Source organism: Protopterus annectens, chromosome 3.part1 (assembly GCF_019279795.1).
Source record: "Protopterus annectens isolate FY-2018-M chromosome 3.part1, PAN1.0, whole genome shotgun sequence".
NCBI lineage: Eukaryota > Metazoa > Chordata > Ceratodontiformes > Protopteridae > Protopterus > Protopterus annectens.
In genome coordinates this window covers 188,114,540-188,186,628 of record NC_056732.1, presented here as the reverse complement: position 1 = coordinate 188,186,628, position 72,089 = coordinate 188,114,540, and positions in this window count along the sequence as shown.

Sequence of the window (72,089 nt, the reverse complement as noted above, 5' to 3'; positions counted from 1 at the left end):
CAGTCTTGCAAGGTGTACTTCCCCCCATAGATATCTGAACTGCCTTCTAGAACTCTCTCTTCACTTGGCCTATCAAACACCTCCACCAAATGGCTGTCCAGCTCCCTCTCCAATAGACGCCAGTCTGTTAGATGGATTAATTCCTAGCCATCAAAACTGGCGGTCCCCAAGGTTCCATACTAAAGCCATTGCTTTTCAATATATTTACCAACAACCCAGAGTCCAATGAATGTCCAGCAGCCCTCATACAATATGCAGATGACTCCACTTTAATCTCTATTGCCGCTGACCCAATTACTCTAGAATGCCTCACCCAAGAGTCATTTTCATCAGTTGAAAGCTGTCTCAGTAACTCCCAGCTTCTACTCAATCCAAACAAAAAATCAAAATTGCCATTATTCCTTCCAAAAGCCCTTACACAACTCAAAAAATATTCTCAATAACAGTGTTTGATAACATCTCTATAGAAGACCCCCCCATCACCAAGCTACTAAGCATGACAAATGATGATAACCTAAAATTTGACTTGGATTTGAATCAGGTTAGCAAAAAGATTCACCAAAAAGGTAGGGACACTATAGAACAAAAGCTACTTAACTGATTCATCCAGGGAATGCGTAGACTCTTCCATCCAAAATAAACTAAACTAGTCCTATGATATAGCAAAATTTGCCACTAACTCATCAAACATCACTGCTAAGCCCTAAAACAGCTTGGTTGGCTTGACTTACCAAGCAACTCACTTATATTCAATGACTCCTAGTCCACTAATTAATATCCAAAGCAGAACAAAGCAAAGCTCTACTAGACTTATTTCATGTATTCACCCCTACTAGGTCACTTCAGTCTGGAAAAGAATCCTCCTCACTATCTACCAACCACACCTCACAGCAGGAACCTCTCTCTGCTCCAGCTATGTAGTCAACCCTAGAACTCTATCTCCTCATCACTTAGCTATACTAGTAACTTTTCCAAATTCAAAACCAGTCTAAAAATATCTGACACTTGCACCTACAAAACCCTCAAAACAGATGCATGACCACCTTCCCACTATAAATATGCCTTTCTCATTCTGAATCACTAATACCTCCGTATTTTAGTAGGTAGTAATGGCCTAACATCAAAAGTGGCTCTCACTTTCATGAGACTGTGCTACTAAGGTATGCTTTTCTACCTCATCAGCCAACAGTTACTATTATTTCTTTCCTCTCCACTGTCCTTCCATAAGAATCCCATCTTTCTAACACTAATCAACTCTCTCTCTCCATGTCCTTAATTTTCCCTCCTGCTTACTAGTCCTCCTTATTTCATTCAACCGCTCTGTCTATTTTGGCATCAGAATACTGTTATTTCCAATATCCATATATTAATAGAAATACACTCAATTTTTAAGTAACTATATATTTCTTGCTACTTAGAATGCATATTCTATGCTTGATAATTACTCCCAGCAATACTATGTTAATGTATTTCAATCTGTTGTGTGGGGTCTTTTCCCATGTATATAAGCTACCCCCCAATCTAGTCTAAAGTGTTTTACATATTGAGGAAATTTTCTCACCTTGCATAAAATTACTCATCAGCTATTGCAAAATGCTTTTATGTGTGTTTGCAGAGCCTTTCTCCCCAAGCCATACTACAATATTTAATCTGTTGCGGGGCTTTTCTCCCCTTGGATATAATTACTCATCAGCTCTGGGTTTAATATTTTTGAATCTGTTGATCTTTTCTTCCCTGTTCTCAGCTGAAAATGGGCCACTGGCTCAGCTGGACTTTCCTGGTTTCCAAAGGACAAATGCAATAAAATATAAAAATAAAACACAAAAGGTTTTTTTTAATGTTCTGCAATCCTAAAAAGCTACTAGATATATTGCAGAAATGTCATTGGTCTGCAATTTTGGAAATAGATTAACAAAAAAGGAAGAAGAAGAAAAGAAAGAAAGAAAGAAAGAAAGAAAAAGAATGAAAGAAAAAGAAAGAAAAGGAAAGAATGAATGAAAGAAAAAGAAAGAAAAAAACAAAGAAAGAAACAAAGACTGAAAGAAAAAGAAAGAAAGAAAAAAGAAAGAAAAAGAAAGAATGAATGAAAGAAAAAGAAAGAAAAAAACAAAGAAAGAAAGAACGCAAGAAAAAGAAAGAAAGGAAAAACGAAGAGAAATAAAGAAAGAAAGAAAAAGAAAGAAAGAAAGACCCGCAGACTATAAGCATTCATGCTTATTGCTTTTCTTGTTACCTTCCATTGACAGGCAGGATTTTGCATTGGCAGGCTTATTGATAGAATGACTATTTTCAGAAATAAGGTAGGCAATTGCCTAGGATCCTTCTCTAACCCATGTTGTCAATCTATTGAAGGAGCCTCTAATAATGTAGGGTGTAAAACATCTCTCTTGCAGACACAGATATCTTCTATAGTATGATCACTAAGCCGTTAATAATCAGAACAATAGTTAGAAGATCTTACAAGCCTACACAGTTCTCTAACAAACAAGATTTTTAGGCAGACACTTAGAAACATTGAAGAAACATAACAGGCTTGAAAATATGCTACAGAATTAAACTGATTACTAGGACTCAGTCAGGGCTGTGCACTAGGGTGCAGAGACCTGGGCAGTTCTCCATGAAGTTCAGACTTGGCTGCCTCCTTAACTACCCCCCCCCCCCCACACACACACACACGCACACACACCTAAACTAGATCAAACTAAGTTTTGAATTATTCTCCTACTTTATTTTCTTCAGTCATTTGGAGTCAGTCATGTTCATAGGCTCATAGGTTTATACTAGGCTATCTGCCCTAGGGCATTTATAAGCCTAGCCAGAGTGTGTTTGGCTTTCACCACCCATTTTAAATTAATTTTGCTATGCCCTTTTTCGAGGTTACTATACTGTGCCTCTGCCTAAGAGTGACACAGATGTGATACCCGGGGTAAACCTACGATCTCCCATCCACTCATCAAGATTCCTCTTGAAGAGAGTCAATGAGGGACTCTGCCTATGTATCTAACCAGCTAAGCAAAAATAAAGTAAATGCACCACAATATTAATGATAACATCACTAATTGCCCACTCCTTGTTGTATTTGTACCCTATCATACTCCTTTAGATGCATTGATTGATTACTAGTTTCTGAGAGATAAATAACTATACATACAGATATTTCAAGCACGGGCATTAATGCCCTTCTAGCTTGCCAATATGCCAATATGCCAAAACACTTGTTCCCATAATAAGTGTCCAGGCTCTTCTTAAAAATATGTAAACTAGGACTTGCTTTAATGTAATTTGGTAGTCTGTTCCATGCATCAGCTATTCTGTCAGAGAACCACTTCTCATTCCTGTAGAATCTTCTATGTAGGTTATCTGATAATTCTCTAGTACTTTTTGATAACCCCAAACATTCCCAGAGGTAAATGGCCTATATACCTGAATATGATCTCCTCTTAGATATCTATAAGAGACACTGCACAACTTCAGATATGTTAGTTTTTTTATAATAACTTAAATGTTCACATCCATGGATGCTCTTGGTATATTTCTGCTGCACTCTTTCCAGTTTACTCATGCTTGTTTTCTTATAGGGTTTCCATATTGTTATTCCATACTCAAGTTTGGTTCTAGTGTAACTAACAAACAATGACTTCATCATTTTTGATTTCCTAGACTTTATAAATGTTTTTATACAACCTATAGTTCTATAACTATCATTAACCAATTGGTTGATATGATAAGAAAAACTCATAGCTGAATCTACCCACATACCCATGTCCTTAAATGAGTCTACAGTTTCAATCTCTGTGTGCTGTAGTAAATAGTCACCTTTCCATTTACATCTCCCAAATCTCATATGCTTCATTTTTGATGTATTTATCAGCATATTATTCTCTTGTGCCCAAATGGTCAATTTAGTCAAGTTATTTTACAGACATGCCTTATCTGTAACACATGTAATCAGTTTACTCAATTTTGAGTCATCTTCATAGAGACTATAGAATTCCTCAGATGAAAAACTTAGGTCTGAAAGATACAATCTAACCAAGTAAGGCCTAGGACAGAGCCCTGTGGGACACCCTGAGTGTAACCCAGGATTTCAGCTGTCCAGTTGCTGTATGCTACTTACCATGTCCTATTTGTAAGCCATGCAGCTAGCCATCTTATCAAGACTGCATCAATACCTAGTTGTATTAATTTATTCACCAGTGTTTTGTGTATGACCCTGTCAAATGCTGAAGTTAAATCTATATAAATTACACCACAAACCACATTCTTCATTCATAGCTGTTATTATGTTATATTGTTATATAATATAATGTTAGAGGTGGTAATAGATCTATTTTCAACATATGCATGCTGATATATGGTTTCAAGTCCCAACCTATCCAGTTCTGACAATAACTTATCCAATAATACCTTCTCCATTATTTTTCCACAACATGAAAGTAGACTTAAGGGTCTGTATGACTCTGGGTTTGTCCTACCCCCCTTTCCCTTAAAGACAGGTTTAATAATTGTACATCTCCAATATTGAGGAATCTCCCCATATTTATATGACCTAGTGAATAATAGATATAATGGTACCGTAAGTTCTTAAGTGTTCTCAGGTCATTGTTACTAATTCCATTTCCTCCCTGTGCTTTGTTTGGACCAAGTTTGCACAGTCCCTTTTCAATATAATCTAATTTGATTCCAGTATCTGGGGTTACCTGGATGTCACTAGGACAACGTATCACTTTTGTGGAGCCAAACTGTTTTGCATAAGATGCATTTGCATTTATAAATATATCTATAATCTGTTGTGTCTGAGAATACATTTTAGAATCTGCACGCAGTTTATCACTGTGTGTGTCTTTACTCCTTCCACATCTTGTGTATCTATAAAAAGGTTTCCTATTATGCTCAGTATCTTTATATAAAATGTCTTCAAATTTTTCTTGATCTTGTCTCACACTATGCTTAATCGATTTGTTCAGCTTGTTTATTTCATTTTTCAAAGTTGTAGTTCGACCTGTCATCCATTTCTTATATTTTTTTTTATCTCTCACCTTAATCAGATATCTTGTTCTTATGAAAATATATCCCCTGATAGTGTAAGCCTAGATCCTGATGTTAAACATTTGTTTTTACTTTTTGCACTCAAAAATTTATTTTTCAAAACTTTCCACATTCCATCTGCAGTTTTTCCACTGAACACCTCACTCCAGTTAGTTTTACATAATAAGTGTTTTGCTTCCATATTGTCTGTAATTAACCTTCTGTGCATTGGTTTAGATTTCAGTTTTGCAGAATTATCTAGCAACAAACTAACCTTCATAACCCCATGATCACTGCACATCTACGGTGATAAAACTTGACTTGAAGTAACAGTAATTTCTTTAGGAACACAAATAATGTCTAGTATGTTCCGTCCCCTGGTAGTTTTCTTTTTATAATCTGAAGCAATTCTTGCTCCTGAATACACGTTGTAAATAATTTCCTTACTAATGTTGTTGAATCAATATTATTCAAATCACTTTCTGGTAAAGTTAAGTTCCCAGCTAATATTATTTTTCCTTCCTGTGTTTCATGCAAGAAATGTATGAATTCCTCTAGGTCATGTGCACCTGACTTACGTAGTCTATAAGCTTCAACAATTGTTATATGTTCCAGGGTTGTCTTTATTGTCACAGTTACACAGTGTATAGTATTGGTGTTATCAATGAACATGTAATAATCACAGGTCTCATAACTAGCTTTAATGCTTATCATAACACCTCCACCTGATTTTTGTTAGAATGTCTGTTACAGTAAAAACATTTATGCTCTGCTCTGACAGAACTGGTTTCCAGTCATTGTTCTTTAACCATGTTTCACAAACAATAATAACATCAATATTGTGGGAACAGTACTTTTTCCAATAAAAAAACTTTATTATTAATGTTCCTAGCACTAACAACCATCGGAGATGCATTAAATGTTGCTATCTGTGAACTCTTAAATTTTCAACCTGGCAAAAATCTTGCCAAATATTTCAAAATATCTGCAGCAAAAATTCTCTTCCCTGATCTTGACAAATGCATGCCATCCTGTCTGAACATGTGTGTGCCCAAAACTAGGCTTGGATGCTATACGCATTTCCATTTTTTAGAACAGGACATTATTTCCATGTAGGTATTTACCCCCAAATTCTTTTCATTCACAGTCACCTGACTGTCCTTTCTATAGGTGATTTGTGAAAAATACTTCCTAACACCAGTACAAGCTATACTATTTAAGAGGGTTGTCAGTTCCCTACTAACAGTCAGAGGACCTTTGCAGATGACATCATTTCTACCACATGAATAAAAACTGATCCATTCTTCTTTACACTAAGACATTCCAAGGCTTGTCTCACCTCTTCTAATTTTGCTCCTGGCAAGCATAACACTCTTCAATGTTCATTATCTTCTCTGCAAATATAAGTATCAGTTCCTCTAATAAATAACTATCATCCATTTGTCTTCACACTTATCTAACATCCTGACACTCAGTTTACAGGTCTTCCATAAAAATATTATTTTGAAATGCAGCATATAAAGATTTGTGGATCCTATTATTTACAATGTATTGTCATTGCTACTAAAAGAAAAAAAAAAACTTTAGCTGTACACATATATTCCAATCCTGTTTGGGCGGTTACGATTAATATACAGTCTAGCTCTCATGACACATATTCAAGAGATTCCCTGTGTCAACACACAGAGTATTTGTAACAAAACATTTATTCTTCTTTGTTGGCTAAGGCATCACTTCTTAGCTGTTATTGAAACATGTTACACAGTCATATCAAATATTTGAAAGCAATTTCTCTAGAAAATTCAACAGGGATTCAAAACAAATTACATAAGAAAGCAAAGCAGGGTAGCCTGCATTTAGAATCATTAATTAACTGCTGCTGTTTTATAAATAAAATTATCAAAGACCATACACTAAGCCTCCTTGCTTACCACAGTCAGAATTAATAAGCTAAAATCTCTAAAGATTGCACACATCTGTTTATATTATAATTCCTCTCAGATCACTACTGATGAAATTGGGATAAACTACACAATCCAAAGGAAATGTTTAGTCTTTACTGACTTTAATTTAAAACAATCAGTATATTGATATGATGACAGTCATGCTTACGTACAGTTCTATGGTTTATCCCACCTCATCCATTTGTCCACCATTAAGGATAAGCAATCTCTTTGATTAGTGTCTGCTTAGTTATTTATTTATTCATTTGTCTTTGTTGACCAGGAAAAGTCCAACAGGGCAAAACCCATTTTAGCAGAGGCCTGGGGAGAAAAGCCCCACATTTAAGTTACACATGATATACATTTATAATTGTGGGCTTAAACATGAGCTTATTTACATGATTTTAAAATATTTTTAAATATTTCTTATGTGAACATAACATTTTAACACAAAAACAAGAAAAAAAAACATAAATTGGATAATTATCGAACAGAGAAATAACATACAGTTAATGTATTTATAGCATGATAGCTGCAGGGAAAAGATCAAACTGGCATGTTTTTTAACTAGAAGTGTCAGACAAAATTTGACTGAATGCTTTGCTATTTTTCCAAATAAAGTAAAACATTTGATGTATCCTCTATCTCTTCTGCAGGCAGATATACCAGCTTGTCTCAGGTTAAACTCCAAAATCCTAATATCTTTGATTTAATATTCAACTCCAAGACTCACATTAGATATAGATATAGAGTCTGAGTTCTTTTTTATGGGTCATAAAAGTAATCAGGCCTGTGATGTTTTAGAGAGACAGAACTACAGTGAATATACTCTCAACATAAATTTCATGAGAGTTTTTGTCTTTCTAGAGAAGTCTGAAACAAATCTTTTAAACGTAAGCAAGTTGCTTTACTTTCATAGCTAACAAACTGGTTTTCATAATAAATGAAAGCAATTCTAGCATGGAATCACCAGTTAATTAAATGATGTTTGCATAACCCACTACCCCAGTCATCCCTACTAGATGTAATTAGCAGATTCTATTACTGTTTTGCTAGTGCTGCTTCATCATATCTACTCTGGATATTGTTCCCCTTTGGTGCATTGGATCTGAGGGCCACCACTTATTTTGGCACTGATCACCTTTATCAAAACATTTCACATAAAATAAATCCTTCATGACCTATTTTTAATGTGCATTCCCATAAATATCTAAAAATGTCTACAATGTTATTTCCCATCATTATTTGTACTGTGTGGTAAATTAATCCTCTGCCATACCATTTGGAAAACAGCCATTGCCATTCCAGTATCCAACTAAGAATCACTCTGTGCTTATAATTGTTTCTGTACTAATGGAGAATGCATTAATTGCATCATTAATAATAACAATAATAATAATAACAATAATAATAACAACAAAAATAACAACAACAATAATAATAATGCAGTACATGGAACACTGTGATTACATCCTGAAATCAGGAAAAGATAACATCCATAGAGTAAGACCCAATCATAAAAGTGATTAGGGGTGCTTAACAAAATCTTGTTGAGGACACCTGACTGCTGTTAGGATCATGTCTTGTAGTATGGACTAACATCAAATGGTGCCAGCTGGCAAAAAATAGCAGCAGGAGGAAAAACAACTTAAATAAGCTGTTAGATGCTTTGTTCTGACAAACTTACAAACAAAATGTGGCAGAAAAGATCATTTAATAGTTTTAATGCCATTAGTTCTACATATGGACACTTTGTTTATGCCTGATGTCTAACACTGCTGTTTCTTTTCAGCTTTCAAAGGCTTTGAAAGTGGTTAAAATGTTTCACGTGCAGAGACTTTTTTTTTCTTTTTTTTCAGTAGCTGTTAGTACACAGCACAGATAAAGCTCCCTACACTTCAAAGAATTCTGATCAGATCCTCAATCATAACCTACTTAAGTGGCCTCAACATGGCTGCCACGATTCATATCTTAAACTTCACTCTCAAGATAAATTTCTTGGCATCCATGTCTTAAACACATTACAAGCTTGTAATGACTGGAAACCAAGACACACTCTTTTGTAATAATAATGTTATCAATAAAGATTATTGATTATGTGATTTATATAAAGTTATAAGTACATTCTAAACCTTTAGAAAAGTGTAGGAGAATGAAGTATGTACATGCACAGCTCTAATCATACCTGAACCATTATCTTTCTGACTAGGAAATTATTTTCAAATGCACATGGATTTCAACCTGTAATGATGATGCAAACCTCCAAATTTCCCATTGATGCTTTTATTCTTTTCTCCTATATCACCTTAACCAACACACATCACCCCACCTGGAAGTGCTTCCTGCTTCCTGATTGCCTTATCAAACCATTCTAAGTTTCATGTAGTCAGAGAAGAGGTTTAGATGGCAGCTGATAAACTGCTTTTAGAGTTGAGACTGTTTTTTTTCTGACTTCTCTGCTCTGTTATGCGCAGACAGTGCACTGCCAAGAAAAAGTCTGAAATACTACGGTCTCATAAGTGTGTTTCCATTCACTAATTTCTGGTTCTAGTACTTTGCACTGGTCTCAAGTTTAAGTGTTATGTCTAGTCAACCGTGTATGCTTTCAGGACAGTGCATGCCCTTCACCAAGTGGTAAGTACATACTCTTTGTCAGTTGGCATAAAAATCAGTGGGGCCTAGTCACCAGTCTTTCTATGGAATCAATAAACTGGTATTAGCTTTTCCCTAATATTCTTTTCTGTTTGGCTGCTCTCTTACATTGGCCCACAGAATGAGAATCACTATATCTTTAGTCAAGGGTTTATCCTTCTGCAACATTAAGAGAGCTTTGATAACGGAACAAAATCAATGTGTATTCCTTCACAGTAGTTAACGTTAGCGTTACAAAAAATCATGATACTCCATCGATAAAACGACCCTAAGAGTTCTCCCAATAGTTAGAGATCTGAGACCATATGCAGATAGTAATTGGGCCTTTAACCAACAATGACCCTAAGAGTTCTCCCAATAGTTAGAGATCTGAGACCATATGCATATAGTAATCGGGCCTTTAACCAACAATGACCCTAAGAGTTCTCCCAATTGTTAGAGATCTGAGACCATATGCATATAGTAATCAGGCCTTTAACCAACAATGATCCTAAGAGTTTTCCCAATAGTTAGAGATCTGTGACCATATGCATATAGTAATCAGGCCTTTAACCAACAATGACCCTAAGAGTTCTCCCAATAGTTAGAGATCTGTGACCATATGCAGATAGTAATCGGGCCTTTAACCAACAATGACCCTAAGAGTTCTCACAATAGTTAGAGATCTGTGACCATATGCAGATAGTAATCGGGCCTTTAACCAACAATGACCCTAAGAGTTCTCCCAATAGTTAGAGATCTGTGACCATATGCAGATAGTAATCGGGCCTTTAACCAACAATGACCCTAAGAGTTCTCCCAATAGTTAGAGATCTGTGACCATATGTAGATAGTAATCGGGCCTTTAACCAACAATGACCCTAAGAGTTCTCCCAATAGTTAGAGATCTGTGACCATATGCATATAGTAATCAGGCCTTTAACCAACAATGACCCTAAGAGTTCTCCCAATAGTTAGAGATCTGTGACCATATGCAGATAGTAATCAGGCCTTTAACCAACACATAAGCATGAGTATGGCATCCTGGTCCAAAGAGGTTACAGCACCTCTCCGCTCAGCCCTTATCATGCTTATTATTGAGTACAGTGCCCCCTTTGGCATATACCTAACCAGGCACTTGCAACAATTGGAATGCCCTTAAAGGTTCCTCACCAGGAGAATCCAGGGTATGAATACCATGTCCTACACAGATTGCCTTAAGGCCATATACCTGTATTCAGTCTCTTACAATTTACTAAGAGGCGATTTATGTTTAGCATATATGGCATTTTCAGATCCAGCTCTGATGAATCCCTTGCACACTGCAAAGCAAACAGCACCAGAAACACTAGGTCCCAGGACCTGAACTTTGCCTACGACATAAATAGAACATGCTGGAGTGACCAATGTGTGTCTCCAAGGGATCCGTGTGCTATGGAATAAGCTCCCCATCTATGTGAAGTAAAGTTCATCTCTGACCCTATTTGAAAGAAACTTAAACATTGCATTGGAAATCAGAAAATCACCACTAGTCTGGAACCCCATATCTCTGATGGACAAAAGATGAGAGTAAGTAAATTAGTCCCCAACTAATTTACCTCCCCCTACATAACCCTTAGCTACCTCTTTACTAACATATCCCACCAGATAGGTCTCAAAGGATCTCTGGGACAAAACTGGATTGGATTGCATGGTTATGCTTATAAAGAGTCTTGAGGTCATTAGACTAGTGTACACGTATGAGCCCATAATGAAACAATGAGTGATAGTAACATATTTCAGTTGCGTAAACAAAGAAGTACTTTACTTGCTACATCAGCACTATTGTCCAACACTGATAATTATTGGACTGGGGAACTAAGAACTACAGGATCAAGACAAGATACTAAATCTGTTTTAGTTAAAGAATGATTACAGGATAACTTTTATGTTGGTCTGCTGAAGGACAAGTAATTCCAACGTAAAGAGGTGCTTCATGTGATGGAGTAATTAATTGATATGAAATGTGTTCCATGTGGAAACCTAGGGTTTTAAACAAATGAAATATGCTGCATTTTCTTTTTGGAGTTTTACTAAAAAAGTATAAATCTGAAATCTGTACTACATCAAACTTTTACTTTAGGAACATCACAGAGAAAAAAGCAAGTGACTTGTATGGAAAAAAAACATGAGGTATATATAAAGAAAAGGGTAAGTAAAAGAAAATCTGTTTATACAAAAATGAAAGCAAAATGTCAGTAAATCACAGTATACAAAAACATAAGCTAGAGAATATACTGTCTGGAAAATCTGGTAAATATTGTTATGTAAGAGCACTTTGTAGAAGAAAAGCATTTTTGGTGCTTTTGAAAGGTGACTACAAAAAAGTTTGTAATGTAACAACCAGAATGCAAAAAAAAAAATCAAATGTGATGAAACACTTAAAATGTTTGAAGGAAATGGTTAAAAGGGAAGGCAAAGAAACTCAGAGAACTGGACACAAGGAAAACAAGAAGTCCAGGAAATATGAAAAAAAATGTTCACAGTAAAAAAATGTTCTGGCATTGAAAAACAATCAGGCAATTTTGTTTTTAAATCAAAACAGTTTAAAATTACCTGCATCCAGCCAATAAAGATGCTGGTTGACTTACTGTGCTACCGGATACCATGCTGAACAGCAGAGGAAAAAATGTAACAATAAAAGGATTTTACTATTTTAGAGTTTTCTGTAAAAAATAGAAGAGGTTCAAGAATGTAGAAAGTTCATAAAACTTTAGGTCCAGTTGGTAAGTATTATAAAATAAACGTGCTATAGAAGTGGTAAAAGGAATTATTACCTTCAAACTGAAAACAGAGGTGAGAGTTTATAATGAAAACAGTTTTATGTTTATTACTTCAGATGCTGCTTAATTGGGAGAGTTTATCTGCATCTTACAAAATGTGCTTTCAGTTTATATAAAATCTTTTAAAAATACAACCTTATTTCCACATTGTATCTTAAAAGTATAAATAAGCATATAACCTTCTCCCTACATAAAAATTATGTCTTTCTATCACTTGCATCGATTGCCCTGTATAATAAAGAACCAGAAGGTTTACATTTTTAGAAGATAGTATGAATCACATAATATTCAGAATGTTTTGTAGGTAAAAAAAGCAAATGTCTTTAAAAATTACATGAATGGTTAAGTAATCAAGACTATATAACATTATGCATATATATATATATATATATATATATATATATATATATATATATATAAATATATAATGTAGATATGAATCAGCTACAAGATTTTACGCTGTTTGGAAGATAGAGAAAGGAATAGAGTGAAGTGGTAGAAATAAGGAAGGCAGATGTGTAGGGCCATAAGAAAAGTTATATTTGACTTGTAATCAAATTACTTGAAAATAGCATAATGAAAATCTTTTTCACAGAAAAATGGAGAGCTATCTAATAAGAATAAAGAGTGATTTGATAACAAAAGATCGATAAGAGTTGATAAACCATATTCATATTTCAATTTTATCATACCTAGAAAATGCTTTCTGTCCCTATTGTGTGAATTTTGCAAATGGATTTGGTATATATATTGGAAATGCATATATTTTTTAAAGAAATGGTATTGAATTGTGGCCCTGTATACATTGCTTCAATGTAGTATGCATCAGTAACCAGTGGAAATACACATACCCTTTAACATCCTCCCTTTTTAACCAGTAATAACATGCATAGCCTCCCCAGTATCCAAATGCTTACAAAACTTTCAGGACAATTCTAATCGTATGTATTTTCTCACATCAAAGTAATTTTTATTGATTTCAGTCCACATTAAGGCTCTTGCATATAAATAAAAAAATATTAGATCATCTGGCTCCCTGTTCCTGTTGTATAGCCATGTTTGCAGTCCCCATGCACATCATTTGACTCTTTATGAAACGTCATATAGTTTCCTGTGTCTTCTTTATCATCTAGTAACTCTCATGCTGTGTCTAGAAATTACTGATTATGGGTGGCAGATAAGAAGCTTAAAATGACATGTATAACCATAAAAAATGATGACACTGTTGTAGTTAAGATATTATTATTCATAACTGATTATGGAAATCAGTACTAATCTGTAAATTGTCATTCACAGTTGATTAACAAAAGCAGTTCTACTACAATATGAGGCTGAAGAAAATGAGGTTGGATTAATAGGCATCTTGGATCTGTAGTTTCATCCCAATGGACACTGCATTTATTTCTGGTCCTGCAACTACTTGAAATACATTTTCTGTTGATCAGAGGAAAAGGTGAAATTATGCAGGCATCATTTAGTATCTGAGAATTTTGGTTATACTGGCCCAGATACAAAAATAGGCAGTTCAGTACTTGTATTTTATTTATTTATTTATCTTATTTGACATTTGTTTACCAGGAAAACAAATGCCCAGGAAGAAAAGCTCCACATTGACATAATATGGTTACAAATAAATGAAATTAATCTGTGTGGAGTCTGCATGTCCTCTCCACGGTTGAGTGATGGCCTAAGACATGCAGGTAGGTGAGTTCGTGAATGGGTGTGCCTTTTTTGAAGGTTGGGCATCAGAGTGGCAACTTGGCACCGTAAAAGTCCACTGCCAATCATTAGCAGACCAGAATTCTGCTGTGGCGACCCCTAACCAGTAAAAGCCGAAAGACCTTTTATTGTAAACCTAATATAGAAGAATGACATATTAACTAAATCACAATTCAGAACTTCAGTCCATACAGTGCAAATGTATACATACATAGTGCAAGTATTTAGACAGATGAAAGAAAATGAAAAAAATAATATTTCCAATAGCTGGACTCTATGTAAATTGCAGCTCTTTGAGATGACACTAAACAAAATGAGTACACTTTTTGGAACAGAGATTACTAATAACATATTCTAGGCAAAATTATATTTATCCTTTATCTATAAAATAGCTTGACTATGTTTGGAGAGAAAGAATTAGTAAGAAGTATGCTGAGGGGAAGGAAAGAGGGACTATTTCAACCTGGAGTAGTAAAGGAGCAGAGCCATGTCTTATTTAGGTAGACTTTTAGGAGAAGTTTGAAGATGGAGAGGTTAGAGTAGATGCAGATGGACAGAATCCTGTTTCTTAGCAACAGGATATGAGAAGAGACTTAGGCCAGAGGACTTGTGGGGTTTATACACGTTGAGAAGATGTTGTTCATTGGATCAAAGTAGTCTGTTAGGGTGATCGGAATGGAGAATAGGAGCAAAAGCAGAGCAATTGTCAGCTTTGTTAATAATGTTGTGTGTTAAATAAGCTGTAATGTAAGTGGTGATGCAGTTTGAGCCAATACAAAGCTTAAAGTGCAATACAGTGGTGGCTGCTGTCCTGTTTGTTGGTGGCAAATGCATCAACCTTATTATAGCATGCCTCCAACTTATTTTTAACTGCAGCCTGAAGGTTAGTTAGAATGGGTGTACCATATAAGAGAGATGGCAGATGGTAGGTAGTGACAAACATGGTTTGGGTGGTTTTGCTAAGGAGTTTTTATGCCTGTAGAGCATTCCTAATTTTGGGGAAGTCTTTTTTATGTTATTTTGAATGTGCAGGTCATATTTAAAGTTATTATCTATAATCACTCCAAAAGTTTTATACAGGAGACTTCTTCAATTTCAGTTTTGTATAGTGAAATTCACTTTGAGAGGCATATGTGATTTGGGGAAAAATAGCAATAGTTTTGATTTTAAGGGCTGAGTAGCAGCTAGGCATTATGGAGCCATGTTTCAACTGAGCAAAAGTTTGTTGTGTGATGTGGAGTGGGAGTAGCAGGTTTTGAAATCTAGATATAAGCATGGAATCATCCGAATATTGTATAAGACAGGCTGAACATACAAAAGTATAGAGATCATGTATAAAGACATTAAAGAGGAAGGGACCAAGAAAAGAGCCTTAGGGTACACTAGTGGAAACACATAGATAGGGAAAAAGAGAGAGAGTATTATGCTGGTTTACAGACTGGAGCCTGTTGATTAAATAGCTATTAAACCAGAGTAACAAATAAGGGGATAGTCTAAGTTGAGATAATCTGTATATTAGTTTAGGTTGCAAAATCGTACTGAAAACTTTAAGCAGGTAAAGGTATCGGAAGGAACCAAGTTTATCTGAGTCCCTGTATTTGTTTACGATGTCATCAAATGTTACTAGTCAGTATATGTACTGTGTGTTACAGAGAAACCATGTTGTGTGGATGTTAAGAACCATTCATATAGGAGATAGTGGAGGAGTTGTTTCTGAATATATATTTCAAGACTTTTTGAGACAGGCAATGATATTGCAATAGCTTAGAAGTTAGAGACACCACAAAAGATGCCACCTTTATGAGACGGGATAATATAGGATTTTTCTATAGTGTGGATACATAGGATTCAGCAATTGATCTATTGATAATGATAGAGACTGGGTACGCTATGGCATCGGCAGCTGTCTTTACTCACGGGGAGGTTGTCAGCTGAAGTGGAGCAGGGTTTCACTTTGATTAGAATTTTCTGTCATTAACATAGAGGCAGATCCTATGTGTAAATGGATATAGAGAGTTTAGGTTGACATGTGACAGGGGGAGAGGTAAAGGAAATGGCAGTGTGTCATCTAAAGAGAATGTCAGTTTTGGTCTAAACTGTTGATGATAGAAATACTAGAACTGGATGTTACTTTGGGGGTGGCGGAAGCACCAGATGGGGGTGAGGTGTTATTAATGAGGGAGACAGTGCTTTCTATGAAGTAGGTATTGAATAATGTAGTAGTTTCTAGAGAGGAGCTTTAAGGAGAAGGGCTGGGTTTCTTATTTGAGCCCAAATTTAACAGATAACATCCCAATGTTCAGAATTTTTGGGGTCATTTTTGTGTTGAATTTACAGATGCCTATAATATTGTGTTTTTTATCTAGTTTAACTTGCTTTTTTACTTGGGACTTCATAATTCTGTCTCAAGCTGCAGCCTATAGGGAGTTTTATATTTAAGCAATTCTTTCCATACTTTGTCTCTGTTAGATAATGTAGTTTTTGTCTGGATAGAGAGACATAGCGAATGGTTAATTTTCACTCTTTTTTTTTTTTTTTGACTGTTTGCAATATTTAAGAATAAGGTATTAAAATTATTGACTGCCTCATTGAGTGGGAGAGTTTCTGTGGTGGACCAGTTAAAGGTTTTCAATGTATTAATGAATGAGAGTCTGTTCACTTTATAAAGGTTTCAAGACGCAGTCACCCTTCTTTTTTATAACTGATAGGTGTTAATAATAAACTCTTTATGTCACTTACTACTACTAAAACAGCACTGGCAAAAAATACACATAAATACACAAAATCATACTCGGAGCCTCGAAATAAAAACCTGCAAAAGCATCAGAGACCTCCAAAGCAGACACCCAAACAACTTACACTTCCCGTCACAAATCAGACAACACATAAAACACAAAATCAGTGTGCCACACAATCACAGCCCTTAAGGCGAAATAATATACCTAACACACTAGTAATAGGTGACGCTATAGTCAGGCACACTGACGTCTCACTCACTAGGCTGGATAAGCAGAAGGTTACTGTTAGCTGCCTGTCGGGATCCAGAATCCACCACATAACACAAGCACTCAGGTCACTCCAGAACGAGTACAAATATGACTCTGTCATTGTTCATGTTGGTGTGAATGACCTGACACGTACCTCCCTGGACTACATGAAAAGAGACATGGAAGAGCTTTCTGATCATGCAGCCCAGGCTGGTATGACCTTGACCCTGAGTAGCATCCTGCCCTCACCAAGAATAATACCTCAGTATAAAGAAAAAATGATCAATTTCAACAATCGGCTAAGCTTCTGGTGTCATTCAAAGGGGATCCAGTGTCTGTCAGCCTGGGACGACATGCTCGACAAGCCGCATTGCCTCACAAGAGATGGCTTGCACCTGTTGCCCCTAGGCTTTCAAATACTGGCCAAGGCTCTTACTGCCCCCATAGTGCCTTTTTTAGGCAAGGCTCAAAAGTCAAACCCACCTCAGTAAACAGCACAATTAACAAAAAACTGAGGGTTATGCTACTCAACGCTAGGAGTTTAAATCTCAAAATGCACGGGCTCGAAGCACTCCTTAGTATGGAGAACATCGACGTGTGCAGTAACTGAAACCTGGTTCAAGGCTCCAGATAGTATCCCAGAACTACTGAGCTACAACTCATACCACAGGTTTTGGCCACAGAACACAGAAGGAGGGGGTGTATCCATATCCATCAAGGATACCTACACCTCCAGATTAGTGGTGCAGCATGATACCTCTGAGATCATCCATGTGCAACTAAAATCAGGCAAATCTGCAATGCAAATTGTGGCCTGCTACAGATCACCCTCCATGACCCAGGACCACCACTTCACCTTTCTGCAGACACTGGAAAACATGAAGGTCCTACCGAACACCCTGATATTGGACAATTTCAATTACCCTACAATTCACTGGGAAAACTACTTAAGTACAAATTCCCAGGCCCAGCGCTTCCTGGAATTCATCAGCTCAAATGCCCTGGATCAGCTGGTAAACTCCCCTATCAGAGGTGCAAACATATTGAACCTGGTCATCACCAACATGGGCGACAGGTGTCCCACATCGGAGGTCAACCCGTCAATGGTTAGATCAGACCTTAAACTAATCACTCTGGATGACCACAAGCCACCACCACCCCCAATTAAGGAAACCACAGTAAAAAACTTTTCTAAAGCAAACTTCACCTTACTTAAGACAGAGGTGGTAAGTTTCACACCCCCCACGCTAAAGGATAACGCTGCCCAAGATGCAGAAACCTTTACAAATGCACTCTATGAGCACCTACAAGGATGCATGGGTCATGCCATCCCTAGCAAAACCAAGACTCACTTCTCTAAGAGAAGGAAACCAGTTTGGTGGACCCCTGCAATAAACAGGCTATACAATCGAAGGAGGAAACTAGTTCAGAAAAGAAGCAAATCCCAAGAAGGAAAGACATCCCTGATCAGTATCAGTAAGAAACTAAGGTCCCTCATGAAATCATCCAAGGCTAAATTCGAAAGAAAAATAGCCAAGGATTCAAAAGATAACCACAAAGCCTTCTTTAGCTATGTTAAGAATCTAAGTGGCAACTCGCAGATATACACTGATCTAGTGTAAAATAGCACAAAATATACTGAACCTACTGATATTGCCAACATCCTGGCAGATAGATTCAGTGCAAACTTCACCCCCCCCCCCCCATCACCTCCAAAAGGGCCCACAACAATACCGGAAAAGTGTAGTGTCCCAAATATCATAGACGCACAGGTGAAAACAGCCCTTTCAAAAGCCAAAAACACAGCGTCAATGGGACCAGATAGTGTCCCAGGCTGCGTCTTGCATGAACTACAGAAGGAACTAACCCCCCACCTAAACACGCTGTTCAACCTCCGCCTCTCCACAGGCCATGTGCCCATAGAATGGCACACAGTAATGGTTATTCCTCTCCACAAAGGAGGGGCCACAACTGACCCTGGTAACTATTGCCCCATAAGAATGACTAGCCTGGTCTGCAAGGCTATGGAGCGCATCATCATGGAACTCATTAACAAAGACATTGGGAACCTCCAAACACTTGACCTGACCCAGTTCGGCTTTGTTAGGGGCAGATCATGCCTACTAAACCTGGTTGACTTCTTTGAGACAGTCACCAAGGCCATAGGCAAGGGAAAGGTGATTCACACAGCCTACCTTGACCTCGCCAAGTCTTTCAACACCATTCCCCACTTGGGTATTACAGGAAAAACTCACCAGCCTGAACATAAACCCCTACATCAGGAGATGGGTTGCCAGCTGGCTTACAGACAGAACTCACATGGTAAGAATAGTGGGCTCCAGGTCCGACTCTAAACTAGTCACAAGTGGTGTCCCACAAGGCTAGGTCCTGGGACCCCTGCTATTCGGCATATACTTCTCAGAAGTACAGGCAAACACAGGAAGACTATGGCTAAACAAGTTCGCTGATGACTGCAAACTGGGAGCCATAATTGACTCTCCGGCTGACACCGACATCCTCCAAAAGGGCCTTACTGAGACGGACACCTGGTGTCAAAGTCATGGCCTCAAGCTAAATGCCAAAAAAATGCATAGTCATCCCATTTGGGAAAAACAAAACACCCACGAATTACCACATAGGTGGCAGCCCCCTTAATACAGAAGAGGTAATACGAGATCTGGGGAACCAGGTAGATAGTAATCTCTCCTTTTGACTATCATATTGCCAAAGTAGTTAGGAAATCCTTCTATGTGGCCCATCTAATAACTAAAGGGTTTGCATCTAGAAATAAAGAGGTTATAGTGCCCCTCTTCTCATCACTCATTAGACCCATCATAGAGTACAATGCCCCATTTGGGATGTACCTCGCAAGACACTTCCAATAGCTGGAAAGACCACAAAAGTACCTCACCAAGAGGATTACTGGCCTCAAAAATATGTCCTATGCAGCCCGACTGAAAAAACTCTGGCTGTACTCAGTAGCATATTGCTTACTCAGAGGTGATCTCTGCCTGACTTACAAAGCCATGTCCAACTCAGAATTGATGGACATGTTCCACCTAAAGAAATCCAAGTCTAGTGAGCTAAACCTCGCCACAACAATAAATAGAACATGCTGGAGGGATAGATTCCTGTCACAGATACTCCCCATGCTTTGGAACAAAATTCCAAATTACATCAGGCAGAGCCCCTTACTAACACTCTTCAAGAGAAACCTTGACGACTGGATGGGTAACAGAAAATACACCCCTGGGATCACTTCATTGGCTCTGCTTGACAGAGGATCAGTTAATTAATCAATGGGGTGGCGAAACCCGACACACTCTGGCTAGGTTTATAAATGCCCTCAGGCAGATAGCCTAGTACCTACCTATGAACCTATAAACCTATGAACTTTTGATTAAGAGTTCAGGTGATGATTAGCAGTACGGTAAAGTTAGAAATGCTGGAAGGTAGTCGCTGAATGGTTTGGATAAATTCCAGAGGCTGTAAATTCACTGGGTCAGAGACCAAAATCCAATCTAGAACTATGCCTTTACTGTTGGAATTATTAAATCTAGTGGATGTTTTGTTAAGTTATGTGTAACCATAAAGGTTTACGTTTGTGGAGGGAAAGCCTGATATGAAGTTTTGCCAGTCGATGTTTACATCTCCTAGTATGATATTTTCATAAGGTATGTTATTAGTTATCGAGGAGAGGATGTATTCTAAATTTGATGTATTATATTCAAGAGGGACATAGTTGCTTTTTTATTGTTAAGCTTTAGCAGTGATATAAGGAAGTATTTTAGCATTTTGGAATTTAGTGATGTTGTGTGAATAGGGAAAGCGATTGTATGAACTTGGATGAATTAAGGCCATCCAGTGGATCTCTGCCTTTCTAATATAATATTCTTTCACTACAGCCAAAAATAAGGATTTGTTTTCTTGTGTGCTGTTTATTCTTACTAAGAATAGTTTGACAGTTACCTTGAGATACAGTTCCACAGCACCGGAGGGTCACCAGCTTTAAGCAATTGCTAACTACTTGTTAATGATGTTGTGGTCATTCTTCAAACAGTTGAAGATATAATGAGTTGACTTAAATCTTAGCAACTCCCAGGTCATTTGTTTTCAATGTTTTCATTGAACTATGTAGTTTAGGGTCTTATGTGCTAATTAGACCTTGGATGAAATCCATTATTTTGGAGTCAGTCTTTATATCATATAAATACAGGAATTAATCTGGATTGCAGTGAGTAGTAGATGAGTGCTTAGAGAGACCTACCCAGAGTAGGCTAGATAGCTGGAAATTAAAGGATCTAAGTTTGTCAATGTACATGTTGTTCTGTCTTTCGGCTTTTCCTGGTTAGGGGTCACCATAGCTGAACTCCGGTCCGCTAATGATTGGCAGTAGATTTTTACGTGCCGAGTTGCCAGCCCTGATGCACAACCTTCAACGAAGGTACGCCCATTCATGCATGCCTCCACACAGAAGATGCTTTAGCTGAGAATCGAACAGGACAACGTCTTACTGTGAGGCGACAACGCTACCGCAGCACCACCACCACAGTACGTTTGTCAATTATTCTCAAACTTTTTTACCCACTGGTGACTTCTATAGTTCTGCCATATAATGGGGTGAAAGATAAATGTTTTCAGGAAACATCAAAGTGTTTGCTGGTCTTCTATCACACTTTTGCTGTTACTGTAAAAATCATGGCAAGAAGTAAATTGGAGGGATGTAATTTCTAGATCTAGTATAATATTTCTGGATTACCAAGCGTTTTGTTTTCCCTACAAATACCTCAAATCTCAATGAAGGCATAGTATGTTGAAAACCTAGAAACCCAGTTGAGTGGTATAGTATTGAATATAGGGATCAGTGGATAGGTGGAATTTTGCTGGTTAACCTTCACTACTTGATGACTAGATTTCCACTGCTTACTGACATTATACTAGGGATGCAAGCAAGTATGAATAAGTCTCCTTGGAACAAATTAAGGCAGATTTGATTGTCTTTTGTCCTCTATTAAAAGGACTTTGAACCATTGGGAGAAAGAAGATTCCCCAGAAGGGTAAGGAATCCAATGTGTTTTACAGTTTACAAAAAGGAAAGAAAAAGTGTAGCAGCACAGAGGATTATGGGTCTGACCTGCTAATGAGTTGCTTTCTGTAGCCATAGGTATATGTTTTCTTAAACACCTTTCCTGTATTATCACTTGTGAAACAGGAAATTTTACATTTATATAAAAGTAATCAGAATGTTTTAACAAGTGCACGTTTACAAATATTATACTTCACATATATTGCTATACATCATATAATCTAAGAAACATTACATAAATTATTCAATTCCTGCCTTTTTAAACAAGAAACATTTTTATTAAACCATCACTTATGACATAGGCAATTGTACATTTATATAAATGAAAACAAACCACACCGACACAGTCCTAGTTGCAAGCATTTTATATCACAAGCCATACTGACACACTCCCAGTTTCAACCATTATACATCACTTATAATCTTATGATCTACCCAATCATTTTCAGTCAAACATTACATAGCTCATTTAAGTCCTGCCTTCTTTCAAACTTCATTCTTCCCCTGTATGTGTTGTCCCCACAATTCCCATTTTCCCTAAGTAGTTTGCACTTACTCTTTTCTAAAGATCTCACTTGCAGTTTTTTTATCTCTTTTACTATATTCACTACTTCTAGCATAGTTGGTTTAGAGCTTATCATATATTTATTTATTTATTTGACATTTGTTAAGTGGGTTAGTCCATCTAAGCCAATGACCCATTTTCAGTGGAGACCCGAGTAGAAAATCTCCAGCAATGCAAACATAAAAAGATAACATAGTAGGCAATATACAAAACCCAAAAAACTTTTTAATTTCCAAGATTTGAATTTCCATTTTCTAGTAATTGCTTTTTTGGGAACCGCTATAATTAGACACAGCAAGGCCTTATCACATCTAGGCCTTTCCAGTTCTGCATCATAGCTCAGAAAAATCATTTCCCTCATCACATCAATATGCCCACCCAGCATTTCCATCAGTGCATCCTTCAGGGAATCCTTAAAGTCCACCAACTCACCCACAGTCCTAGAAAATATGTGCCCAATCACCTCTTTCTTCCATGTCATACCTTAAACATTTGCTGTCTACCTAAGGAAAAAAGTCTCTGGAGTCTACTTGGAGTATAAAATTATCTATGTAAACATTTCCAAGCAAAAATCCTAAATCATTTAGATTTTATTTCATATTTGGGACATATACATATATCCTTTCATTGTTTCTTTGTGAATTGTTTATCCAATCTCTCTTCCTAATCATTTCTAACCTTTTATACCAGTGCTGCTCTACTGTTTAGGACTTCCTATTTTTCTCTCTTTTTCTATACTCTGATATCAATCCTTGATAGAGAAGGCAGTCTCTAACCTGCAGTCCAAATAAATTCTTGGCGCCTTCCCATTCTATAATCTTTCCCCTCTCTAGTTATTTGCTCCCGATATCTTGGTTCCTTTGCCAGTTTTCTCTAATAAATTCTAGCCCCCTTTTGCCTAGTGTATATATCCCTAATTGCAGTCATTTCTACTGGCAGAATATACTTTCTCCATTCCTGTGTCAGCTTAGTTTTTAGGATACTTTCTGCTACTTTATAGATATAATATTCTTTATGATTATTGTTTTTCTCCTTAAAGGCCTGCATGCAAAACCCCAGTCTCTCCTTGGTTCTTAAGCTTTGCTGTTTCATCACCATCCCTTTCCAATTTGAATTACAGTTTTCTGCTTGTGCAGAATTTTATAGAAGCCTTAACTTTGTAGCTCTGAAATGCCCCTTCAAATCAGGTAATTCCAATCCTAATGGAAGAATCAGCTTATCCCATTTGATTCTTACTATCTTCCCCTCCAAGATAAAGTCCTTCAACTCTTTATTAATTGCTATCCACAACTTCCTCTCTGGTTGATAAAAAATGCCTGGCCAGTGCATAAGACTAATGGGACTAAAAACATTTTAACTGCTTGCATCTTACTATCCATATCCATATAACAAAGCTTCCACTTTCTCAGTTTTTGTGTTATCTTTTGTTTAGTCTCTTCCTATATATCCTTAGCTGCCACACCAGAATTATTTTTAATCCATACTCCTAAATACTTCATTTTATCATGCCCCCAAGGTACAAAATTTACTGCAATTGTCTTTGTTTTAGCTTCATAAATTTTGTATCCTGAAATGATCTGAAACTGTCTCAGAATGTTCTACAACACTGTAATGTCTCTTTCTGGTTTTGCAGGTATATAATAATATCATCTGCAGATAGACAACTTTTCTTGATTACCACACTAATTATATCATTGAATTTCTAATTTCCTTACTTGCTTTGATAATGGTTCTAAATATAACACAAATAACAAACAGGAAAGAAGACAGCCCTGCCTGGTTCCTCTGCTCAAGCAGAAATTATCAGAGACAACCCCACTCACTTAAAATTTCACCTCCGATCTCAAATGTATCCTCCTAATCAACCTTATATTTTTTTAAGGAAATGCTAATGCTTCCATTGCCCTACTCATAAAATCCCAGCTTACTCTGTCAAATGCTTTCTCTGCATCAAGACCCACCAACAACAATGGTATTTTCTTACATTCTGCTCAGTTAATTTTGTCAAATGTTTACCTCCCCTCCACAAAGCCACATTGAGCCATATCTATCAATTTTGGCATCACTGCTGCCATTCTTTTAGCTGTTATAGACATGAACATTTTATAATCATGGTTTAGTATTGAAATGGACCTGTATGAAGCTGGATCTGATGGATCTTTGCCCTCTTTAAGTTTTACAGCTACCACTGCTTTCTGCCAGGATGTTGGTACTTCTCCACCTCTTAAAATGCTGGTAAACAAAACCTTCCAGATCTTTATCAGTTTTTTTCCCTCCTAGCTTCCAAACTTCCACAGGAATGCCATCTATTCCTGAGGATATTTCTGTTTATTGTTTATACATCACAATTTTTATTTCATCCCCTCCTATCCTAACCATTAGTAATTAAGCCTCATCTGCCTCTAAATTTGGCATATTTAATTCTTCCATAAACATTTTCATTTGTATCTTTTCTTGATTTCCAAATTCCTCTGCTTTATACAGACATTCATAGAATTTCCAAAATATTTCTAATACCTCTACAGGATCTCTTGTCACCTTCCTTGTTATAGGCTCCCTAAGCTTGGTGACAGCCCTTTCTACTTTTTGTTGCCTGAGTTGTTGTGCTAAAAGTTTTTGTTTACTTCTGTTGTTATCAAAAACAGTTGCTTAACAGCAATCTTTCTAAACACATGCATATTATCAAGGTAATCCCTTATTTTCTGCTTAGCATTCTGGAGTTGATCCTCTTCTTGTTCTGTGAGATTCCCCCTATTCTGCAATGCTTTAACATTTGTTAGTCCCTCTAAATAATTCTTATTACTTTTTAACCACAGCACTCTTTCTTTTATTTCCACCCTATTTTTAAACTCCACCTTAATGTTATCACACTCCAAAGCTGTATTTTCAGAAGTAATTCATATCCTTTTGAATAACTCCTGAATAGCCTCCAGTACTTATTCCTTAAATTCCTCTCTTTTCAACAGATAGGTGGGAAAGCACCAGTGTCTCATTTTTATTTCATTACCCTGTGTTTTATTTTAGTTATTATTGGCGCATGATCTGAAATAATTTTTGGGTGCATAACAAGACCTTCAATTAAATGTATATGTTTCTGTGAAGTGTAAATTATATTTAGCCTAGCCCAGTTTTTATATCTTATGGAATACTATGTACATTTACTCCAAACTCCTATTACTGAATTCATATCTTCCATGCCCAATATTGTATTTATTTATTTATTTATTTATTTATTTATTTAATTAATTATTTATTGACATTTGTTTACCAGGAAAGTCCACTGGGCAATAAAGAGCCCATTTTCAGTGGAAGACCGGGGAGAAAAGCTCCAGGACAAAGCAACAATTTAAATACATGTTTACAAAGTATCATAACATAATAAGCAAAAAAAAAAAAAAAAACCAGATAAAAATCCAGAGTATCCATAGGAGCAAATTAAAATGAGCAACATCCACCAGAATCAAGTAGTCAAATGTTACAGAATCTGTACCAAAAGCAGTTGAATTAAAGATAATTTAGAAATGAGTGCAGAAGTAATTCAAAGTATCAATGACAATTCAAAGTAGTTACAAAAGCGATTAAGGTTAGTAACAGGAGAAAAACAAATTAATACATTCTCAGTCAATAAGATCTGCCCTCCTTTGCTATACTTTCCCTTTAGGGCCCCCTGAAACATCTTCACTGCTGTAAAGCAAATTCTAGACCTTGCCTATAAGTAATATTCCTTACTGAAAACTGATTATTTCTCCCAGAATTTTCTTAAGCCCCATTATGGAAGTTTTAGGTGGAATATAAATACATATCAGTGTAACCCCCCCTTGCCAGTAGCTCCTTGGAAATACAAATGTGTCATTATTATCTTTTTTATCCTCTTCTGTCACTATTGGAGTTCCTCTTGCAATTAATATAAGTACTCATCTTTTCCTTTGTCCCAGATATTCCACTAAATAACCATCCTGAAAACCTTTTGTTATCAAATTTACATGTGCAGTGCTTTTCAAGTGTGCCTCCTGTAACATAGCTATCTGCACTCTACATTTTTAATATAGTTCACTATTCTTTCTGTTTTTGTATATATCAGTGAGACCATTGACATTTAAAGACATTGCAGAAAGCATTATTGTATTGAAAAGTTATTATTCCCACATTTTATGTATAATGCCTTTTTGTTAAATGTCTAGTTCCAGCTTTTGTGTTACATGGCTACACTGTTTGTCCGGTTGAACATGCATATAGTTGTTTTTTGTCATATCCATTTCAGCCTATGTCACATCTTACAAAACCTTTTGTTTTCTTGAAAGCCCTCAAACAAAAAGCAAACAAACTCCCAATACCCACCACAAAGCACAAAACTACATGCATCTTCAAATACTGAAGTTTTACCCTCCTAATAAGAACAAATGTCTCGAACTAACAGCCACAATCATAGACCTGAGTTAACCTAAAAGAAAGGTTATGTATGCTAAGATGCATAGTGCAGCCTGAACTTCTACTAAGTGCTAACTGGCTTTGTTTTATCTTTATAGCTCTCTCAGCTGAGAAAACCCCTGAATGCTTTCAGAGAACATTATTTCCTAGCCAGTTTGTCTCTTCTTTTTTTTCCCACGCCAATCACTGTCCATCAGACTGCAACTGTTTTTTTCTTTATCAGACTGTCTCTGTGGAGACATAATAACTAGACAGTCAATTTCTCTTCATCAGGCAGTTTCCATGGAGATAAAATACTACTAAACATACATTCATTTGCTAGAAAAAAGCCTCATAATATCCAATATTCTTTTTCATTTACTTGATTTCTCTTAAAACGTGTTACTAAACCAATCTAAGGTCTTAAATCAGGGCATTCCTCCATCATAGATACAGGTTTTGATTCCCTCAACTTATATTTGCTTATTGTGTGACTGTGAGCAAATAATTTGGCCAGACCATGCTCCTGGGCCACATGTGGAAGGTGACACTTGTGGACACTAGGCTTACCTGGTTAACAATGTAATCCAAAAAAGTCAATTACCTTCAGGATGTGGAACCTCTCTGTGGTTTATGTTATGTGGCATGCTTTAGGATTTAATAGTATAATATCAGGCAGTACAGAGCACAATAGCTTGTGTTGGACTTAAATGGCAAAGAAAATAAAGTGAAAAGAAACGGAACCAGAAACTGCCACAGAAACTTGCACTGAGAATATTCCAGTTCCAATAAGGCAGTATGTAACAGTTGGTGACAACTAAGTCACTATAAAAACGTTCACCAGTCCACCAGGTAGCAGAATATTCTTTTAATAAACGACAATAAAAAACAAGTTGAGCGCTTTCATCTATAAATAATAGACTTCATCAGAACACTTTGCTACAATAAAATGTGACTTATATACTCTTGCACATGCTTCCAATAAGGTAATTAAAATCAATTAGCTAAAAATATTTTTTTCAATGGCAAAGAGATAGAATATATTGTTGCCAGAGGCTGGTATAATGAATTGTACAGTCTGAAACATTTATACAATGTTAAGAGATTCCATGTTTTCTCTTCATGTGTCATTTTGGAAGAAGGTATTTAATTTTAATCATTTTAATGTGGTAGTGAATTATTTGCTGTTTGAATCACCTTTTTTTCCATTTTTTACCCCCAAGGATGACCCATGTGTTTTCTGAACCCTTTGATTAATGGTGTTGATGTACCTCACATACTCAAGGGTGGGGTTGCAAAACACATCTGCCACATGTCTGAAGCTTAATCCTTTCTAGTAGGAGTTTTATTAAACTTTTCAACTTGTTTTGGGGAAAGGTGTGATACCTAACAAGACACTGCAAGTATGTGATATCCTGCTGCTAGGATCATTCTCAATTTTTCAGACTAGGTTGTTTCTCAGTATCCTTATTGTGGTCTGTAAAAGTGCTCAGATGAGTACAGATGCTACCAGGATGCTGAAAGTTCAGCACCTACTTTACCCTGGAAATTGCAGGGAGTACAGTTTTTAAAAGTAGCATTTTTTTAAAATGCCTAATTTATGGAACAGACTGAGCACCTATTTAAAGTTATATGCTGATGTGTCAGCTAAGCATTATTAGATTAGGAGTAACACTTATGTTTTTTCTTTTTGTGTTGTGAACCTCAATGTACATTTTTGTTATAATTCTTACTACATTTATTAATGGCTGTCGTATTCTTTTTGTTATATATTGCTTCTCTTCTGTTTTGTTATGTATAGTTTACTACATCTCTGTTCCACTATTTTTTCTTTGTAAATTATTCCATTTGGTCATTACCTGCAAATGGTCAGTTTTGACCAGTGTACTACCTTAATAAACATATGTAAAATGAACATAAAATAAGAAATGCTATTTCTGAATTTAGTATTCAAGTACACAGTCTTAGTGCTGCATTTATTGTATGACAGAATTGTGCCTCTTCCTTCCTGAGCTGTAAGTTTTCCTTTTATTTCTCTTTCCCATCTCATTTTGGATGGAAAAATTTTTTTTATCAATTACAACAAAACAGAGGCTTAAAAATACAATACATTTAAAATTATTTCTAGAAGAACATTTATGAATAATGCAAATCTCACTGATTTATTTGAAAATATGCAATAATGACAAATTTGTTTTAACAATGAAGACTTTGACATGCTTAAAAGACTTTATCCCATATAGATATTTTATGTTCCATGTATTTATCCTTCTTATTCCTGAAATATGTTGAAGTCTAATGAAGCTTATGACTTATAAAACAGGTATAACATACTGAGGGTGTCGTGCAAATTGAAATGCCCAGTCTCTTCAAAGATGCACACAGAAAGCATGCATTCAAATTATACATAGTGAAGATCAGTAAAGATTAAAATGATGATGAGCAGAGATTCTCATATGACCGAGATACAGATGATGGCTTAGCTGAAAAAAAATTATACCATTAAAGCAGATAGATGTCTTCAGTCTATTTTAGGCATTAAGTTCAAGTTTACATATATGGGTAAGTACCACCCAAACAAAACATAATGTGGGAAAGTAATGGATACAAGAATAAGAATGAAAATGAAAAAAAATATACAGTTATTAGGGCAGGAGAATACCTGAAATGAGGTATTAAAAATTAACATTAAATGTAAAAATGAAATTAGCCAAAAATGCCTGTAAATAACAAGATAAACTGTAGAATAATCCTAACCACCAAGATTAATGCACAAGTATCACTACTACATATAGATCAAAATATGATGAAAAACATATGATTTACTTTTTCACAATCTGTGAACATCTTAAAGCTGCTCTGTTTCTTGTCATTGCAATGGTTGCAAAGTGACAAAGACTATGTTAAATACTTAAGTTACGTAGATCTTGTTTCTTTAACTGTGGTTTTAGCCATGTTATTTATAAGCTGGCAAATGTTTCCCTTGGGAATAATATATCTTTATTTTAATCAGTCTTATCTTTCCTAGTCAGTAACTGGATGAGTTATTGCTAGTTTGTTATTATAGGTCAAATGAAATGACCTTACACTATATGTGTACATAGTAGTGTCTGATAATATATGCATTTGTATAGCTTATCTAATCTAAGCAAGTTCTGTCTGCTGCGGTGAATGAGTTTAGAAAAGTTTAATACTTCTGTTACTCTTGCTGCCCAAGTTAGGGATCAGTAACATGTGCAGGTTTTAAGCTCAACCACAAAGATTTTAAGTCTGGTTATCTGTCATATCCTTTACTGGTTGTGTTGTTTATTTTCACTAATATCTCAGACGTCAGCCAAAAAAAAAAAAAAAAAAAAAAAAAAATATATATATATATATATATATATATATATATATATGTGTGTGTGTGTGTGTGTGTGTGTGTGTGTGTGTGTGTGTGTGTGTGTGTGTGTGTGTGTGTGTGTGTGTGTGTGTGTGTGTGTGTGTGTGTGTGTGTGTGTGTAGGTTTACCATCATATGTCAGAAGCGAGCAACATCATTTGAAAATAAATCACCACTATTTGCAGTATTGTAACATATCAAACAATACAAATGTTGAGATGAGCAGACTGTGTATGTCATTTATTATATTTTGTTTTTTTCCATATTATCTTTAAATCCTTACACAGCCCAAAACCACCAAGTGTGAATCATCAGTACACCACCAGATTCACAAAACATTGACATCACATGCTCTAACAGCTTTCTTCATTTGTTTAATTGTATTCAGGAAAATAAGGTACTGCATTATAAAATTTTAAGTACATACATTTGTGCAAATCTTTTTTGATGTTGTGCAATTGTGACATATGGTAGTAAACCATACATATATATATATATATATATATATATATATATATATATATATATACACATCACACACTCACACACATATAAATGTGTCTATTTTAGTTGATTGACTTGCCAGAATGACAAAATTAAAATTATTGGGACGAGAAGACCAAAATTGCTATAAGAACAAATATTTAACATACCAAACTTAGAAAGTGTGAAAAGCTACTGCACATGTCATAAAGCAGTTTAACTTCTGAATCGAGATTGCGGAGAATTCATAAAAAAACATCTGCAACATTTAAAAACAGAAATGTAAGTTAAATGGTTCTGCATGAAGATTTTGGTACAGTGAGGGTTGGGAATTTACCTTTTTCCCCACTGTAGTGTGATCTCGGAGTTGGTATATATAATTAGCAGGGGATGTAGGGGTTTTGCACCTCTGCAAAAATGTTGAAAAATTACATTTCTATGTTAAAATATGTGTTTAAATGAAGTACCTGTTTTTTGTGAATGGTCCACAATTTTTAGTGACAAGTTAGAGTCCTGTTTGACATGTGCAGTATTTTTTCATTGTTACTAAATTTGGCCTGGTAAATGTTCATTCTTACAGCAATTTTGGTCTTCTCATCTTGATAATTTAAATTTCATCATTCTGGAAATTTGATCTACGAAAGTAGATCCATGTATATATATATAAATATAAATATATATATATATATATATATATATATATATATATATATATATATATATATACATATACCATTTGGTTATAGATTGAGCTTACCCATCCCATGGCTGATAATTATATATTACCTCTAATGAGAATAATTGGGATCATGCCGTAAATAATTTTAGGGAACCCATGCATGGAATAAAGCATTTAAGAACTGCCTCTGTCCAATAGTAATACATAGTGCAGTCCTCAGTTAAACCTTCTGTTTCTCATCCATAGATCTAAACTAAATATGGACAGGGATAAACTTTGTTTTATGTGGATAAGAAGTCTGTCCCATAGCAGTAGTATACTCTGATACATATGCCTGTCCCTCTAATCCTTTGTGTTGATGTTGCAGAAGAGGTTTTGATCCCTAGACTGACTGTTTCTGATACTATCTGACTTGCTGATGTGCAGAAAGTCGATCAGTAATGGGTCAGGAATGGCTTGTAAATCAGACACAGGTCTCCTCTTAGCAGTTTATAGGATATTGAGTAAAGGGGACAGAGCTTTGAGTCAGTCCATGTAGGACATGTTGTTTAGGGTTCGTATCCTTATAGTAAGATATTTCTGTGGGTGTTCCAGTTGTTTCATGTGCCTGGAAAGATACATGCCAAAGAGGGCATTATATTCAATGATTGTCCTAATGAGAGCTGAGTAAAGGGGGATGATTACATTCCTAGATCTAGCCACAATCCCTTTGTTTATAAGCTGTGCAATATAGAGGGACTTTCGCACAACAGTGGACACTTGTTGATCACAAGGTAGGTCACTGTCTACATAAATTCCCAAATCCCAAACAACTGTGCCAACTCTTAGGGGCATATTTTCAATGTGGTAGATCCATGGGGTAGATAACTTCCAAAAATTTACAATAGTGTAGTTTTTGGCATTTAGTTTCTGACCATGATTTTGGCACCAGTTATTTGTTTGGCACAAGCCTTCCTACAGAACGGCTAAGTCATTTTGGGATTCAGTGACAGTTCTTCAGATGGAACCCTTTTGTACTGGCTTTTACTTTAGAAAAGTAGATACCAAACAGGAAAGGTCACAGCACCAGAATCATGGGGTACTCCACTGGTGACTGGTCTCTTTGTATTGGTAACTTCTCTTATTTTGATTATTTGTGTCCTATCTCTGAGGAAGTTGTCAATCCAGTGGGTGACATAGGTGTTTATCCCCTGTTTATTTTGCTTTTTTACTATACCTGAGTGGTGAATTGTGTCAAAAGCTTTGTCAAGTTGAGGTATGTGGTGTGCACCATTTTCCTTCATCCATTGCTTTGGTGACTTTTTCAAAAAAACCCACCAAGCTTAGTAAGTATGACCTGTCCTTAAAAAATCCATACTGAGACAGGTCCATGGACTGGAGTTTCCCCTTGTTCTTATTGATTAGTTTCATGATAAGTCTTTCCTTGGCTTTGCATATGAGGCTGGTGAGACTTATGGGTCTTTAAATGACTGGGTCTGTGGAAGGTCTTGTGGCTAAATCATGTTTCATGCTATTTAAAATGCATTCAGGGATTTTGTCAGGACCAACTGATGCAGTATTTTTAGCTTTTGGTAGCACTTTCTTTTCTGTGCATTTATCACAGTGCTCTCAGGTGCCAATGACAGTGATATGACTAAATACATTTTTTTTTCTAGGAAATGGAAACAATTTAATTAACACCAGTTTTTGTTCCACCGGTAACTATCAGCATTCAGTTTTGAAATGTCATATGTAACACTTTGTGACTTGAGAGCCAATAATCAACAAATGTTCTCAGTAAGCTAGATGTTAACCACACAGCTAACTACTGCAATCAACTAGTATCCTAAGGGACAAAAGGCATTCTTAATGTAACTGAAGGTCTATAAGTGTATTTGTTTTCCTAGCACAGGTTGTTGGTGCTTCATTAATTATACAGATTCACAAAGAGCAGTTATTAAGGATTGTAGGGTTGTACAATCAATAGTAGGTCATCTGTAAAGAAACTCATACTCTGTTCTCTTTAGCCATCTACTAATCCCACATGTAGTCCAAGTTTAACAAGTCGACCTGTAATGTTGAAAGTAAACTGGACATCTGGGCACTGGCAATTTCTTCCTTCCTTCTGCTGCTGCTAGTAGAAACAGGGTCTGAACAGCTTGGCACATTGTCTAGATTTGTGCTTAACTCTCATATAACTAATAGTTATAGAAACTGAGGTATAAACTTCAGTTATGCAAGCACTTCAAAGATGTATCAATAATGGACTAAAACTCTTTAGTATCATCAAGAAGTATCACAATTCTGAATATATATGCCTTTACTTGAGCGTGTAGTATTTACACATCCTAACTGATGTTCATTTGTGTTTTTAATATTCTATTTAAAAGGATACACTGATTTAGGTGCACTTGGCTTTTATATGGATGCAAGAACAGCTCTGTCAGTTTAATGTTCAAATATAGACTAGAAATTACTGGTAGGCTGTACTTATACATTTCTGACAAGATGCCATCAGGGTGAGAGACCTTCAAATTCTTGCTAACTGTATGTATTGGTTTCCAGTTCCCATCTGGGGATCTGTGCATTTTCTTGGTTAAATTTCAACAATGATGACATTTTTAGAAACAGGATTGCTAGAATATGCCTAAGTTTGAATAATAATAATAATAATAATAATAATAATAATAATAATAATAATAATATATAATAATAAGCAGAGGCATTGATCAGGATCCTGCCAAATAAATCAACACATTTATAATTTGTAGGAATAATAACTTAGTGGTCTGAGCTACACTGTTTGATTTATTCTTCTATCAAGTAGTTTCACTGACTGAGGGAAATTGGCATAATACTGACTTTTGAACTTTCCCAGTGCAATCTAGCTTTTAAGGAGTAATCTGTTTTTTTTCCGAAGTATAATCTAAGAAAGTATATTTGCCCAAAATGACAAAAGTTCTGTGATGAGAATGAAGTTGTGAAATTCGAGTGTTGTCAGTTGAATGCCCACATTCATGGCTCAGTCTGCAGACTGGCGTAGACTGGACTCTTTGGTGCGCTGTTATTCCACTTACAGACTGAGCTGCCTCTCTTTGTGCAACTCTCCCTTCTCTGTATGTCTTCTTCATCAGGTTTCATTAGAATATGCTCCTGGAACTACTTCAGGCTTCATTACAATCCCACGTTTTAAGGTACTGCTTTGGCTTACTCTTTCCTAGGAAACTCAGAACATGCAGTCAAAACAAGACAAAAACAGTCCTTGTTTCAAGCAGGAGAAGGAGTACGAATGCATCTGCAGCCAGAAGTGTGCTTTCAAGTTATTCTATGGAAATATAATTATTTTGAGATGAAATGAGGCACAGGTCAGGTGCATATGTGTTTGTCTGAGCATGCAGTGAGCTCTGCATTACTTTGCAAGGTATTTGAATACTCAACCATAAGCCTGGAATGAGCAAATTCTCATTATAACTTTATGAAATGTTTTTCTTTGATGCTGTTTATAGCAGAAATATTCATGCTACAGCTACTGATATTCCCATGTCTTTCCCCTTCTGCGTTCATACTTTGGCTAGTGATATTTTGGATAAATAATGCCGACACTGGTTTTAACAAGGCATCAGGAGAGACAACTCAGTCATTATAATGATGCTGATACTGTTTTTAATCTCATGTGATGTGTGCAATATCTGATAAATGTGTGTCTGTACTAGGATGTGTGCCAAATGTGGGAATCATGGGAACTGCCTGAGTGAAATGCACATATTGCATATAACAACCTATGCTGGACAGCATGTAGAACAGGTGGGGCCTTGACAGCAGGATGGATGCAGCAATAGACTTCATAACCTCAGAGAAATGGGCAATGTCATAGATCCCATGCACAGTGGTGGTTTTCAACTCTTTTGTCAGCAGAAATCAAGTATGCTCCTTGACATGAATCAGCAACACATCTAGGAACTGGTGTATGATAGGAAAGTAAGTGCATTCAAACTCTTATGTTGAAAAGTCCCTAAAGTAAGGATGCTTAATGCTACAGAAACCTTTGACTCCCATGGGATAGGAGAAAAAATGATGAATACTTCAAAACATGGAACTACAACAATAATAAATACAAAAAATTTAATTCAAGATCAGTATCAAAACCATCAGAAGGGTTAAGTTCTTTCATTGTTATAACACTAGGACTTCATCAGAAACCAAAGAGAAATTATTAACTGCATTTAAATAATAAAACATCCAATCATCTGATCTTTAAAGTCCTATCGCCATCAGGCAATTCATTTTCAAAATAGTAGCAAACTAACTCTATTTACTTAATAAAACATCCAGTCATGTGATCTTTAAAATCCTATCACCATCAGGCAATTCATTTAAAAAAAACGCAAATTATGAAATGCAATTAATATAAACTTAAAATAAATCAAATAATACGAAAATAATATTATATTAATCAAACCTACTATAATAAAGTTTGACAAAAAAATCTAAAATCTCATAAAACAGGTATGCCTTATCTTGCATATTAATAAAATATTTTAAAGCATTTGTTGCTTTTAGAAAGTTATCTGCTTGCTATTAAGGCATGTACCACAAGAAAAAAATACATGTACTCAATGTATAACAGCAGATTTAAGCTTTTAAACCAGTATTATAGCTATATGTTCATTAAGTCCAGAGAAAGTAGAATCATTAGCTTAAGCTGCCATATTAGTTCTTTATATTCAATCAAGGTTTCCCACTGCCCCCCACACCCTCCATTCATTTAGAGGTACCACTTCCAGAATACCAAAATAAAGATTCTTGAAATTAATACAATGTTGTGTATGTTTAAAAGAGAATCATTGATATTGCGTTTTGAAATATCATAGGTACAGGGATCTCTTGTTTAGTGAATCCCATATGAATTCAAACACCTAGAAAACACCTATATTAACAAATTGCCCTTTTAAAATCCTTGTTGGGACTTGCTAAGAATGCAGTTGTCTATATATTAAGATAGCTACAGATGAGTTATTCACTTTAGAATTTTTGTCATGATATTTAATATGGTTATTGGTCTGTAGTCAATGTTCCTGAGAAACATCACCTTTCTGTATAGAAATCAGTTTGACCTTCATCTATAGTAACAGAATGAACCTTTCTCTGGTGCATTTGTTTAAAAGGTAATAAAGGAGGGAGGCTAATGAGAAGTCAGACAGCTTAATAATGTTTGATTGAATGTGGTCTTAACCTTTTGAACCACATTCATTAGCAAAGCTCAAGGATCGCCTAACTAGTCAAATGATAATTTAAGTTAATGCAAATCTGATTTGGTGAAACTTGTATTTTAAGAGATAAAAAGGAAGCGTGGTTGTTTCCACGCGAAAGCGCTTATCTTTTACCCACTGTTATCTAAATTAAAGAACTCGTTTTATTATACAGCTACTACGTTTACTGGCTTATTTATTGGTTTATTGCCTGCATACTTTCTTGTCATCTGGACACATCATGGTAGAGATCAGGTTCTTGTGTTTAGTTATTTTAAGAGATAAGCTGGATTGAAAGGTAAGTGATGGCATAGCTGCTCTGAAGTATTTTTACTAAAGTTCTGTCAATTATTTGTCAGATTCGTGTAGGGAAAGAGAAGGACCAGCATTTAGAAGAAAGATAATGCATTTTGAAAATTCCTTGTAGGATACTTTGTCACTTTGAATGGATGAACAGAAGATATATCTGTAACGACTGATGTATTTCTGCATTGATTTCTTAATTATTTGTATTAGTTAAACACTGCAGCTGTCTAAGGCTTCAGGCACTGAATCTATAACCTATTCGTAAAGGCCACTCATTTCTTTATTGTTTTATGACATACATGTTCTTGCAGCATGGAATTTAGGTGAGAGAAAACTATATCTATGTTACTGTCATGATATTTACAAACTAATGAATGTCATCACCAAGACAGGCAAAGCATTCAAGAATTTTCCAGTGCATATGCTGAATAATATAAACTGCTCTGTCCTAATTGATCTTCTTTGTGCATCTGCCATTAAAGAATCTATGGCCTTAGATATCAGACGTTTGTGATTTTATGAAAAATGTGGCATTGTCGTCACTTAATAAACCAGATGGACGTCTATTGGATAAGATATCCCTGGGATGAGATATAACTGAATCATTGATCACTACCCAATTTTTGCTTAATGCTGGTAAACAGATGAACTAGATGGATTAATCTTCATTGATGAATGTCGTCACTTATCATTTATCACATCAACATGACATTACCTGCATTTTCCAGCCTTTTGCTTGCATAAAACAATTCCAGTCCAAGCTTGAGTCACAAGAAAAACATTTGTGATAACCTAGACTACAGTCAGATGCTATAATACATCGATAGTTACAACTTGCTATCTAATATACAACATGGGATCTGATCACGATTCAGCACTATATCTGCACTTATAACATTATAATTATACATACTAATAATATAAATCATGATTTAGTCTCCAAGACCATTTTCATAGACATGATTTGCATCTTTGAATCCATTGACTTTCACCAGTTATCTTCAAAACCAAAAAAATGGCTTTAGCCCAGTCATTCTTTTGTTCAGTTTCCTTCAAAACAGGCCTTGCCAAGTAACTACTGGTCTCAGCTGTTCAGAAATTGAAACATTTTACAATTATTGTGCCTCAGGAGTCAGAAGATTCACAATTATTGTGCCTCAGAAGTACAAACATTCACAATTATCTGTGCCTCAGGAGTCGGATCATTCACAATCATTGTGCCCCAGGAATTTGCCCTGACACTGCTCTTGAACTTTTTATTCCTGTTCATCTCTTAGCAGGACCTTTCTATTCTTAATCTAACTATGTACACAGATGATCTCCAAATAATACACCAAGATAACGATTTCACAGCACTTTGCTACTATATTTTCATAACAAACTAATTATCAACTGCAAAAAAAAAAAACATACCTGTTACGACCTTTGGGGCTACACAAAAGTTAACTGATATAGGTAGATGTACTGCAAAATAAACAAAAATATTTTCATGATTGCTATGCTGACTGCAAAACTAGTCAGGTGGTGTATATAGCTATTTGCCAGTCCTGTTCCTCCTTTTATGTAGGAAAGATGAATTGCCAGATGAGAGAACATATTCATGAACATGTCAATGATACTGCAAAGAATAATTTTGCTAATGCATTAGCAAGACATGTTATATCTACAAATTCTACTCCTGAAGTTCCTTGTATTAAAAGTTATAGGACCTAACAAAAGAGATGATGACATCATTAATTATACATAGTCAATATACTATAGGTGAATGGCTGCATTAAATGCTATACATGCTACAGGATTAGATGACTAAATAGGTTTACCTTTATATCGTCGATCACACATGATCGACCATCCACTTAATCCACTCATTTAAGTGAACCAAAACCGCAAAATTTTTTAAGTGTCAAAAATATGTTGAATTTTGACATTTCCGGCTGTGCCACACCTCCACACCAGTGCTACCATGGGTCAAAATGGGGCGAGGTTTTGCCATTCACTTATTTGGAATTCGATGTTGGAGATGTTCGCACTTCGCTATTCGCGGAAGCCATTTCGCTCATATTGGGATCGACGATGTAAAGGTAAACCGACCAAATATGTTGATTTTTGTTTTGTTTTCATATGTTTTTATACATATATGCTCAATATAGTTATTTACAAATGGTTTTAACTTTAAGAATTCATTAAAAAGAGAGACTGCCATGAGTCATGTAACCTAATCAAATGTTTTAAAATATTTGCATTACTGATGAGTTTTACAGACACGATGAAGCATTTGTGAAAGAATGTCTGCATTGCATATAAACATCTATATATATCTATATCTATGTATGTGTGTGTGTGTGTGTATATATATATATATATATATATATATATATATATATATATATATATATATATATATATCAAAGTTCCACATGGTGCCTGTTTGGTCCATTTTGGTTTTGCAATTTTATACCTTTGCGAGTCCCCACCCTTAGACCTTACCTTCATTTTCAAAAAGAGGTAACCAGTCTTACCAGGGGAGAATTTTTGAATATGCATCTAGTTGTCTTTTTCCTTCTTAAAGGAAGATCAAGTGTTACATTGCTTTATTTGGAAAGCATTTGTATAAGACAATTGATAGTCATTATATGACAAATGAACCTTTCCACAGTGATTTGTTTATTTGCTGAAGCAGATTTGAATCTCTGGTAATAGTGTTCATGGGAATGTTTGATTTCTGGAAAAATAAAAGGTCTTGAACTGTCAAGTCCCTAATGACTTGAAAGGCAAGGCAAAAATCACCCCTAAGGAGTGTATAGGATGCTGAATACAAGGGCAAGCTCTCCAGCCTCTGTTGGCAGCTCAGAATCTTGTCAGGAACCTTTGGGGTCTCTCAAACTACTTGATATGTTTAGAAAACTCCATCACAAAGGGGGATATTAATTCCATGATTGGCCTGATTAGTGCAGATCTACAGCAGTAAGGACTTATTTGTATTTGAAGAAATACTCTTTGTGATCAGCTGTGCCAGATGGCAACCATTTGAAAGGCTGTCACCAACTACAGTGAGTCCTGAAATACAGAGACTGAATGGCTGAAACATCGGACTTATAATTCTGGGATGCCATTTTTCTGAATATTGCTTTTTCTCCAAAGTATGACAATCTTGGAGTTGGTATATATAAGTTTGTGGGTGTAGGAAGTCTTGCCCCCACATAAGAGGTGCAGGAGGGGCATGGCACCATGCAAAAAGAAGTGGTAGGAGGAAGAACAATTTTAAAAATTTGTTCTTCTCCTATGTTTTTGGTATTTTTTTGGCTTGTTAGCACTCAGCATTTTGAAGGCCAACATTTTAATAGAGAGCCATGACAGATAGAGGGATTACCTGACCACTGTTGCAATGCGATGATCAAACAAGAGGGAGTTACCTACCCATATTCTAAGCCCTGTCACAACATCTTCAATTTGGAGTGGGGTGTTCTGTATACTATATTCTATACTAAGAGCACCAGCTATTAACATGTATAACTTCTCTTTGTCGCTTCTGAATCTCAGAAAGTGATTTGCCACCCAGTTTGCAATCGTCTGCAAATTTTGTTAACCAGACTTTCCCATTGTTGATTGGGAGATCAGAAAATTATATGCTGAATAGCAGAAACAGTGGCTTGGATCCCAGTAGTATCCCACTAGTTACCTTCATACTCTCTGAGGACATGCCTGCCGCCATAATTGTATAGATCCTGTCTCCCGGCAATTCAGTAGCCATTTAATTAAATCTGGAGCAATGTGGGGCACATTTAGCTTGCTGATGATGGTGTCATACAGTATGATATCCAATGCCTTTGCTAGTCTAAGGTATGCTGTATGGGCAGTAAGACCACTGCCCACGGCTTGTGTTACCCTGTCAAAACAATCAACATAGACACTAGACAGGATCTAACTTTAACAAAGCCAAATTGCTGGGAGTCTTATATAAGCTTGGCTATATCATAGTTTATCAGGTCTCTCGTTTTTTTATTTCTCCAAATCTTTTGGGTTTCTAATACCATGACGGGAATGGACTCCATTCCTAAGTCAAAGTATGATTAAAGTTCATGAAATTAGTATTGTTTCATTCCTTGATGTCAGCAAGCAGTGCTCTTTGCAGCACCCGCAATATGGCCAGTAATGACTCCTTCTGCAATTTGTATGGGGTTACATAAATTGGTAACATATCTAAATAGGATTGTAGATTCTTTATTAGAAGACCTGTTGGTCTTACTTCTATTGGAACTGTCTGAGTATCTTTCTTCCACATTGCTCTCATTTCTGCCTGCAGATGCTGGTATTTTATGACTTTGTGTCTCTCTGCATGCAAGTCACTGGGTGTGGCGATTTCAATGATCGGTGCTACTTTTGTCTTATTTTCTTGGACCACTATATCCGGTTTTCTAGCATCTATCTTTGGTAATGGGTGATTCCATGTGATATAAACTTCATCATTTTCTATGATGCTTTGTGGCTCATGTTTCCAGTGTTTTTCAGCCACTTCAGTACCATAATGTTTGCACAATCCAGTGCAACAGTCTTGCCACATTATTATGTCTTTCAGTATACAGTCCTTCTGCCATTAGTGTGTCACAACCAGCAACTAGGTGTGTGACTGTTTCCAGTTTGGTTTTACAAAACCTACATTTGTCTGTTTCTCCCACATGTTCAATGGACTTTGTAAACCAGTGCATATGTAGCCCACTTTCTTGAGCAGCCAATATTAACCTTTCATTTCTTGGTTTGAATTTGCCTCTCCTTAACCATTCCTGCATTCATTCCTAATCAACATGAGGTTCTTCCAGAAGTTTTCTATACTTGCAACTTTAGTTATGCTTTTTCCATTTTCTTGCCTTCTCATCTAGTCCTTCACCTTATAATCTTGCTTTTGTTTTTTGGCACATTTAGTTGCTGCCTGATTTTTATCTTCTTCTGGTTTGATTTCCATTCCTGCTTGACCTTGATATGCTTCTGCTAAATTAAGCAGAGAAGTCATCTTAGATTTATTCTCCTCATGTTTCAAAACTTTCACTACATTTGGATGTTGTGAGGTCAGTAGATATGTGTGGAGTCCCATGATTGCAGATCTATACATGTAATTAATTTCAAGGAGGCCCATCCATCCTTCAGAATGAGGAATATATAATATTGGTATACACTGATTTTTATAAATCATTTGGTGAGCATGGAGCATCCTTCCTATCTAGCAGGCCTATTATGACTCCCTCCATGACCATGCAGATGAGACATTTTAGGTGGATGGGTTTGTAATTACTAGGGTCTGTAGTCCCCCCTTGTTAAGTGTCATCCTGACAGCTGTACACAAAATGTTGAGGACAAAGCAGAAGGATAAGCTCCGGCTGAACCTTTGTAGAAGTGGCTCCATCAGTGAATATTTAATTTTGTTTAGCAGGCAGCCTGGTATGTTATCAGATCCCATAGAAGATATTTTTTTTGTCACTGAGACTACTTTTAACAAGTGTTCTTTCAAGCTGATAAGGAATTTGAGATACATCAGTATGTGTGAATTTTGCATATATGTCTCTTAGGTGAAATGTACAGTGAATTTGCTTGTTAATATATTATCATAGGATCATAAAATCATAGGAAGTTACTAGGCTATTGGCCCTGAGGCCTTTATAAGCCTAGTCAAGAGTTTAGCCCATGTTTAGACAAGTCAGCACCTAAAGACCTTGTCCAGGAGGGACACTGGTGGAATCCCAGGGGTGTATTTTCTGTTTCCATCCAGTTATCCAGGTTGCGTTTAAAAAGGGATAATGAGGTACTCTGCTTGATGTGGTGAGGGAGTCTATTCCACAGATGGGGGAGTCTCTGGGACACAAGTCCGTCCCAATAATAAGTCCTATTGATGTCATAGACCAGGTTGAGGTCATGCATGCGGGTTACTCAAATGGAGCTTGACTTGCGGATATGCAGCTGTCCCATCAAGGCAGGATCTGAGATTTCTTTGAATGCCAGAAAAAGGTCACCTCTGAGGAGTCTGTATAAAACTGAATAGAGGGACAATGCTTTTAGCCTATCTGTGTAGGGCAGATGTTTGAGGCCCTGGTTTCTCCTGGTGAGGAACCTCTGTGGTCTCTCCAGCTGCTGCATGTGCTTTGCAAGGTACATACCAAAGAGGGCACTGTACTCAATAACTGGCCTTATAAGGGGAGAGTATAGGGCTGTTTTGACCACCTTGTAACTGGATGAGATACCCTTACTTATGAGGTGGACCATGTAGAAAACTTTCCATACAACGGAAACAACACGGTAGTCAAAAGTTAGGTTACTATCAACCTGGGTGCCCAAATCCCTCACGACTGACTGTGTGCTTAGGACATTGTTATTAAAGTGTTAATATGTGGGGATGTCACTCTCCCCAAAGGGGATGATGATGATGTATTTTTTGGCATTCAGCTTAAGGCCATGTTTCTGGGACCACTCATTTTTTTGGGTAAGACCATCTTGGAGGGCATCCATATCACTTGGGGAATTGATGATCACTTCCAGCTTGCAGTCATCTGCAAACTTGCTCAGCCATAGATGACTTGTTTTGGCCTGCACCTCAGAGAAGTATATCCCGAATAACAGAGGCCCCGAGATCGATCCCTGGGGTACGCTGCTCATTGCAGGTCTACAGCTTTAAGTGGCTTCCTCTATTTTGATTAGGTGGGTTCAATCAGTGAGCCAGTTTGCTACTCATCTGGTAACATATTTTTTGATGCCTAGTTGAGAGAGTTTATCTGTTATGCCAAGTGGGGAATAGTGTTGAAGGCTTTGGCAAGGTCAAAGTAGTCAGTGTGCACCACCTTACCTTCGTCCATGGCTTTGGTGACTGTCTCAAAGAAGTCGACAAGATTTAACAGACATGACCTCCCCTTGACAAAGCCAAACTGTGTGGAGTCGAGTGTTTGGAGGTTGCCAATGTCCCTGTTAATAAGGTCCATGATAATCCATTCCATGGCCTTGCAGATCAGGATAGTTAGGCTGATGGGTCTATAATTTCCCAGATCAGTGGACACTACCTTTGTGTAAAGGGATGACAGTGGCTGTCCTCCACTCACCTGGAACAAAGCTGGTACTCGGGCTTTAGTTGAATAGGGTTCCTAATGGTGCTGCAAGTTCATGCCTGAGTTCATGTAGGATGCAGCCTGGGATGTTATCGGGTCCCATGGAGGCTGTATTTTTTGCCTTTGAGAGGGCAGTGATGACCTTTGCAATAAACACAGGATCATATCAGGTAGTCCTCTTATGAATGCATTCAGAGCCCTGTTAGGTGCTCTTTTGTAACTTACTGATGTAATCCCACCCTAAGCTCATGAGAAGGCTTTTTTTTCCTAATGATATTTTTTTAGTACTTTGGACAACCTTTTAATGTTGACCCTGAATTTGGGGGGTTTTAGTTTCACTATATATTATAATGATATTTTTGCTGTTATTGTAATGTTCATTTATGTGTATAGACCACTAAGCTGGTTTGCTTTTACTTTTCCTACTGTGTTTAGTTTTGGAAGGGGCTGATAGATTTATACAATTTTCTAGGTGAGTGTATAATTTATTTACAACACTACTAGCTGTGTCATCATTTTGTGGTTTACAGTTATAATTGTGATTTGAGAATTCATCATAGAATTGTACAAAGTTTGCATGTCTGAAGTCTTTAAATACTGTGATGCTTGCATCTGCTGATTCAGGGAATTTTAAAGAGAAAGTTATCAATATGTAGTCAGATATAACTAGGTAAAGGTACATGGGTACGATAGTACATTGCAATTTTATATTTGTATGGATCAGCTCAAGAACATTTTGTCCTCCAGTCATCTTTGACTGTTTGAAGCAGTGAATTCTTGTTTATGAAACTGTGGAATTTTTAGACACAGCCAACCTCTAGGATTCTAGAACACAAAGTGTTGCCTTCTCGTGAAGCTTACATGATATTTACATATTACAGTAATTAGCAGCAGTAATGCTAATCACATATGCATGTTGCTCATCATGCTAACATGAACACATGCAGGTTTCCATGACTTGTAACAGTGTTGGCGCCCAGGAAATCATGTTGAGCAGCACAAGCACTCACAGTAAAGAAACAAGCTTGCCTATGGCAAACTTGTCAAGCGTGCTCATGCAGATAACACAAAGAGGAACTTAAGTCAAATAATGCATTCTGTACACAGGAACAGACACCACAAAGAGGAACTTAAGTGAAATAATGCATTCTGTACACAGGAACAGACAGCATAAAGAGCAACATAAGTGAAATAATGCATTCTTTACGCAGGAAGCGAAAGTGTACTGTGTAATGTGCATGTAAATGAAACATATGAATACAGTAATAAGTAAGAGGGGATGTGAGACAGCAAAGGCAACTACAGGACATGGGTTACAGGACAGGAAAAGTGTACTGAGGACAATGCCCATGGAAATCAAAGAGATGTATAAAGAAAGACTCAGAGGAGAGGGTAAATGTTCCAAGGCAAGCAAAGTTGATAATTGATGTGAAAGTGCTTATGTCACAAAGACAACTTTGTAATAATAGGATTTCACAATACGTATGTCAGAATAAATAATGGTGGTCACTATTTCTGAGCAAATGTAGGAAAATTAAAGTAGATATAATATTATAGGATGTGACAGTTACACAAAATCACTTTGTAACAGAGGGAACTTGTATAACATATGAATGTCATTCACATGCTCAGTTGAGCTGACAGTTCACAAAGACAGTTCATACATAATGGGATATCTGCACGGTGTGCATTATGTCTATATGACATTTAGGAAAATAGGAGTGGCTCTGCAGCCACAATCACCTTTTGCAAGAAATGAACCCATGCCATCAATGTCAACACTGAATTGTGCATTAACTGTGTACACTACAGAAAGAGGCCCAACATGTATACAAGGAGCATCATCCTTGAAGGGAACTATGCACCTCAATACTGTAATAATTATGCAACCCATATGTAAGTGTGTGTGGTGTTACAAATGTGGGAGTGGAGTGTGACATATGTAATGCCCTCGTGTAAGGCACCCCACCTGACAAAGTTACTGATGGTCTGACGAAGTGACAACTATGCAAAAGTGCTAACCTTTTGTTTGAATAAAAGTTTTATTGCATTTCACTGTTTCTTTTTTGGCTTGTACCATGGTGGTTGACTCACATTTTGTTTTTTTTTTTACTAAAGTTCTTGTGCTGACAGATAACAACAGATGCAAACCCTATACCATGATGCAATGTATTCCCCAGAACTGTATATGGTGGACATCTGCCACAAGAGGTAGCAATGGGCATTGTGACAGACAAATGAAATCAATGTGTGAATTAAGAAAGAATGCGTGATAATGAATGTCAGATCAGCATGTCAGACTGATGGCAATTAAATGAGTATACTCATGTGCACACAAATGTGATCAGTCCTATATCAATGGTTAAAGATGGCTTCTCTGTATGTCTGTACACATACCACCCAAGAACTGGAGCACACATGTGTACAACATGGTGCTCAACACATGTGCCAAGGTAACACTGTCATCATTACATTGGCAGAACAAATGTGTAATTTCAGGAAATCCAAAGCTTCATTTACATGTGTTTGTGTAGCATCTCAAGGGATAACACTGATCTGATGTAATGGTTGTTATGTGCTGTCAATATGTTCACACAAACTAAATTCCTATGCTAGACATGAACACCAAGTTGTACAATGCATCCAAGTAACAAGATGACTATTAATCAAATGAGCCACAATGAAAATGTTATCACAGCAGTTGAACTTCACCTACATGAAGTCATATCAGCTGTCCTTTATCTGACCATAAACAGTATCTGCTAAAAGTTGATGGGGAGGCCTCTGCCACTCTATACGTACAAGGTATAATTTGGGAGGGTGGTATTTCATGCATAACAGTTAAGGAGAAAAATGCATTCAGTCACTCAGTGTTGGTTTGGAACACTTGCCACTGCACTGAGAAATTAACTATATATTATTTAATTTACACTTATATGCAGCAGCATCTACAACTTCTACTACCCTTACAACAAGGCCTTTTGGCCCAACACCACCACTGCCAATGGCCCTCCAAACATCAGTATCCCAGCCTTCCATCATCACCTCCACATCTCTTGTAACACCATCAGGCACTACAAGCAGCTCTGCAAAAGACAGTGCTACTCTTCATACACCTAGAAGCAGTGATGATGGAGATGACACCTTTGTCCCTGGTGGCAGCTGGAAGAAATAATGAGGGGAGGGGTCTTTGACAGGAAGCTGGATATGCACATCAGCCAGTTAATAACATTCATTGAGTTATGCTCCTTCCTGCACTGGCTTTACCATCTGAGCCAGGGTCTAGTGGGTGGGAACACAGAAGAATGATTAAGCTCCCACTGGGCTGTGACTGTAGATGTTCAATCCACTCTAACATTCTGGTGTTCCCCTCCTTTTTGTGTCATTGCCTGACCCTGTATGTTGTCCCGTCCTGCACATCACTTTTCTCTTTGCTTTGTGTGCCTGATGTCTCCTTTACCTTTGTATGAACACATCCTCAGTTGGTCTTGTCTATCTTCCATGTTTGTTTGTGTATCCCTGCTACCTACCTTTACCCTCTTACCTTCTTCTGACTTTCCTTACTACTTTCCCAAATTTACCTTCTTTTAGTACATGTAAATTGGGCAAGTGACCTTAAAATATTGCCTCATTTGCTGCAGCTGCATCATGGTCATTCCTTAGATTTTCACATCATGTTTACCCTCTCCTTACTTCTGCCCCTTTTCCTCACTTTTCTATATTCTAAAATGAGTGACCACACCAGAATAAGGACCCTTTAAATATTACAAATTAATTATTCTTATTGTTGTTGCTATATTGTATAACAGACTGTGCTGCCTCTCATCATGGGATAAGTACAATCGACAAGCCCTGTTTGTCTTTGTCATTGTCCATGGCTACTCCACAGTAGTACATTCTGCTCCCACAAGGTCTACTGCAGCTGAGAATAGGATAGTTAATTAATAAGTCCAACTCCTTTTGTTCATTCCCCCTGGCATGTGTTTTGGGTCTATATCACAACATCGAAGTATTAAAACTTCAAATTTTCTGATATCGAACACTATTTAGCAAATGCTAAGAATAGCAAAGCTGCAGAACAGTGAATTTGTTCCTCGGTTGGCCGTTTCTGTGGCTTTGCTATTCTTAGCGGTGTGGTGGAAAGTTACGGGTTGGGTTTAGGTAAGTGTGCAATTGTACGTTAGGGTTGAGGGAAGGTTAAGTGAGTTAGGGTTAGGGCATGAGTTAAGCATGTGTGCGATAGTGACAGACTTTATGGTTAGGGGCGGTTTAAGTGAGTTAGGGTTAGGGCGCGGGTTAGGTGAATGTGCGATAGTGACGGACCTTAGGGTTAGGGTTAAGGTAAGTGGGTAGATAGTAGTGTATGTTTAGTTTAATGTAGCATTAGATGTAGGAATTTAAGTATATGTTTGTGGTTGCTGTTTGTTTGATGTGCTTGTGCTGTGTGTATGTGTTTCGGAGCAGCAAATATTTTCCATGGGAAAAAAATTCACTGTTCTGAATGTTCGATATTTTCATGTTTAGATGTTTTGGGGCCGATGAAATAGCGTTCACTATTTCACCTTTCAATAACGTGATATAAATGTTGTGTATTTCATAAGCAGGGGGTTCATTGCCCATACAATAAACAGAAGTGGACTGGCCATGACCATGACTGCACTGGTTCTGAGTCCAAGCCTTTATTTTTATAACCAACTTAACTTTCAGTTCATCTTTCAAGGGGATAGTTTTTGTATTATGGTAACAAAGAGCAAGTGTATTAACTGTATGCATCTAAATGTCTATGTTATAATATATTCTCAAGTCATACTTTCGTAAATCAGACACTTTTATCTACAACTTAGGTGGTGCAAGGTACAACAGCTTCTTATTATCATTTTCCACTTACACTGTCATCTGTAAATTAACTGATTAAACATATTTACACAAGCAAAAACTCTATCATTTTTGTATACTAATATACATTTTCTGATATTTAGTATATGTTCCTGAATTATAGGCAACTTGTTTAGTTTCTTTCAAAATCACTGAAGATTTCCATTTCGGTACACATCAGCTCATAATGCGACTTGTTTATTAAGATCCAAATGCTTATTTATTTGTGCTCTAGTAACTAACTGAACAATTCAGATCTCTTTGCTTGCTCCTTATTCCAATATCTAGCTACATCTTGTTCTAATATTTTATTTAATGGCATACACATTTCAGACATATCAAAATACATTTACGAAGGTTACTGCAAATTGCTAGAAATCTGTTTATATTCCGGTAGAAGTAACTGTACCAGAACATTTTCTTTCTTTTTATCTGGTTTCAAAATTTCTGACAACAGACCATGGTCCATACAACTCAGTTCTGTAACTCTTTTTTTTGACTTATTGATGTCCAGCTTGAGGTTCTACTGTCTCAATATGTTCAGTAAATGAATTAGGTATCATCATGTTCTTCTGTGCTCCCAACACCAAACCAGTTTATATAATCAATGATTTTAAACATCTTCAATCTCTCTGAAACTCTTCATTTGCAAAATGGCCTTAGAAATCTTACTGTACAGATGCCTAGCATTTTAAGCATCATGTTTAGTATGCAGGCATTCTTCTGTACCTGATACATTAAAAAAAATAAAAAATAAAAAAAAAACGTCCACAGGACTACATAGTGCAGAATCCATTCTATTAATGAGTTATAGTTGTGGCATTAAAAATCAACATAGCAAGGAAAAGAACAGTGATGAAATATGTCTTAGATACATAACGCATCAGCTGTGTGTTGATACATAACGCATCAGCTGTGTGTTGATACATAATGCATCAGCTGTGTGTTGATACATAACGCATCAGCTGTGTGTTGATACATAACGTATCAGCTGTGTGTTGATACATAACGCATCAGCTGTGTGTTGATACATAACGCATCAGCTGTGTGTTGATACATAATGCATCAGCTGTGTGTTGATACATAACGTATTAGCTGTGTGTTCCCTGTTGCAGGGAACACACAGCTGATACATAACACATTAGCTGTGTGTTCCCTGTTGCAGGGAACACACAGCTGATACATAACGCATTAGCTGTGTGTTCCCTGTTGCAGTTTGCTCTTATGGGTTCATAGGCCACCAGTCAAGAGACTGCTAAAAGCCTAGCCAATAGTCAGAGGTCAGAATCAAACTTTGTGCCTTGTATCTGTGAATTGAATACCTTAAATACCATGCCAACTCTCACCCCCAAAAGTAGGAGTCAAACCCTGTACTTTGGGTCTGTGCTGTAAATACTTTAACCATTATGCCAACCCCTAAATCCTATCATCTTTAAATGCAGTTCATAAACAATAGTCATCCGGCATGCATGGTAAAAGTGCTAGGAGCTTTACCATATTATGGTAATGAAGGGATTGTGTGTTTTAACAACTCTCAATGGCTGGAACTCGGGGCATCATTCTCCAACACAGGGGAATATATAGTTATGGTAGTTGGTTTTCCTGCACTACAGTGAAGTCTTATACTATTAGGTGTTTTCTTAGCACAAAAAGCAAGGATTTTGTTTGCTTTCTTTCTTTATTTTTTAGCTGACCAACACATGAGAAGGGAAATAGGTCATTGTGGTGAGAGGTGATACACCAATGGTGAATATAGTTGGGACCAGCCCATATTCCGATCATTTGCATTTGTACTCTTATTGACATATGGCATGCTACTGATGATACACAGTGAGGAAGACTATGACAATAGCTTTATTTCATTTTGTGCCAATGCTCTGGTATTATGTTCTATGGTATACCAATGATAGACCATGGCATGCAGTATTTATGAGTATCACACAAATGCTGAAGGAATCTCTATCTTCCTATATTTGTATTAAATGCACATAGCCTGGAATGCTACTCATCAAGCTGCATTTGCCAAAATCCATGCTTTGGATAAAGAAATACTTTCCCATCTTACAGCAGCAACAACTTCTTAAATAATATGGAACAAATCATTTTACCCTTATAGCTTTTTAGGATCTTATTAATTTGTATGCGTATAGATCTTAGAGTACAGCATGGTAGCCATGCTGCTCAGTCAGTCAATATGCTGAATGTTTTTTTTTTTTTCTGGTCACCTCCATGCACTCCATTATATGCATCTCTTTTCAGAGTCTATTTCTGGAAGATATTAAAACTTTCCGTGGTGAATGTGTGACCTAAAATAGGAAACAATGGGTGAATAATATATTGTCCTGGGAAATGATACAAACCGGTAAAGTCAGTTCTCATAGTCACTAAGCATTTTATCATTTTTTATGTGTACGTGTTGAATTTTTTTTCCCACCATACTAACCTTCTAGCAAGTCAAAACACCTAGTATATATGCAGTTCTAGTGAAACAATCATTAAAACAAATGGGTTCTGCATTACTTAATTTTATATTCGCATCCAATCCATTTCTGACAACACTGACGCAATGCTTAAATAAATGAATAAGCAAATTGCCTATGAAATCCTCTGTTTGAACAACGAATGGACATTGTATTTGACTCTATTCTTTCTGTCAACTTTAAACACCACAGTTTACTGTATTTTCAGATTCTTGGCCCATATTCTAAACATCCTTATTATTCCAATGCTCTTGGTAACATCTGTGCCTATTATTAATTTTTTCGACATTAACTGTGTCCACAAATATATACTTTCCATGCCTTTTTTTGAGAAACTGAACTCCTTTGGGTTGTGAAGATAATCTTCAGATTTTATATTCCAAATAAACTATTTATTTTGCTACAGCTTTTGCATAACTAACATAACAAGACACATTTTTTAATGTTTAGAAATTTAACTTATACAGAACTTATGAATGATGTATTTCATATATTCATGACTCGCGGGTCCATTTTACTCTATCTTTTTATCCTGTTTTGTGTTTGAGCTCAGTTGTAAATTTACATGGTTCTAAGTTTTTAGTTTGCTTTTTTTACTGAGATAAACTACTTTCACTCAACTTACTGACATGTATTGTCTTACTTAATCTTGAATCTGCTTTTAGGTTCATAGGTGTGTACTAGATTAATGACCACTGGGGTCTTTCTAAGCCTAGCCAGGCAACCCAAATCTCTGAATAGTTCTGGTTCCCTTGATATGTATAAGCAGGGGATTGGGAGATGGAACATTTACAAACAGGGACATTTACAAGCTGCCTGTGTCCATTAGAGACATCGGTGCCAAACCAGAGATGAATTTCCTGTTCTCCAGTCAATCATCCAAGTTACACTTAAATTGCGCTAGGATGGAACTCTGCTTTACATGGATGCGGAGCCTGTTTCAGAGGGGTCTATATTAGAACATCGAACATTTAACTGTTTGAACCACTAAAGGTCGACCTTTAGTGATTGAACTGTCAAATGTTTGAATGTTCATAAAAAAAAAAATAAAAACAAAAAATAAAACAACTGAAGAGTGTAGGCAGGGGGGGCAAGCCCCCCTACTTAAATATGCCAACTCCGAGACCACACTACATTGAAGTAAATGGAAATCTCCCCTTACAGAGATTTCTGTTTACATGCTCGATGTTCTGCACTTTCGCTATTCTCAGGTTGACAATGTCAGATTCGACATTGTCGGCTTTCGAGAATGTAACATAGACCCATTTCAGAGAAGGGGTAGTCTTTGGGATACATACCTGTCTTTCCAGCAAGTCCTATTTATATCATAGCCAAGGATCATGTGTTTAGAATGGGTAATTCTGGTGCTGTTTGTTTTGAGGACCACAGACATACTCCTCCTGTTTTATCATTTCAGATACCACACATGACTCAGTTTAATATTAAAGAATCATGTAACTCACCAAATTCACTGTCTTTTCCTTTCTCTGTAATTCTATAACATAAGCATCAATACCTTGCATGGGACTTTGTGCCATTGAAAAGAAGAAATAGTGGATATATGGCAGATCCTTTCTCAAAGTAACTGTAAAACATCTGTATCATCAATGCTATCACTGCATCATTCACTTTAATTTCTTTATTTTCCCCGCCATGGAGAACTATGGCACACTGTAGCTTCCTGAAAAATTTTGAATATTCTGCTGACAGTCTAAACTGAACATCTGAATCCATGGTTTGCAGTTCTCAGACAAATTTTCATACAGAGATTTCCTGTAAATTCCAGTTATATCATGTCTCAGCCAAATAAAACAAATGCTTTGCTTTATGTCTGATACCATATTGCATTAATTTGTAATATTAAGAAATATTGAGACAAGCAGATGTGTGGCCTGCACTCTTAGTTGTAAATTATGCAATATTACACTAGAAATCATACAATGACTAACATAAATGTACTCTGAACAGGGTTAAAGATATACATCATTATAGAGAATTTACCCATATGTCACATAGCAACCCAAACCACAAAATACAACTGATCTTAAGTAATATGTAAATGCATGTCTTTTACATGCATTCATATATTCTCTGCTCATTACGTATCCATCAAAAATGCTTTCAAGTTTTTCAAAGAAACAGTGAACCACACTCTTCAACTCTGTGTATATATATATATATATATATATATATATATATATATATATATAATATGTAAATAAAAACAATACCAAAATGAATTCACAGTTTTGGTAACAACTTACTTGGCAAGAATTCTTCACAGTGTTTGACCCTCCAAATGAAAGTGGAAATATGTGCACAGTGCAATGTTTTCAAATAACATGCTTAACCTCACACTATATTTATGTATTCATTTTAATGCCTGCTTATGTGATTTTATCAAGCTATAGTTTATTTTTATTTATTTTATCTCATTTTTTTTGTTTTGTTTTATTTTTAATATATTAGAATCAGAAGGTCATTTACTGATGCGGCTTTACTGCAAACTAAATAAAAGCAGGAAATAAGGCAAAATCGTATCCAAAGTAAAAGTCCATTACACACAATAGTAAGTATAGCTGCCCCACTTCTTTCCATTTGATGACATGCTACCTGTTATTAAGATTACAATGCATTGTAATAAGCATTCTGGTTTTGAATAAACTTCTTTTAAACACTGCATAATATAGATCAATACTCAGACAAGCTCCTCGTGGTCCTGCAGAGTGGTCCTAGCTACAGAGAACTCAGAAAAGCGACTACTTTCTTGATTTAAGTATCTTTGCTGTTTTTTTACTTGAAATACCTTCTCTAGCTTACCCTAAACAAGCTTAAACTGTTTTTTTAGCTGTTTGCTGCATTATTTAATATCTGCACTTAAAGTTACATTTTAGTCGAAATTGGTCGAAAGTTTGTTTGTTTGTTTGTTTAATTTAACTGTTGAGGCTGCCCACTAAAGTGTGCTAGCCTGTGTAACTGATTTATTACTGCTTCTGCATTTTCTGTGTGTTTTCTATCTAAAAACAAAAAAAATAAATAATCCTTGTTTTCCCGCCTCTGCTCGACTAGTTTAGACCAGTTTACAGGCTTTGCTGTATTCTGGGCTTTGGTGTAGTTCCTGTGTTGTCCATTACCTTACTTGGATAGAAGAAAGTTTCTTTGCTCACCAGTGGGAGTGGGGAGCCTTGAGCAGCCTACCTGTCCCTGTAGGAAGTGACCTCAGCACAAGAGCTGTATTAATTGGTTGTTTTGGACCATTTCTAGCTCTTTTGATGTTCCCTGTTTAAAATCCGCCTCTGGGCATTTTTTTCTGGCTATACTACTCAGATAAGCTCCTCGTGGTCCTGCAGAGTGGTCCTAGCTACAGAGAACTCAGAAAAGCGACTACTTTCTTGATTTAAGTATCTTTGCTGTTTTTTTTACTTGAAATACCTTCTCTAGCTTACCCTAAACAAGCTTAAACAGTTTTTTAGCTGTTTGCTGCATTATTTAATATCTGCACTTAAAGTTACATTTTAGTCGAAATTGGTTGAAAGTCTGTTTGTTTGTTTGTTTAATTTAACTGTTGAGGCTGCCCACTAAAGTGTGCTAGCCTGTGTAACTGATTTATTACTGCTTCTGCATTTTCTGTGCGTTTTCTATCTAAAAACAAAAAAAACAAAAAAATAATCCTTGTTTTCCCGCCTCTCCTCGACTAGTTTAGACCAGTTTACAGGCTTTGCTGTATTCTGGGCTGTGGTATAGTTCCTGTGTTGTCCATTACCTTACTTGGATAGAAGGAAGTTTCTTTGCTCACCAGTGGGAGTGGGGAGCCTTGAGCAGCCTACCTGTCCCTGTAGGAATTGATCTCAGCACAAGAGCTGTAGTCATTAGTTGTTTTGGACCATTTCTAGCTCTTTTGAAGTTCCCTGTTTAAAATCCACGTTTGTGCAGCTTTGCGCGATTGTGCGCATAGCGCAGTACCGGTTAAACAAGGTTAAACTTCTTCTGGCTCCACCAAGTCTGCTCTTCAAATTTTCCCTTAAGGAAGCTCTACTCTTAGTATAATCAGACTACTCGCTATATTATAAGCCTAGCACTTGTTCTCAAAACTTCTCTACTAAGTAAGCACTCTCATACTAAAGTAAGCACTACATCCACCTACCACCCCTGTGAATATCCACTTCCCTTAAAGGCACAGCACTCCCTTATACTGTTCTAGCATGTCGAGTGGTAGATTACTGGCGTCCTCTGCAGTTCAGCTTGTTAATCTGGGTATCTTGAGACAATGCTACAATTGTCTCATGTACACAGACAACCCTCTCCTCCTCCCAACAAACACAAATACATGTGAGAGATGCAACTATATAGCCAAACTGGAGGCTGAACTCTCTCAACTCAGGGCTGGCATGACCAGACAGGAGGAGATGTAACCACACACACAAAAAACCCAGTCCCACATAGACCTACAACAACTGCAAACCAAACACATAATAACACAAAGACATACTCGGAGGCTCTAATAAAAAACTTACCAAAACAACAGAGGCTCCCAAAGCAGACATCCAAAAATCCACCACCTCAAAACAAAACACATGCAACACATACTTCAATAAATCAGTGTGTCAATCAATCACAGCCCTTAAGGCCAAACACCATGCCTGATACACTAGTCATAGGTGACTCTATAGTCAGACACACTGATGTCCCACTTACCAGGCTGTACAAGGAGAGGGTGACTGTGAGCTGCCTATCGGGAGCTAGGATACACCACATAACACATGCACTCAGGTCACTCCAAAGCAAGTACAAATATGACTCTGTCATTGTCCATGCTGGCGTGAATGACCTGAGATGTACCTCCCTGGACTACATGAAAAGAGACATAGAAGAGCTCTCTGATTATGTAGCCCAGGCTGGTATGACCCTGACCTTGAGCAGCATCTTGCCCTCACCAAGAATGATGCCACAATACAAAGACAAGATGATCAGCTTTAATAATTGGCTGAAGTACTAGTGTCATTCTAAGAGGAACCAATGTCTGTCTGCTTGGGATGACATGTTGGGCAAGCCACGCTGCTTCGCAAGGGACGGCTTGCACCTGTCACCACTGGGCTTCCGGATATTGGCTAAGGTTCTTGCCACCCCCATAGTGCCTTTTTTAGGCAAGGCTCAAAAGACAAACCCACCTCCTTAGAAAACAAAAATGGAAAAAAACTAAGGGTAATGCTGCTCAACGGCAGAAGTCTAAATCTTAAGATGCAGGCACTCGAGGCACTCCTCAGTATGGAGAACATCGACGTCTGTGCAGTAACTGAAACCTGGTTCAAGGCTCCTGAGAGCACCCCAGCGCTACCAAGCTATACCTCGTATCATGCTTTTCGGCCCCAAAACCCAGGCCGAACCACAAAGGGAGGGGGAGTGTCCATATTCATCAAGGACACCCACACCTCCAGGTTAGTAGCAACACATGAAGCATCGGAGACCATACAGGTGCAACTAACCATAGGCAAAACTGCTATACAACTGGTAGCATGTTACAGACCACCCTCACAATCTCAGGAACCCCACTCAGCCTTCCTGAAGACATTGGAGCATATGAATGTAACACAAAATACCATCATACTGGGAGACTTCAACTACCCTAACATAGATTGGGTGCATTATTCTAGCCTTAACACCATAGCCCAAAGGTTCCTGGAATTCATAAATTCAAATGCACTGGAACAACTAGTCACCTCTCCCACTAGGGGAGATAATATACTAGACCTGATCATCACAAACATGGGGGCAAAATGCTCCACACCGGAGGTATACCCCTCACTAGTGAGATCTGACCACAAACTAATCACCCTGGATATACATATCCCACCTCCACCCCCAGCACAAAAGACCACAGTGAAAAACTTCTCAAAAGCAGACTTCACTCTTCTTAAGACTGAGATGGTATCCTTTAAGCCCACTGGGCCAGTGGATACCACATCCCACAATGCTGAATCCATCACAAATGCTTTCTATGGACATCTCCAAGAATGCATGGATCATGCAATCCCAAATAAATCCAAGACCCTCTTCACCAAAGGCAAGCATCCTGTCTGGTAGACCTCAGCCATTAACAAATTATATAACAAAAGAAGGAAGCTACTGCACGACAGAGCAAAATCCCATAAAGGGAAGACATCTCTGATCAACACTAGTAGAAAACTACGTTCTCTCATAAAAACATCCAAGGCCAACTTTGAGAGAAAATTGCTAAGGACACTAAAGATAACCACAAAGCCTTCTTCAGCTATGTTAGAAACCTGGGCGGAAACCCTCAGATATGCTCAGAGTTAGTTCACAACAACAAAAAATACACTGAACCCACAGATATTGCCAACATTCTGGCTGACAGGTTCAGTGCAAATTTCTCCCCTCCCTCACCCCCAAAAGAAGAAATACTTATCCCAGCTGAATGTAATCTCCCTGTCATCTCAGATGTCCAGGTGAGAGCCGCCCTCAGCAAAGCTAAAAACACAGCATCAATGGGACCTGACGGTATCCCGGGTTGCGTGCTACGTGAACTCCAAGAGGAGCTAAACCCACACATAAGAATGCTATTTAACCTTAGCCTTACTACAGGATATGTACCTGAACACTGGCATACAGCAACAGTGGTCCCACTCCACAAAGGGGGTACCTCTACAGACCCTGGGAACTACCGCCCCATAAGCTTAACCAGCCTGATCTGCAAAGCTATGGAAAGAATCATTATGGAACTCATAAACAGAGACATTGGGGACCTACAGACACTTGATCCCACCCAGTTCGGCTTTGTAAAGGGCAGATCCTGCCTTTTGAACCTGGTTGACTTTTTCGAAACAGTTACTAGAGCCATTGATGAAGGCAAAGCAGTCCATACAGCCTACCTGGACTTGGCTAAGGCCTTCGACACAATACCCCACTCAGGCATCATAGATAAGCTCAACAGCTTAAATGTAAACCCTTATGTCACTAGATGGGTTGCAAACTGGCTAAAGGACAGAACCCATAAAGTTAAAATCGCTGGAGCAATGTCAGACTCAAAGCCAGTCACAAGTGGTGTCCCACAGGGATCTGTCCTGGGACCCCTCTCGTTCGGCATTTATTTCTCAGATGTTAAAGCAAACATGGGAGGGTTGTGGCTGCCAAAGTTCGCAGATGACTGCAAACTAGGCGCCATAGTCGATACACCAGCGGACACATACATCCTTCAAAAAGGCCTCACAGAAATGGACAACTGGTGCCGGAGTCATGGCCTTAAACTAAATGCCAAAAAATGTATAGTCATCCCCTTTGGGAAAAACAAAGTACCCACAAATTATCACATAGACAGCAACCCACTGAGTACAGAAAAAGTAATCAGAGACCTAGGGACCCAAGTCGACAGCGACCTCTCATTTGAAACCCACGTTGCCAAAGTGGTTAGAAAGACATTCTACCTTGCACACCTTATCATGAAGGGATTCACATCCAGATCGAAGGATGTCATTGTACCCCTATACTCCTCCCTCATCAGACCCATGATTGAGTACAATGCCCCATTTGATATGTACCTCACCCGGCATTTGCAACAGCTGGAGAGACCACAAAAGTACCTCACCAAGAGTATCAAGGATCTCCAACATATGTCTTATTCTGCCAGACTAAAGAAACTCCAGCTCTATTCAGTAGCATACCACCTGCTCAGAGGTGATCTGTGCCTGACGTACAAGGCCATGTTCAATCAATCAGGAACTGATGGACATGCTCCACCTCAAAAAATCCAAATCCATCAGAACCACGAGAGCTAAAGACTTAAACCTCGGCACAAGTATGAATAGGATATGCTGGAGGGATAGATTCATAACCCAGAGGCTTCCCATGCTCTGGAACAGAATCCCAGTTCATGTTAGGCAGAGCCCCTCGCTAACTCTCTTCAAGAGAAATCTTGATGAGAGGATGGGAGATCGTAAGTTTACCCCAGGGGTCACCTCTGTGTCACTACTAGACAGGGGCACAGTAAACTAATTCTATTATATAAGGGGACTTTCACTGTGTCACTACTAGACAGAGGCACAGTATTCTAAATCTATTCTGTACATTTTTGTACCATTTCATGGGGTGGCGAAAGCCACATCACTATGGCTAGGCTTGCAAATGCCCCAGGGCAGATAGCCTAGTACTAAACTATGAAACTATGAAACCACAATGAGTCCTAGTGTAGCTGATTGTTATACATCCAGCTTGTCCCAGCCTAAATCATAAAAGCAGCATTACCCAGTATCCCCTGGTACCCAGTATCCCCTTCACCTCCTTGGTATTTAATTCTATCCTTACACAGTCATCTTCCTATAGTAGATGAGAACCGTCCAGCAGGCCCCGGAAAAGAAGAGAGGAAGGGTGAGGTCACATCATGACTCCCCATCAGCATGTACAGTGGGCTATTCCACCCTTTTTCTGCATGAGTAAGACCTGTGAAACTGTCCAGATGGGATATGAATAATACATACCACTATAAAGATAGTTTTCTAAATACTCCTCTGTAGAATGATTTGCAAAACTTTCCTAATCTCAGCAGTGACAGTTATATTGTTACATTCTTTCTCCACCACCACAGATAACAGAGGTGATCCTAAAGTCAATTCAGTATTAATTACATCCTCTGTACCTCTTCTGGCACTGCATCTCACCTTTCTTGCTGGTCCCGTATTTGTCACTGGATCAACTCAACCCACAGGATACATTCCTCTCTTGGACCCCATGGAGCTCCTTCTACTCCCTTCTGCTTCCTCCAAATAGCTCTTCCACTTTGGAAGACAGTCTTATCCAACAAGATTTCAAGACCCAAAGAACTGGTGAACCAAAAGGAATACCCCATAAATAGGAGCTCAGCTCCAATCCATAATGCTTGGGAAGAAAGACAAATAATGTAAGGTACAATAATCCTTTATGCATTTATATGTCTGTCTACCAAAATATGTATTTATATCTAATGTACCAATGAATGTCATAGCACTTGGCAACTCTGTGGTATCTGTTCACATACCTAATATTTATCTCATGCCTTAATGACATCTGCAGCCAAATAACCCTACTTTATAAGTGCAATAAAATAATAGTACTGGATATGGTTTGTTCATTGGAAATGCAAACTTTTACTGTTAGGCAAGTTTTATGCCAAATAGTGTATTGCTGTTATTGAATCATGACTGCAGTGGTTATGCTTGGCCACTTACCATGTGATGTGAAGTCTTATCTGCTTATAGCAAGCTTATCAAGATCTGGCTGCAGAGACAGGATACTTCCAGGTCCAAAATAGACACAGTTGATTTTCCAGAATGATTTAGTTTATGCCAGTTTGTACCACAAAAGACGCAAAACATCTGAACAATGTCTGCACCTAGGGTAGTATTCAAAAAAGGTTAGATCTCTGGTATTAATAGCACTGGAATGTTGTGCTGTACTACTGCTATGGAGCTAACAAGCAACTGAGAGACAAGACCTGCAAGGAGTAAAAGATTGTTTAGTTACTCATTTGCATGTGTCTGAGTCAAACACCTGGAGTATGTGCAACAACTTGCCTACAATTGCACAGGCACTAACAGAAACACACACGCACACACACATGCACACACACATGCACACACGCACACACACACACACACACACACACACACACACACACACACACACACACACACACACACACACACACATAACTGCTGTAGGGCTAACTGCACCTCTACTGCCATAGACAGCAAAGGATGAACACTGTAAAAGTAACTATTCAGTTTCCTTGCTCTGCTATTAAATAGTGCAATAGTACACATCTTTGAATCACTCTGTCATACAATTTTTATCCCAAACTGGAGCAGCAGGCAGAGCATGTGGCTTAATTTACATTAGCCACATTCCAGACTGCTGAATTTCTGTGAGATATTATCCAGTAAACTTCCAAGAAACTTCATAGCACTGTAGCATAGCAGGTGTCTTTAAACAGCTCTGACACAGTTCACTGAGCAATCATGATACTTACAGTGTTGCATAGAACTCTTTGTTCATAGGTTCATAGGCTCACAGTATTATTTGTGATTTGATTACAGCCAGAAATGTTTAAAACTGTACAGCCAAGCACAGTGTTTTTAGATGCATGGCCATGTAATTAGTTGATATATTTTCTACTCATACCTTTCAGCTGCGTGAATGAGATCCTCAGCATCCTATTTCTGTGCCTTGCCCTAGATGTGCTTCCACAGGCTCATTGTGCTTGCCTATAAAACTCACTGTTGGGATTACTTGCACTATTATACATTTTCTAATTTCACATCTACCTACTTAAAATCATTCCAGGGCTGAGCGGGGCTGTTCTAGCACCCAGTGAGTACAAGGCACAGAAACTAATCTTACATGGCTTACCAGTCCATTGTAGATTATTTGCATTATATACATGTTTCACAATACATTGGAAAATATAGCTTTGTTTTTGGCCTTGATAATACTACGTAATTTGCCCAGTTTTCATTTTGTGGCATATCCTTTCATCATCATTTGGTGGCACTGATGATTTATTTGTGGCATGTAGCACATTACCAGCACATCAGCAACGTGTTTCTTAGGCTCTAGACATACCATGTATTGTCAGAAAATATTAATTCTGTTGCACTTTCCTCTACAAACCACACCAGGGTATATTACTCTTGGGTAAGAATTAACTGTATTTTCTTCAGTTTTGGTATAATACCAAGAAGTCAGTTGGAAAAAGAAGGCAGAAACAGCATTTCCAATGTACTAGAAGTATATGCTTTCACTTTTATTTTTGTGAGAATTTCAGTAAAGCTAATTGTATCTGCTGCAGGAATGACCACACAATTAATGTAGTAGACATTAGGATGACATTAGGATGATTCAGTCTTCTGTCTGTACTTTGAATTGTACTACATGGTATGTTTTGTTACTACAGAAGTTACTTGATACAGTGCCAGAAATTGCAACTACTCACCTAAAGAACAAAATAATATTTGCTTATAACATCATCACTTTAAGGATGACTTTACATATCTCTGTATAATCCATAAAAAAGAAACAGAATTCTTACTTGACAAATAGTACTAGCTATGTTCAAAGCCTAGGTTTTGTTGTCCTGATGTAATACATTTGTATTTTCTTATGTATACTACATTTTGCTTACTTTATACTTTATTGATTATTGTAATTTGCACATTAAAATTTACTGTTACTCATGGAGCTTTTCTCCCTGGGCCTCTGCTGAAAAAGGACCTGTGTCCAGTCGGACTTTCTTGGTAAACAAATGTTAAATAAATAAAATAATAGATACATTCTTCTCTCAAAATACCATTATTGTATTGCAGGTAATCTGCCTTAAGAGTTTTTCTTACTTGACTATGAACATTGAATTCTTAGATTATGCACTCCTAAACTTTCGTATGATAGTAAATCGTTGATGCCACTTTTCATTTAATATTCACAACAGTATCCTTCCTTTTCCACTAGTTGGTGTTGCAACAGTAATAGACTAAACTGGACAACACCCACACATTCTATTTCATCTTTGTTGATATTCAAGCATTCTCAGGCCATCTGAGATATACAGCCCATCTAAAGTACATGGGGTCTCCACTGGCACATCCTGCTATTGGTTATTTCCGAAGAGCTTCAGTGGGTGGCACCCAGATAATATGCTTATGTATTTATTTACTTGCTTACTTAATTTTGTTTACAGGGGTTGAAAACTGATCCGATCTGAATATTTGTAGGCTCAGCATGGGTTACATATGTAGTAACAAGCATAAACTAATGTTAAAAGCATAACTAATTGTCTAGTATAATAACATAACAACATAGATGTAAGCATATGAACACAATTACAAGAAAATTTAAAAAGATGTAGGGTCAGGAGTATTAAATGCATAATACAAGTGTTACATGTGAGCTAAACATGGTCCAGACACAAGAATGGACTTAATATATACAAGTATGGATGGAAATCTTAGAGAAGGGAGCATTAATTGTAGAATACTAAGTGCTCAACATAAGAACTAACAACAGGAGAAGTGGGTATTAGATTTATAGTGGGGAATGGCTGGGGTATATGGGGGGCAATGGGCATGACTTTTAATGTTGGCAAAGGTAGGAGATTAAGCAGCCAATGTTTTCTGACATGACTGTAATAGGGTAACAACGGGAGTTAGGTGACATGGCCTGTGTTCTGACATGTGCATTTACACTGTTCAGTTAGGTGATGTCTTAACTGTTTGCAGTCTTTGATTTCTCCAAGATCAGTTGGCAATGACTGCCACAGTTTGGGGACAAGAAAAGAGAAGCCAAGGCCTGTGGAATAAAGTTTAATGGATGAAGTTAGGAGATTAGGGCCATTAGTGGATTGGTGCCACAGGTTGGATTGGGGGTTGGATGTAGTTAGTTTTGGGTCTATATTATAACATCGAAGTCTTACAACTTCGAATGTTATAATATCGAACCCAGTAGAGTGAAACACCAGAAAACCGAACAGTCAGAATAGCAAATTTTTTCCCCAGGGAAAAAATTCACTGTTCTGACAAAACCACAAAAGCGAACAGTGTAACAACCAAAATAACAAAAAACAACAAATCCTCTGTATGCAAATACTCCTCTGTGTCTTGGGAATTCCACTCAATACTATAAAATCACGATCCCACCAATGTAAGACGTGTGATATTGTAAACAACACGAAAAACTTAAAATAATAAAATAATTTATTAAATCACAGGAACAGGTTAAGTGCTTTCACTTGTATAAATACAAGCTTCATCAGAACACCTTAAATAATTCATGAACTCATTAAATAACCTTTCAACACAAAAATTTAAAGAAATATATACACATTAATCAAACTTAATGACGTTTATAATAACATGCGCACAGACAACACCCATTAATCATCTATGTAAAACAATACTCAATATATAGTAAAAATCTATTCAAAGTGCAAAAGTACCATAACCAATTTTATCATGTTAAAAATGTAAATATATGCAATATATAATCTCATTTTATGGCCAATAGTGGTTTAATAGAAATTGTATCATTTAAACCTGGTGGAGCATATGCATCTGTGTAAATTTGCCACCATAATTCTTTATACAGAAGTAGGCTGTTGAAATCCTAGGGGAATTCTGAATGTCCTGGGAAAAGTTGTATAAGAAACAATATAATTTGGCAGATAAGTGTGTGGAAAATATATGTATTAGGAAACAAAAGAAATTAATAAGGGATAGCGAACAGTACAAAAATGGTAAGGCGTATGATTGGTATAATTATAAAGATAGAAATAGTAGTTTACAAGGCAATAAAGTTGATCATCCACATGAGACAGATCAAAAGGATTATAAGAAATACTATTCCCATTTTCAGAGGGTGGATTCCAAAAAAGGGCAGTCATATCAGAATATTTACCAACAAGATCCTTGGTCAACTTGGAAACCCAGGCAGAGACAGTGGGGGGGCAAAACACCATGGAGGGAAAGAAATTGAGCCAGTGTGCTCCGATATTATCAGGGTGGACAATAGATATACATACAAAAATTTCAATATTTATAATTTTTCTAGTTTGGATATACACAAGAACCATTTTGAGTTGTTATGCAAAGGTATGAAATTTATTCCAAATACCCATTTTTGTGTGGTTGATGTTTTATGTGAATTAAAAAAATTCATTAGAAAGATGAATTTAAGAATTTTATTTAACGATAAAAATAATATTGAAAAAACCACATTAAACAATTATGATAATTCTTTGAAAGTCAAAAGCACGTTCATACCTTCCAATCATCCTAAGGTAGACTTATATGAGAAAGTAGTAACTAGAGAAATTTATCAGGTATCTAGAAATATAAATGACAATGTTACCAACAATTTATCTAATGAAGAAAGAGAGATACTTAAGTCCCTACAGGATAATCCCAATATTAGAGTGATAAAGTGGGATAAGGGGGTGGTATAGTGATATATAACTTAAAATATTTAAAAAAAATATGATATTTTATATCACACAGAGAATTACCAAAATATTTCTATTAATGAGATAAACATAGCTTACCAACGTATTGATTCCTATTTAGAGGAATTTTATATAGACGGTAGAATTAGTAAGGAAACTTATAATTTTTTACAAGTGAAGTATCCTAGACTAGCAACCATCATCGGTATTCCCAAAATACATAAGAATATCTTGGATCCCCCTTTCTGGCCAATTATATCTGGTAGCAATTCCAAAACATTTCCTATGGAAAAATATATAGATTGTTCATTAAAACATATATATAGTAAAATTCCCCACATGGTAAAAGATTCTTGGGAATTTTTGGGAATGTTTCCTACAAATATTAACATGGATAATTTGGTTTTTGTTACTATAGATGTTGTTGATCTTTTTTCATGCATACCAAAACAAGCTGGTTTGGATGCTTTTTGTAATAGTATTACATCCTTTGCCAATCTTACTTGGGAACAGATAAGTCTTATTATGGAGTTGATGACCTTAGTGTTAGAACACAATTTTATATATTTTGAAGGGGAGTACTTCAAGCAAACCAGGGGGTAGCTATGGGTGCTGCTTGTGCACCCATCTTTGCCAACCTGGTTATGCTTGATTGGGAACTCACCTCCCTTTTTCCTTGTGAATATTTCAAAAACATCAGACATTATTCAAGGTTTCTGGATGATATGTACATTTTATGGGATGACAGTGTGGAAAAATTAGACAAGTTTTTAAAGTATCTAAATACCACCAGTGAATATCTGAAATTCACGTATACATATAATACTGAGGGGATTGCATATTTAGATACATATATTTATAAGCATGATTCAACATTCCAATCAAAAATATATAGGAAAAACACATTTACACATTTACCAATGATTACTTGGAATATAGCAGCTGTCATCCTTTAAATATGAAACATAACATTTACAAAGGACAAGTTATCAGAGCTGCGCATATGACGTCTGACGTGAAGGTATTGACAGGTGAAGATGAGTTTATTATGCAATTGTTTGTTGAGAGAGGTTATCCTGAAAAAATTTTATCTACTATAGGTAACTATGTCATTCAAGAAATGGACAGGAAATACCGTCCTTTATTGGGAAAGAGATTTGAATCCAGACATATGATTAAAGATGATAAAGGAGATGGAATTCAGTCTAACGGTCATCACAGATCCTTAATATTATTATATAGCCCGGTAGTTGACAAAGTTATGTACATTGTAAACAAATTTTGGTACCTGATTTCTCAGGATCCTAAATTGATACAAATAATGGGTAAAAAAACGATAATTACATGCAAAATGGGCAAAAATATTAAAAATGTATTGATTCCCTGGAAATCAATGGGATAGGATGTCCAATGATTTAATCCATACCTATAAATGCGGTTCTTGTAACCAGTATAAGTATATTTTAGAAGACAAAAAACTGATAATCCAAAATGAGACTCGCACAATTATTAAACCCAAATATGGAAATTGTAGGACTAAGATGATAATTTATATTGCTAAATGTAGTGAGTGCATAGGTTTTTATGTAGGTAAAACTGAGAGTTATTTTTGACAACACATTTATGACCATATTTATAGTATTCACAAAAAAGGTGTAACAAATGCCCTATATCAGCATATAATTTCCACTGATGAAACACATAATTTTAAGTTTGCAATTCTTGAAACCATCACTGTTGATTCTATAGGTGGTGATTACAAAACAGTGTTGAGTTTTAAAGAGGTTTGGTGGCAACTTTTATTAGATGCCACCACATACCCTGGCCTCAATGATTTTATTTCTTGTAAACCAATTTTAGAATATTGGTTATGATTGTTTATTATTTATTAACTACTAACTATTTTATATGTACATTTATTGTGGATTTTTTACATATATTATTTCGTAATTATTATGTATAGGTATATATTGGTAACACAATACTTACATATTCATCAGGTAGTATAGGTAATGAGATTGTTAGGCATCTTTTGAGACATTGTTTTATTATAGGAACATTGTGAATGTTTTATTATCATTAGACAATGTGTTTTATTTTAAATATTTTAATCAATTTGATATGGATGCTTGAGTACGGTTATTAGTGATGAATTTTATTGTTTAATTTTTTGCACAAACTACACTGATAGATTTTGTATAAATTGAAGTATTAGTAAGTGTAGTGAGGCCTTTAAGGGGAGGAGTACAGCATAGGATAGAATTCAGGAAATTATGCATTTTTTACCTTCCTGTTGGCGCCAATTTTAAATTTAATGATTGGTGTATAAGTGCAGGGAGTGGTATTTGCTATACAGGATGTTACATCAGTTTCCGCTTCCTTTTGGCGCCTTTTTTCTCTTAAAAAGACTCTGTTATTTTACTGAAAAGGTTCTGATGAAGCCCACAAGTTGCAGTGGGTGAAAGTGCTTAATCTTATTGGATTGATTTTTGTTGTTTTATTTAAATGCATTTACCGTTTTGTATCATTGTTCTTTCTTGGAATAAAGGACATTGATTTACTTGTTCAGTTTGCATCAGCTTGGAGTTTATTCTTTAGTGTGCTATTCCACCAGGATTCCTCATTTTTGGTACTAGTTGCTGAATTCCATTGGGATTTACCTTGCGGATTTTGTGGTTATTTCGACAGCACAAGGTTACAAAAGAGCCGTGGCACTTATTGGATAGTTTGTGACTTTACATTGTAAGTTGTTTTTGTGATTACTATCGCACACTCACCTTACCCGCTCCCTAACCCTAACTCACCTACCACACCCTAACCTTCACATCCACACAATCACAGACTTGCCTGACCCACGCCCTAACCCTAACTCACCTAACCTGCACCAAATCGCTCACTCACTTTCATCCGCACACTTACCTTAACCCGGTCCATAACCTTCGCTCCACAGTCAAGGAAATAGCAAAGCTGCAGAAATGGCTCACCAAATACTTTCCCTAGGGAAGTATTCAGTGTTCTGCAGATTTGCTATTTCCAGCGTTCACTCTACTGGGTTCGATATTATAACATTCGAAGTTGTAAGACTTTGATGTTATAATATAGACAGACCCTTAGTTTCATAGTTGGGGGTGGTGCATCTTGGCACAGGAGTTTTAAGATGAAAATCTGAAAACTTAGAATGTTATAATATCAAACCCATTCGATCAAAAGACCATAAAATCCAACAGTCAGAATAGCAAATTTTTTCCCAGGGGAAAAAATTTGCTGTTCCGACAAACACACACAACACAAGCTCACCAAAATAAATAATCTACACACATACACTTCACAAAACCCTACACTAAACCATACATACACTACTAGCTATCCACTTACCTTAACCCAACTCTAACCCTAAGGACCGTAACTACTGCACACTCACCTTAACCACTCCCTAACCCTAAAGTCCCTATCGCACACTCACCTTACCCGCTCCCTAACCCTAAAGTCTCTATCACACACTCACCTTACCCACTACCTAACCCTAAGGTCTTTATCGCACAATCACCTTCATTCGTACACTTACCTTAACCCGGTCCGTAGCCTTTGCTCCACAGTGGAGGAAATAGCAAAGCTGCAGAAACGGCCAACCTAATACTTTCCCTAGGAAAGTATTCGATAGTCTGCAGCTTCACTATTTTCAGTGTTCGGTGCATAGGGTCCGATATTATAATATTTGAAGTTTTCAGACTTCGATGTTATAATATAGACCCATTTGAAGAGAAGCGAGACAAGAAGGAGGTTGGCTCTGTCTTTAATGGGAAGCCAATCTGCCTTTTCTAAGGAGTTGCAGTGATATTCAAGCAGAGGCTATTTGGTGATGATATGGCATATTTTATTTAAAAGAGATTGTAAGGTAATATTGTTTTTTGTAAGGCAGTGGCGAATAGGGGTAGGCCATATTCTACTTGTGCAAGCAGGGCATTTTTATCTATGGCAGCTCTACCAAGTTGTGAGAGGAAATGAGATATATTTTGCACCAAGAACAGGAGGTAATTGACCTTGGATCTGATTTTCTGAATGGGGTCTGGTCTTGGAAGATGAGCACCTGGTCAAGCCAAATGCCAAGATATCTAAATAATGTGGTGGGACTGGTCAAGCCAAATGCCAAGGTCTCTAAAAATGTGGTGGATTCAATTATGTTGCTTTCTACATCATTGATACGAAGAGGGCCAGTGGCCTCAGTATATGTCTAGGTCATTGATATGGAGAGGTTTAGTGGCCTGAGTAAATTTCTGCTTTGTGACAAACAACATGAACTTGGTTTGTTTTAGGGTTGAGAATTAGTTTTTAGTACAAAGCCAATTGTTTAGCTATAGAAGATAAGCCTGAAGATGATTTTGGATGATGCAGTGAGAAGAGTTCAAGCTACAGATAACCATGTCATGAGCATAAAGGAGGATTTGTAGTTGAGGGAGGGCAAGAGACAGTTTATTTATATCAATGCAGAATAGTATTGTTGCATGAATTAAACCAAGATGAACCCCTGAAAGATCAAAGGTTGTATTTGATAAGGCAGGACTAAATGTAACTGATAAAGTTAATTCCACTGGGAAATCTGTGAAACTTTGCTTAGATTCAGAGCTTACATCAATATCTAATAAGTGAGACAATAGGCATAAGTGGTGAAAGGTCTGGTTAAGGTCAATGAATACTGCCCCACTGAGGTTAACTTTATCCATGATAGCACAGATGTCTTCAGTGAGTGTCCAGAGGGCAGGCATGGTACGTCTACCTGCCTAAAAGCCATGCTGCTTTCAAGAAATTGAGTGGTATTTGTTAAGGTAAGTGACAAGTTGCCAAAACCACTGCATAATAGGATACCACTATACAAGAAGAAACTTAGAGAAGTACCCACTCTAAACAAATAATAATTTATTAACGATGAACAAAAACAATCAAATTAGTTCATATTTTTTGTACTATATAATGTAAAACTGACTTTGGGCTGTGGTGGTGGTGCTGCGGTAGCGTTGTCGCCTCACAGTACGACATTGTCCTGTTCGATTCTCAGCTAGAGCATCTTCTATGTGGAGACATGCGTGAATGGGCGTACCTTCATTGAAGGTTGTGCGTCAGAGCTGGCAACTCGGCATGTAAAAATCTACTGCCAATCATTAGCGGACCGGAGTTCCGCTGTGGTGACTGCTAACTGGGAAAAGCCGAAAGACACAACAACAACAAATGTAAATTTGACTTTAAAAGAATGAATAAATCCCATATGCTACTTCCTTATAAAACTTCCACATAACTAATACGGCTTCCCTAAAGGTGTAGAATATGAATATTGTAATGCGTCAAAAAGAAATACAGTTATTCAAGTTCATATACATATACAGTTTTTTTGCAAATAAACCATAATCAACATTTCTGAAGTGAAACACATGAAATTAAATAAATACATAAATGCTAAAAATGTTGCTCAAAAGTCAGGAATATTTGGAAATGTAAAAACAAGTAAAATAGATGCAGAGAAATTTAGGCTGTAAGCTCTTATAAGAACAATAAATACTAGAATTTTTAAAAAAATGGCATGAATACTTAAAAATAAAACAGATGTGGTGCCCATTTAGACTTAAATCTCATACAGCAACTAAAGGTATCTACAATAGACCGAAAGAAATATTCATTAAAACATATTATGTTACAGCTTGGAGGCCCATAATATAAGAATAGGGGTATTAGAAATATATTTACATATCCTGGATGGGTGGTGTCATTCAATCTGAACTGAAATAGCAATTCCTTATACTCCTCATATTCCAGTTTATTTTCCCATATCCAGCTTCTTGTATGTCCCTTTTTTTGTATGGCAAATTCAAATTTTATAACATTTTTGCAAAACAGATTGTTTGTGTAAAACATTGCTGAAATTTCTTTTAGAAATATCGTAACAATGCTAATAAATAATGCTCCATAATCTCCTCTCTGTTTTACCAACATAAAAACTTGGACAATTATAGCATTTTGCTAACTACACTAAACCTTTACTGTTGCAATTACTATTCTGTGGTGTAAGAATGGTTCCAGCTAAATTTTCCAAGACCATTTTGTCCCCAGTAATAGGATAATGATTACAGGATCCACATTTACATGTCACCCCCCCCCCCGTTTTTCCTTCATTCTGTCCACTCCATAAATTACCCCTTTCTAAGGAATCTCTTCTAGTAGTGGGTCTAGTTTGCTTGTGATTCTGGAAAAGTCAAGAGTGTGTGCAGCATTCTAGAGGATTTGAGTTAATTTGTGTGGAAGAGGATGTAATGTCCTACTGCATGGGAAGATTGGAGAATTATTTCAGAAAATCAGCAGGTGAGAGCTTTCCAGTAGAGAAAGGTATGTGGCCTGGAAAAGACAGGAGAGCTCTTTAGCT